Source organism: Mustela lutreola, chromosome 15, assembly GCF_030435805.1.
Source record: "Mustela lutreola isolate mMusLut2 chromosome 15, mMusLut2.pri, whole genome shotgun sequence".
In the NCBI taxonomy this organism is placed as follows: domain Eukaryota; kingdom Metazoa; phylum Chordata; class Mammalia; order Carnivora; family Mustelidae; genus Mustela; species Mustela lutreola.
Genome location: NC_081304.1, coordinates 62927318 through 62999238, shown reverse-complemented (window position 1 = coordinate 62999238; position 71921 = coordinate 62927318). Strand labels below are relative to the sequence as shown.

The window sequence follows — 71921 nt, the reverse complement described above, 5'->3', positions numbered from 1 at the left end:
TGGGCCCAAGGACACAGCAGCTCTTTGGCCACCTGTCCCTGGGGCAGACATGCGCTAGCCACCAGGCGCCTACGCTGAACTCGCAGAAACAGCTCCCTGAAATAACGGGGAGTCAGACTCCGTCTTCCAACAGGATGTGAAAGCTTGGAGGAGGCACGGGGTTTAAGGGGAAAGAGTGGGGACAGTCCCCCAAAGCTCCCTATTCCGTTCACGGGCCGTGTGCAGGGATCCTGTCACCTCTCCTTTCCTGTGGGGAAAGCACTGGCTTAGTCCGCAATTCCGCCTGAGCGCCAGTGTAAAAGGCCAAACGATGCCTACACCGGGAGATGGTAGTGTGTATAGGGTGCCATCCTAGGCACCGCACGCTACTGCAGGTTTGTGGCTGTGTCTGCTTAGTTCGGCCTGGCAGGGTGAACCAAGGACGCGAACATGGAGCGTGGGAAAAAAGGCCCAAGAGGCACCAGCTCTCCCGCAGCTCTTCTTCCCTGACGCGACTGAAGCCTTGCTGAGGAAGCAGCGGCGAAGTGCTGTTCACTCCAAGCCAAAGCCTCTGCGAAAGTACAGCATTCGCTGAGAAATGTTCTGCGTGCTGTTGCTGCTTGCCTGAGCCCAGTCTCGCGGTGGGAGAAACCCGCATACAGCGAAAGCCTCTTTGCCTTGTCATCTGCCCTTGGAAAGCACAGCATTCGTTGGGAAATCTGAGTTTGGTTTGGGGATGCTGCTGCTCCTTGCCTGGGCTAGTCTCCGCAGCACGGTGAATGATACCCACATGGGGCGAAATACTCTTTGCCCTACCATCCCCTCTGCCGGAGAGAGAATCGTGGTTGCACACGTCTGTCACCACGCTCCCCAGGAGCAATGTGGGGAAGGCGCAGCACGCCGCCCCCAGAGAAGAGAAGGAGCCGTTGGACTCTGGGTCGGGAAACGCTCAGGAAGCACGATAGCCTGCCGTGGCAAGAACAGCAGTCCGGTGGCAAGACAAGTGTCCCCCGCTCCCTGTCCAGAGAGATGGAAGCCTGGCTGCAAAGGAGACATGAGGGGACGACTAGGGCAGGGGCGTGTGCCTCACTCTGAGGAAGGAGTCTGGGCAGAAGGCAGGCCTGTCCTGTGCCTCTGGTCCCAAGGGGAAAGCATCTCCTTGGCCACCTGTCCCTAGGGCAGACTTGGGCTTGCCAACAGGTACCTTTCCCGCAACTCGCAGAAACAACCCCATGGAGAAACGAGCAGTCAGATGCCGTCTTCCACCAAGATATGGCAGAGGCACTCGCACACACACACACACACACACACAGAGACAGGGAGGAGACCTAGGGCTACACAATTGGAAAAGATGTGTGGGACTCTCTGACTCTGAGCCCCCTGGCGTCACCTTTTAATTTTATTAGCCAAAGGGCCTGCGGCGTTGGGGAAACCTAATATGACCTGCCAGGGAGGGGACGTGTCTGGCGGGCGAGCTCTCTTTTCCCTGCATCCTCTCGGCTTTAGTACAGCAGAGAACATGTCGCTTCCTTTAGGATGTGCCTAGAAATGAGCTGGGCACGGCGGTGTTCTCTGTAATGGGGTGCATGGATACGTGGGTTCCCATTCAGTTGGGCTCTGTCGTCAAGGAAGTGAGGTCACCACTGCGTGGGGGCTCCTTACCGAACTTCCTGCTCCACCGGAGCTCCCTGAGCCGCCGGTCCCCAAGCTGCTCAAGGCTCACACTCCACTCAATGCAGAGCCCATCCAGTGACCCCCATACAGCCTCCCCCCAGGCCCTGTTGTTCCCGCTGGAGGGAACAGAGCTGGGTTTAGACCAGGTTAGTGTTAGGGTTAGGGTTAAGAATGACTTATGGTCAGGGAGGCCTGGGTGGCTCAGTTGGTTAAGAATGACTTAGGGTCAGGGTTTGGGTAAGACGTATTTGGGGTCAGGGTTAGCGTAAGGTTTAGGGTGGGGTCAGGGTTAGGGATAGGTTCATGGTTAGGTTTAGGGTCAGGATCACTGTAGGTTCAGGGTTAGCATTACGGTCAGAGTCAGGCTCAGGGTCAGTGTTAGGCTGATGGTTAGGTTTAGGGTCAGGTTCAGGGTCATGGTCAGTTTTAGGGTCAGGTTCAAGTTTTGGTTTGGGGGCAAGGTCATGTCAGGGTCAGGGTTAGGTTTGGGACAGGTTTAGTGTCAGGGTTAGGGTCACGGTCAGTGTTAGGTTCATGGTCATGGTAAGGTCAGCTTTAGGTTTAGGTTCTGTTTCATGAGTAGGTTCAGGATCGGGGTTAGCTTTAGGTTTACTAATCTGTTCAGGACCACGGATTGGGTCAGAGTTAGGTTTACAGTCAGGGTTATGGTCAGTATTAAGGTCAAGGCCAGGGTCAGGTTTAAGGTTAAGTTCTGACATAGGCAAAGTTCAGAGTTAGGGTTATGATCAGGGTCAGGGAGAGGGTCAGGATTATTGTTAAAGTGGGGTTAGGTTTAGGGTTAGAGGTAGGTTGCGGGTTAGGGTTCGACCGGGGTAGGGTCAGTGTCAGGGATAATGTTAGGGGTTAGTTTTAGGGTTAGGTTCAGCATTAGGTTTCGGGTCAGGGCCCGTGTTAGTGTCAGGGTCAGGGTTACGTTTAGGGTTAGAGATAGGTTCAGGCTCCCATTCAGTGTCAGGGTTAGTGTTAGGTTCAGGGTCAGGGTCACTGTTAGGGTCAGGGTTAGGTTTCTGGTCTTTGCCTGGGTCTGGGTCAGGGTGAAGTCTAGGGCCAGTGTCAGGTTTACGGTCAGGATCAGGTATTGGTTTAAAGTCCACATTCGGGTCAGGGACAAGGTTATGTAGTGGTCATTGTTAGGGTCATGGTTAGGTTTAGGGTCAGGGCCAGGGTCAGGTTTAGGGTCCGGGTCTGGTATAGGCAAAGTTCAGGGTTAGGGTTATGATCATAGTCAGGTATAGGGTCAGGGTTATTGTTAATGTTGAGGGTTAGTTCTACGTTTAGCGTTAGGTTGACGGTTAGGGTGAGAACTTGTTAGGGTCAGGGTCCGTGGTAGGGTTAGGGCTTAGTGTTAGGGTTAGGTTCAGAGATAGGATTCGGGGGAGGGCCCATGTTAGTGTCAGGGTCAGGGTTACATTTAGGGTCAGAGTTAGGTTCAGTCTCACAGTCAGGGTCAGGTTTAGTGTTCAGTTGATTGTCGGGGTCACTGTAAGGGTCAGGGTTAGGTTATCGTCATGGTCTGGGTCAGGGTCAGGGTGAAGTTTAGCACCAGTGTCCTTTTTAGGGTCAGGTTCAGGTATTGGTTTAAAGTCCACATTCGGGTCAGGGACAGGGCTCTGTACTGGTCAGAGTTCGTGTCAAGGTTAGGATTAGGTTCAGAGTCAGGGTCAGGTAAAGGTCAGGGCCAGGGTCAGGTTCAGGGTCAGGCTTTGGTATAGGGTCAATGTTCGGTTCAGTGTCACAGTTATGTTTTGGCGGTAGGGTTTGGGATTGGGGTTTGGGTTAGAGTAAGAAGTAGGGTTATGGTGAGGGTTAGGGTTAGGGTTAGTCAGCGTAAGGTCAGGGTAAGGGTTTGGTTTAGGGTCGGGGTTAGTGTTAGGTTCAGGGTCAGCATGAGGTGTAGGTTCAGGGTCCTTATTAGGGTCATGGTTAGAGTTACCATTAGGTTTAGGGTTAGGGTCAAGCACACTGTCACGGTCAGGGGTGGGGTTAGGGTCCGGGTTAGGTTTGAGTCATGGTTACGGTAATGTCAGAGTTAGGTTTAGGTTCAGGGTCCACATCAGGGTCAGTGTCAGGCTTAGGTTTAGGTTTAGGGTTCAGGTCAGGATCACAGTCAGGGTCAGGTTCAGGGTCAGGGTCAGGGCTTGGGTCAGGTTTTGGGGCAGGCTCACAGTCAGTGTCAGGGTCAGGGTCAGGGTTAATGGTTTCTGTTAGGGTTAGCCCCGCTCCTGGGTCATAGACCCATCCGTTCAGGGTCTCAGGATAAACCCTGGGCAGAAGGGTGTAGACCCTACACCCGATCCCACTTAAGCAGCCTTAAACTGGGGTGTGAACATGACTTGCCCACCAGATATCTAAACCCTCATCAGCCTGATCCTGCTTGGGGCATCTCCACCCAAGATGGCATGGCAAGGTCCTCTTTACACACAGTCACACAGACACCCAGAGGCACTCGCACACACACACACAGAGACAGGGAGGAGACCTAGGGCTACACAATTGGAAAAGATGTGTGGGACTCTCTGACTCTGAGCCCCCTGGCGTCACCTTTTAATTTTATTAGCCAAAGGGCCTGCGGCGTTGGGGAAACCTGATAAGACCTGCCAGGGAGGGGACGTGTCTGGCGGGCGAGCTCTCTTTTCCCTGCATCCTCTCGGCTTTAGTACAGCAGAGAACATGTCGCTTCCTTTAGGATGTGCCTAGAAATGAGCTGGGCACGGCGGTTTTCTCTGTAATGGGGTGCATGGATACGTGGGTTCCCATTCAGTTGGGCTCTGTCGTCAAGGAAGTGAGGTCACCACTGCGTGGGGGCTCCTTACCGAACTTCCTGCTCCACCGGAGCTCCCTGAGCCGCCGGTCCCCAAGCTGCTCAAGGCTCACACTCCACTCAATGCAGAGCCCATCCAGTGACCCCCATACAGCCTCCCCCCAGGCCCTGTTGTTCCCGCTGGAGGGAACAGAGCTGGGTTTAGACCAGGTTAGTGTTAGGGTTAGGGTTAAGAATGACTTATGGTCAGGGAGGCCTGGGTGGCTCAGTTGGTTAAGAATGACTTAGGGTCAGGGTTTGGGTAAGACGTATTTGGGGTCAGGGTTAGCGTAAGGTTTAGGGTGGGGTCAGGGTTAGGGATAGGTTCATGGTTAGGTTTAGGGTCAGGATCACTGTAGGTTCAGGGTTAGCATTACGGTCAGAGTCAGGCTCAGGGTCAGTGTTAGGCTGATGCTTAGGTTTAGGGTCAGGTTCAGGGTCATGGTCAGTTTTAGGGTCAGGTTCAAGTTTTGGTTTGGGGGCAGGTCATGTCAGGGTCAGGGTTAGGTTTGGGACAGGTTTAGTGTCAGGGTTAGGGTCACGGTCAGTGTTAGGTTCATGGTCATGGTAAGGTCAGCTTTAGGTTTAGGTTCTGTTTCATGAGTAGGTTCAGGATCGGGGTTAGCTTTAGGTTTACTAATCTGTTCAGGACCACGGATTGGGTCAGAGTTAGGTTTACAGTCAGGGTTAGGGTCAGTATTAAGGTCAAGGCCAGGGTCAGGTTTAAGGTTAAGTTCTGACATAGGCAAAGTTCAGAGTTAGGGTTATGATCAGGGTCAGGGAGAGGGTCAGGATTATTGTTAAAGTGGGGTTCGGTTTAGGGTTAGAGGTAGGTTGCGGGTTAGGGTTCGACCGGGGTAGGGTCAGTGTCAGGGATAATGTTAGGGGTTAGTTTTAGGGTTAGGTTCAGCATTAGGTTTCGGGTCATGGCCCGTGTTAGTGTCAGGGTCAGGGTTACGTTTAGGGTTAGAGATAGGTTCAGGCTCCCATTCAGTGTCAGGGTTAATGTTAGGTTCAGGGTCAGGGTCATTGTTAGGGTCAGGGTTAGGTTTCTGGTCTTTGCCTGGGTCTGGGTCAGGGTGAAGTCTAGGGCCAGTGTCAGGTTTACGGTCAGGATCAGGTATTGGTTTAAAGTCCACATTCGGGTCAGGGACAAGGTTATGTAGTGGTCATTGTTAGGGTCATGGTTAGGTTTAGGGTCAGGGCCAGGGTCAGGTTTAGGGTCCGGGTCTGGTATAGGCAAAGTTCAGGGTTAGGGTTATGATCATAGTCAGGTATAGGGTCAGGGTTATTGTTAATGTTTAGGGTTAGTTCTACGTTTAGCGTTAGGTTGACGGTTAGGGTGAGAACTTGTTAGGGTCAGGGTCCGTGGTAGGGTTAGGGCTTAGCGTTAGGGTTAGGTTCAGAGATAGGATTCGGGGGAGGGCCCATGTTAGTGTCAGGGTCAGGGTTACATTTAGGGTCAGAGTTAGGTTCAGTCTCACAGTCAGGGTCAGGTTTAGTGTTCAGTTGATTGTCGGGGTCACTGTAAGGGTCAGGGTTAGGTTATCGTCATGGTCTGGGTCAGGGTCAGGGTGAAGTTTAGCACCAGTGTCCTTTTTAGGGTCAGGTTCAGGTATTGGTTTAAAGTCCACATTCGGGTCAGGGACAGGGCTCTGTACTGGTCAGAGTTCGTGTCAAGGTTAGGATTAGGTTCAGAGTCAGGGTCAGGTAAAGGTCAGGGCCAGGGTCAGGTTCAGGGTCAGGCTTTGGTATAGGGTCAATGTTCGGTTCAGTGTCACAGTTATGTTTTGGCGGTAGGGTTTGGGATTGGGGTTTGGGTTAGAGTTAGAAGTAGGGTTATGGTGAGGGTTAGGGTTAGGGTTAGACAGCGTAAGGTCAGGGTTAGGGTTTGGTTTAGGGTCGGGGTTAGTGGTAGGTTCAGGGTCAGCATGAGGTGTAGGTTCAGGGTCCTTATTAGGGTCATGGTTAGAGTTACCATTAGGTTTAGGGTTAGGGACAAGCACACTGTCACGGTCAGGGGTGGGGTTAGGGTCCGGGTTAGGTTTGAGTCATGGTTACGGTAATGTCAGAGTTAGGTTTAGGTTCAGGGTCCACATCAGGGTCAGTGTCAGGCTTAGGTTTAGGTTTAGGGTTCAGGTCAGGATCACAGTCAGGGTCAGGTTCAGGGTCAGGGTCAGGGCTTGGGTCAGGTTTTGGGGCAGGCTCACAGTCAGTGTCAGGGTCAGGGTCAGGGTTAATGGTTTCTGTTAGGGTTAGCCCCGCTCCTGGGTCATAGACCCATCCGTTCAGGGTCTCAGGATAAACCCTGGGCAGAAGGGTGTAGACCCTACACCCGATCCCACTTAAGCAGCCTTAAACTGGGGTGTGAACATGACTTGCCCACCAGATATCTAAACCCTCATCAGCCTGATCCTGCTTGGGGCATCTCCACCCAAGATGGCATGGCAAGGTCCTCTTTACACACAGTCACACAGACACCCAGAGGCACTCGCACACACACACACACACACACACACACACACAGAGACAGGGAGGAGACCTAGGGCTACACAATTGGAAAAGATGTGTGGGACTCTCTGACTCTGAGCCCCCTGGCGTCACCTTTTAATTTTATTAGCCAAAGGGCCTGCGGCGTTGGGGAAACCTGATATGACCTGCCAGGGAGGGGACGTGTCTGGCGGGCGAGCTCTCTTTTCCCTGCATCCTCTCGGCTTTAGTACAGCAGAGAACATGTCGCTTCCTTTAGGATGTGCCTAGAAATGAGCTGGGCACGGCGGTTTTCTCTGTAATGGGGTGCATGGATACGTGGGTTCCCATTCAGTTGGGCTCTGTCGTCAAGGAAGTGAGGTCACCACTGCCTGGGGGCTCCTTACCGAACTTCCTGCTCCACCGGAGCTCCCTGAGCCGCCGGTCCCCAAGCTGCTCAAGGCTCACACTCCACTCAATGCAGAGCCCATCCAGTGACCCCCATACAGCCTCGCCCCAGGCCCTGGGAGGCCTGGGTGCAGCTGTTGTCCCCGCTGGAGGGAACAGAGCTGGGTTTAGACCAGGTTAGTGTTAGGGTTAGGGTTAAGAATGACTTAGGGTCAGGGTTAGGGTTAGACGTCTTTGGGGTCAGGGTTAGCGTAAGGTTTAGGGTGGGGTCAGGGTTAGGGATAGGTTCATGGTTAGGTTTAGGGTCAGGATCACTGTAGGTTCAGGGTTAGCATTACGGTCAGAGTCAGGCTCAGGGTCAGTGTTAGGCTGATGGTTAGGTTTAGGGTCAGGTTCAGGGTCATGGTCAGTTTTAGGGTCAGGTTCAAGTTTTGGTTTGGGGGCAAGGTCATGTCAGGGTCAGGGTTAGGTTTGGGACAGGTTTAGTGTCAGGGTTAGGGTCACGGTCAGTGTTAGGTTCATGGTCAGGGTAAGGTCAGCTTTAGGTTTAGGTTCTGTTTCATGAATAGGTTCAGGGTCGGGGTTAGCTTTAGGTTTACTAATCTGTTCAGGACCACGGATTGGGTCAGAGTTAGGTTTACAGTCAGGGTTATGGTCAGTATTAAGGTCAAGGCCAGGGTCAGGTTTAAGGTTAAGTTCTGACATAGGCAAAGTTCAGAGTTAGGGTTATGATCAGGGTCAGGGAGAGGGTCAGGATTATTGTTAAAGTGGGGTTAGGTTTAGGGTTAGAGGTAGGTTGCGGGTTAGGGTTCGACCGGGGTAGGGTCAGTGTCAGGGATAATGTTAGGGGTTAGTTTTAGGGTTAGGTTCAGCATTAGGTTTCGGGTCAGGGCCCGTGTTAGTGTCAGGGTCAGGGTTACGTTTAGGGTTAGAGATAGGTTCAGGCTCCCATTCAGTGTCAGGGTTAGTGTTAGGTTCAGGGTCAGGGTCACTGTTAGGGTCAGGGTTAGGTTTCTGGTCTTTGCCTGGGTCTGGGTCAGGGTGAAGTCTAGGGCCAGTGTCAGGTTTACGGTCAGGATCAGGTATTGGTTTAAAGTCCACATTCGGGTCAGGGACAAGGTTATGTAGTGGTCATTGTTAGGGTCATGGTTAGGTTTAGGGTCAGGGCCAGGGTCAGGTTTAGGGTCCGGGTCTGGTATAGGCAAAGTTCAGGGTTAGGGTTATGATCATAGTCAGGTATAGGGTCAGGGTTATTGTTAATGTTGAGGGTTAGTTCTACGTTTAGCGTTAGGTTGACGGTTAGGGTGAGAACTTGTTAGGGTCAGGGTCCGTGGTAGGGTTAGGGCTTAGCGTTAGGGTTAGGTTCAGAGATAGGATTCGGGGGAGGGCCCATGTTAGTGTCAGGGTCAGGGTTACATTTAGGGTCAGAGTTAGGTTCAGTCTCACAGTCAGGGTCAGGTTTAGTGTTCAGTTGATTGTCGGGGTCACTGTAAGGGTCAGGGTTAGGTTATCGTCATGGTCTGGGTCAGGGTCAGGGTGAAGTTTAGCACCAGTGTCCTTTTTAGGGTCAGGTTCAGGTATTGGTTTAAAGTCCACATTCGGGTCAGGGACAGGGCTCTGTACTGGTCAGAGTTCGTGTCAAGGTTAGGATTAGGTTCAGAGTCAGGGTCAGGTAAAGGTCAGGGCCAGGGTCAGGTTCAGGGTCAGGCTTTGGTATAGGGTCAATGTTCGGTTCAGTGTCACAGTTATGTTTTGGCGGTAGGGTTTGGGATTGGGGTTTGGGTTAGAGTTAGAAGTAGGGTTATGGTGAGGGTTAGGGTTAGGGTTAGACAGCGTAAGGTCACGGTTAGGGTTTGGTTTAGGGTCGGGGTTAGTGGTAGGTTCAGGGTCAGCATGAGGTGTAGGTTCAGGGTCCTTATTAGGGTCATGGTTAGAGTTACCATTAGGTTTAGGGTTAGGGACAAGCACACTGTCACGGTCAGGGGTGGGGTTAGGGTCCGGGTTAGGTTTGAGTCATGGTTACGGTAATGTCAGAGTTAGGTTTAGGTTCAGGGTCCACATCAGGGTCAGTGTCAGGCTTAGGTTTAGGTTTAGGGTTCAGGTCAGGATCACAGTCAGGGTCAGGTTCAGGGTCAGGGTCAGGGCTTGGGTCAGGTTTTGGGGCAGGCTCACAGTCAGTGTCAGGGTCAGGGTCAGGGTTAATGGTTTCTGTTAGGGTTAGCCCCGCTCCTGGGTCATAGACCCATCCGTTCAGGGTCTCAGGATAAACCCTGGGCAGAAGGGTGTAGACCCTACACCCGATCCCACTTAAGCAGCCTTAAACTGGGGTGTGAACATGACTTGCCCACCAGATATCTAAACCCTCATCAGCCTGATCCTGCTTGGGGCATCTCCACCCAAGATGGCATGGCAAGGTCCTCTTTACACACAGTCACACAGACACCCAGAGGCACTCGCACACACACACACACACACACAGAGACAGGGAGGAGACCTAGGGCTACACAATTGGAAAAGATGTGTGGGACTCTCTGACTCTGAGCCCCCTGGCGTCACCTTTTAATTTTATTAGCCAAAGGGCCTGCGGCGTTGGGGAAACCTGATATGACCTGCCAGGGAGGGGACGTGTCTGGCGGGCGAGCTCTCTTTTCCCTGCATCCTCTCGGCTTTAGTACAGCAGAGAACATGTCGCTTCCTTTAGGATGTGCCTAGAAATGAGCTGGGCACGGCGGTTTTCTCTGTAATGGGGTGCATGGATACGTGGGTTCCCATTCAGTTGGGCTCTGTCGTCAAGGAAGTGAGGTCACCACTGCGTGGGGGCTCCTTACCAAAATTCCTGCACCACCGGAGCTCCCTGAGCCGCCGGTCCCCAAGCTGCTCAAGGCTCACACTCCACTCAATGCAGAGCCCATCCAGTGACCCCCATACAGCCTCCCCCCAGGCCCTGTTGTTCCCGCTGGAGGGAACAGAGCTGGGTTTAGACCAGGTTAGTGTTAGGGTTAGGGTTAAGAATGACTTATGGTCAGGGAGGCCTGGGTGGCTCAGTTGGTTAAGAATGACTTAGGGTCAGGGTTTGGGTAAGACGTATTTGGGGTCAGGGTTAGCGTAAGGTTTAGGGTGGGGTCAGGGTTAGGGATAGGTTCATGGTTAGGTTTAGGGTCAGGATCACTGTAGGTTCAGGGTTAGCATTACGGTCAGAGTCAGGCTCAGGGTCAGTGTTAGGCTGATGCTTAGGTTTAGGGTCAGGTTCAGGGTCATGGTCAGTTTTAGGGTCAGGTTCAAGTTTTGGTTTGGGGGCAAGGTCATGTCAGGGTCAGGGTTAGGTTTGGGACAGGTTTAGTGTCAGGGTTAGGGTCACGGTCAGTGTTAGGTTCATGGTCATGGTAAGGTCAGCTTTATGTTTAGGTTCTGTTTCATGAGTAGGTTCAGGATCGGGGTTAGCTTTAGGTTTACTAATCTGTTCAGGACCACGGATTGGGTCAGAGTTAGGTTTACAGTCAGGGTTAGGGTCAGTATTAAGGTCAAGGCCAGGGTCAGGTTTAAGGTTAAGTTCTGACATAGGCAAAGTTCAGAGTTAGGGTTATGATCAGGGTCAGGGAGAGGGTCAGGATTATTGTTAAAGTGGGGTTAGGTTTAGGGTTAGAGGTAGGTTGCGGGTTAGGGTTCGACCGGGGTAGGGTCAGTGTCAGGGATAATGTTAGGGGTTAGTTTTAGTGTTAGGTTCAGCATTAGGTTTCGGGTCATGGCCCGTGTTAGTGTCAGGGTCAGGGTTACGTTTAGGGTTAGAGATAGGTTCAGGCTCCCATTCAGTGTCAGGGTTAATGTTAGGTTCAGGGTCAGGGTCATTGTTAGGGTCAGGGTTAGGTTTCTGGTCTTTGCCTGGGTCTGGGTCAGGGTGAAGTCTAGGGCCAGTGTCAGGTTTACGGTCAGGATCAGGTATTGGTTTAAAGTCCATATTCGGGTCAGGGACAAGGTTATGTAGTGGTCATTGTTAGGGTCATGGTTAGGTTTAGGGTCAGGGCCAGGGTCAGGTTTAGGGTCCGGGTCTGGTATAGGCAAAGTTCAGGGTTAGGGTTATGATCATAGTCAGGTATAGGGTCAGGGTTATTGTTAATGTTTAGGGTTAGTTCTACGTTTAGCGTTAGGTTGACGGTTAGGGTGAGAACTTGTTAGGGTCAGGGTCCGTGGTAGGTTTAGGGCTTAGCGTTAGGGTTAGGTTCAGAGATAGGATTCGGGGGAGGGCCCATGTTAGTGTCAGGGTCAGGGTTACATTTAGGGTCAGAGTTAGGTTCAGTCTCACAGTCAGGGTCAGGTTTAGTGTTCAGTTGATTGTCGGGGTTACTGTAAGGGTCAGGGTTAGGTTATCGTCATGGTCTGGGTCAGGGTCAGGGTGAAGTTTAGCACCAGTGTCCTTTTTAGGGTCAGGTTCAGGTATTGGTTTAAAGTCCACATTCGGGTCAGGGACAGGGCTCTGTACTGGTCAGAGTTCGTGTCAAGGTTAGGATTAGGTTCAGAGTCAGGGTCAGTTAAAGGTCAGGGCCAGGGTCAGGTTCAGGGTCAGGCTTTGGTATAGGGTCAATGTTCGGTTCAGTGTCACAGTTATGTTTTGGCGGTAGGGTTTGGGATTGGGGTTTGGGTTAGAGTTAGAAGTAGGGTTATGGTGAGGGTTAGGGTTAGGGTTAGACAGCGTAAGGTCACGGTTAGGGTTTGGTTTAGGGTCGGGGTTAGTGTTAGGTTCAGGGTCAGCATGAGGTGTAGGTTCAGGGTCCTTATTAGGGTCATGGTTAGAGTTACCATTAGGTTTAGGGTTAGGGTCAAGCACACTGTCACGGTCAGGGGTGGGGTTAGGGTCCGGGTTAGGTTTGAGTCATGGTTACGGTAATGTCAGAGTTAGGTTTAGGTTCAGGGTCCACATCAGGGTCAGTGTCAGGCTTAGGTTTAGGTTTAGGGTTCAGGTCAGGATCACAGTCAGGGTCAGGTTCAGGGTCAGGGTCAGGGCTTGGGTCAGGTTTTGGGGCAGGCTCACAGTCAGTGTCAGGGTCAGGGTCAGGGTTAATGGTTTCTGTTAGGGTTAGCCCCGCTCCTGGGTCATAGACCCATCCGTTCAGGGTCTCAGGATAAACCCTGGGCAGAAGGGTGTAGACCCTACACCCGATCCCACTTAAGCAGCCTTAAACTGGGGTGTGAACATGACTTGCCCACCAGATATCTAAACCCTCATCAGCCTGATCCTGCTTGGGGCATCTCCACCCAAGATGGCATGGCAAGGTCCTCTTTACACACAGTCACACAGACACCCAGAGGCACTCGCACACACACACACACACACACAGAGACAGGGAGGAGACCTAGGGCTACACAATTGGAAAAGATGTGTGGGACTCTCTGACTCTGAGCCCCCTGGCGTCACCTTTTAATTTTATTAGCCAAAGGGCCTGCGGCGTTGGGGAAACCTGATATGACCTGCCAGGGAGGGGACGTGTCTGGTGGGCGAACTCTCTTTTCCCTGCATCCTCTCGGCTTTAGTACAGCAGAGAACATGTCGCTTCCATTAGGATGTGCCTAGAAATGAGCTGGGCACGGCGGTTTTCTCTGTAATGGGGTGCATGGATACGTGGGTTCCCATTCAGTTGGGCTCTGTCGTCAAGGAAGTGAGGTCACCACTGCGTGGGGGCTCCTTACCGAACTTCCTGCTCCACCGGAGCTCCCTGAGCCGCCGGTCCCCAAGCTGCTCAAGGCTCACACTCCACTCAATGCAGAGCCCATCCAGTGACCCCCCTACAGCCTCCCCCCAGGCCCTGTTGTTCCCGCTGGAGGGAACAGAGCTGGGTTTAGACCAGGTTAGTGTTAGGGTTAGGGTTAAGAATGACTTATGGTCAGGGATGCCTGGGTGGCTCAGTTGGTTAAGAATGACTTAGGGTCAGGGTTTGGGTAAGACGTCTTTGGGGTCAGGGTTAGCGTAAGGTTTAGGGTGGGGTCAGGGTTAGGGATAGGTTCATGGTTAGGTTTAGGGTCAGGATCACTATAGGTTCAGGGTTAGCATTACGGTCAGAGTCAGGCTCAGGGTCAGTGTTAGGCTGATGCTTAGGTTTAGGGTCAGGTTCAGGGTCATGGTCAGTTTTAGGGTCAGGTTCAAGTTTTGGTTTGGGGGAAAGGTCATGTCAGGGTCAGGGTTAGGTTTGGGACAGGTTTAGTGTCAGGGTTAGGGTCACGGTCAGTGTTAGGTTCATGGTCATGGTAAGGTCAGCTTTATGTTTAGGTTCTGTTTCATGAGTAGGTTCAGGATCGGGGTTAGCTTTAGGTTTACTAATCTGTTCAGGACCACGGATTGGGTCAGAGTTAGGTTTACAGTCAGGGTTAGGGTCAGTATTAAGGTCAAGGCCAGGGTCAGGTTTAAGGTTAAGTTCTGACATAGGCAAAGTTCAGAGTTAGGGTTATGATCAGGGTCAGGGAGAGGGTCAGGATTATTGTTAAAGTGGGGTTAGGTTTAGGGTTAGAGGTAGGTTGCGGGTTAGGGTTCGACCGGGGTAGGGTCAGTGTCAGGGATAATGTTAGGGGTTAGTTTTAGGGTTAGGTTCAGCATTAGGTTTCGGGTCATGGCCCGTGTTAGTGTCAGGGTCAGGGTTACGTTTAGGGTTAGAGATAGGTTCAGGCTCCCATTCAGTGTCAGGGTTAATGTTAGGTTCAGGGTCAGGGTCATTGTTAGGGTCAGGGTTAGGTTTCTGGTCTTTGCCTGGGTCTGGGTCAGGGTGAAGTCTAGGGCCAGTGTCAGGTTTACGGTCAGGATCAGGTATTGGTTTAAAGTCCACATTCGGGTCAGGGACAAGGTTATGTAGTGGTCATTGTTAGGGTCATGGTTAGGTTTAGGGTCAGGGCCAGGGTCAGGTTTAGGGTCCGGGTCTGGTATAGGCAAAGTTCAGGGTTAGGGTTATGATCATAGTCAGGTATAGGGTCAGGGTTATTGTTAATGTTTAGGGTTAGTTCTACGTTTAGCGTTAGGTTGACGGTTAGGGTGAGAACTTGTTAGGGTCAGGGTCCGTGGTAGGTTTAGGGCTTAGCGTTAGGGTTAGGTTCAGAGATAGGATTCGGGGGAGGGCCCATGTTAGTGTCAGGGTCAGGGTTACATTTAGGGTCAGAGTTAGGTTCAGTCTCACAGTCAGGGTCAGGTTTAGTGTTCAGTTGATTGTCGGGGTCACTGTAAGGGTCAGGGTTAGGTTATCGTCATGGTCTGGGTCAGGGTCAGGGTGAAGTTTAGCACCAGTGTCCTTTTTAGGGTCAGGTTCAGGTATTGGTTTAAAGTCCACATTCGGGTCAGGGACAGGGCTCTGTACTGGTCAGAGTTCGTGTCAAGGTTAGGATTAGGTTCAGAGTCAGGGTCAGGTAAAGGTCAGGGCCAGGGTCAGGTTCAGGGTCAGGCTTTGGTATAGGGTCAATGTTCGGTTCAGTGTCACAGTTATGTTTTGGCGGTAGGGTTTGGGATTGGGGTTTGGGTTAGAGTTAGAAGTAGGGTTATGGTGAGGGTTAGGGTTAGGGTTAGACAGCGTAAGGTCACGGTTAGGGTTTGGTTTAGGGTCGGGGTTAGTGTTAGGTTCAGGGTCAGCATGAGGTGTAGGTTCAGGGTCCTTATTAGGGTCATGGTTAGAGTTACCATTAGGTTTAGGGTTAGGGTCAAGCACACTGTCACGGTCAGGGGTGGGGTTAGGGTCCGGGTTAGGTTTGAGTCATGGTTACGGTAATGTCAGAGTTAGGTTTAGGTTCAGGGTCCACATCAGGGTCAGTGTCAGGCTTAGGTTTAGGTTTAGGGTTCAGGTCAGGATCACAGTCAGGGTCAGGTTCAGGGTCAGGGTCAGGGCTTGGGTCAGGTTTTGGGGCAGGCTCACAGTCAGTGTCAGGGTCAGGGTCAGGGTTAATGGTTTCTGTTAGGGTTAGCCCCGCTCCTGGGTCATAGACCCATCCGTTCAGGGTCTCAGGATAAACCCTGGGCAGAAGGGTGTAGACCCTACACCCGATCCCACTTAAGCAGCCTTAAACTGGGGTGTGAACATGACTTGCCCACCAGATATCTAAACCCTCATCAGCCTGATCCTGCTTGGGGCATCTCCACCCAAGATGGCATGGCAAGGTCCTCTTTACACACAGTCACACAGACACCCAGAGGCACTCGCACACACACACACACACACACAGAGACAGGGAGGAGACCTAGGGCTACACAATTGGAAAAGATGTGTGGGACTCTCTGACTCTGAGCCCCCTGGCGTCACCTTTTAATTTTATTAGCCAAAGGGCCTGCGGCGTTGGGGAAACCTGATATGACCTGCCAGGGAGGGGACGTGTCTGGCGGGCGAGCTCTCTTTTCCCTGCATCCTCTCGGCTTTAGTACAGCAGAGAACATGTCGCTTCCTTTAGGATGTGCCTAGAAATGAGCTGGGCACGGCGGTTTTCTCTGTAATGGGGTGCATGGATACGTGGGTTCCCATTCAGTTGGGCTCTGTCGTCAAGGAAGTGAGGTCACCACTGCCTGGGGGCTCCTTACCGAACTTCCTGCTCCACCAGAGCTCCCTGAGCCGCCGGTCCCCAAGCTGCTCAAGGCTCACACTCCACTCAATGCAGTGCCCATCCTGTGACCCCCATACAGCCTCCCCCCTGCCCCTGGGAGGCCTGGGTGCAGCTGTGTCCCCGCTGGAGGGAACAGAGCTGGGTTTAGACCAGGTTAGTGTTAGGGTTAGGGTTAAGAAAGACGTAGGGTCAGGATTAGGGTTAGACGTCTTTGGGGTCAGGTTAGCGTAAGGTTTAGGGTGGGGTCAGGGTTAGGGTTATGTTCATGGTTAGGTTTAGGGTCAGGATCACAGTAGGTTCAGGATTAGCGTTACGGTCAGAGTCAGTCTCAGGGTCAGTGTTAGGCTGATGGTTAGGTTTAGGGTCAGGTTCAGGTTCATGGTCATATTTAGGGTCAGGTTCAAGTTTTGGTTTGGGGGCAAGGTCATGTCAGGGTCAGGGTTAGGTTTGGGACAGGTTTAGTGTCAGGGTTAGGGTCAGGGTCATGGTTAGGTCATGGTTATGTTTAGGTTCTGTTTTATGAGTAGGTTCATGATCAGGGTTAGCTTTGGGTTTACTACTCTGTTCAGGATCACGGATTGGGTCAGAGTAAGGTTTACAGTCAGGTTTAGGGTCAGTATTAAGGTCAAGGCCAGGGTCAGGTTTAAGGTTAAGTTCTGACAGGCACAGTTCAGAGTTAGGGTTATGATCAGGGTCAGGGAGTGGGTCAGGATTATTGTTAAAGTGGGGTTAGGTTTAGGGTTAGAGGTAGGTTGCGGGTTAGGGTTCGACCGGGGTAGGGTCAGTGTCAGGGATAATGTTAGGGGTTAGTTTTAGGGTTAGGTTCAGCGTTAGGTTTCGGATCAGGGCCCATGTTAGTGTCAGGGTCAGGGTTACGTTTAGGGTTAGAGTTAGGTTCAGGCTCACATTCAGTGTCAGGGTTAGTTTTAGTGTCAGGGTTAGACCAGCATCAGGGTTAGGATTAGGGCCAGGTTCTGGATCATTGTTAGGTATTAGTCATATTTATGGTAATGTCAGAGTTAGGATTAGGTTCAGGGTCCATATCAGGGTCCTTGACAGGCTTAGGTTTTGTTTTGGGTTCAGGTAAGGATCACAGTCAGGGTCAGGGTCAGAGTCAGGGTCAGGGCTTGGTTTAGGGTTTGGGGCGCCAATCCTAACAAAGGTGATAGGCTAGGTCAAATATCTACTAAAAGGTAAGTTGTAATTCAGTTGGTCCACTAGCGTCACTGTGCAGCTTTCTCTGTGTGTTTCAATTTCATTGGCCACCTGTGCATGACCACGCCCAACCACATGGCCTATGTCCTTAAAAGCTAGTCCGTAAAGGAGAGAGGGGTTGACTTCTCTGTAAGAAAAGCAGCCCTGGCTGGTCAGTTTGATTCTTGATGCTTGGTGCGAAATAAAGCTTTGTTTGACCTTCGCTTTGTATCAGTCTCGCTCTTTTAATCATCGTCCCATTATTGGGGCATAACAGGTGGGACAGTGGAGCACGTACATAGCGGAGGGGACAGCCCACTGTGGGTATCCACCATTCCTTGCCTCCTCATTTGCATGTACTGCTCGCCCTGCCCAGTGAGCACAGCATGGAAATGGACACCTCATGAGTGGTGGTCAACGAGACTCGCTGACCACGTGACCAAGTCAACCGGAGCTCGCCTTCCCTACAGACCAGAGCTTGCTCTGAGCACCGGCAGGAGGCGGTGGCCTCTTGTGAGCAGCCCAGAACCCTGTCTTGTCCTTTCTCACTCATGTCAACTCCCTGTGTTAGCCAAGCCTTGGAAGTGGTGACTTAGGAGGGAAGGGAAAGAATGGCAGCCCCCGGCTCCTGATCCTGTCAAGTTCCTTACTCATCAGGAAGCCGAGGGAGGCAGGGTCGGTGGAACATGTGTGAGTCCCCAGGTGAGGTAAAGATGGCAGAGCTGGTCTTGTTCAGGATTTCCACGGTTCTGATGAGAAGAGGGCACGTGGGTGTGCCCCAGCTGTGGAATCCCTGCGTGTATTATTTAACACTGACATTGCACCCTGCGAAGATGAATGGCAAGAATCATGCCCATAATCACATTTTAAAATTTTTATTTGCTTGGAATGACATTAAATGCAAATAGAAAACAGCAGCCATGCCCCTTCAGAAGACAGACCATGGAGGAAATGAGCTTTCTATTTTAGTACCTTTAACAAACACTTCCTCCCTGTTTTTGCCCAAAGGGCCCTATATCTTCATTTTGCATGGGGCTTGTAAATTATGTAGCCAACCCTGGGGACAGCTGTGCAGTGTCTCAATGACCCAGTGCAGGGAATGGCAGGAGCCTCCCTCCTTGATACAGTAGTATTACACAAGCCCCTGAAGCTGAAACAGAACTTCAGGATAAAGTCTGGGGGGGGGGAGGTCCTCAAATTTCTGAGTCATGGGCTGTCGTAAACAAAATATCAACAGTCAGGTGGCTTAGGCAACATGCAATTTATTTTCTCATGGTTCTGGGCGCTGGAAGTCCAAGATCAAGGTGGCAGTAGGGTTTGATTCCTCAAACGTCTCTCCTTGGCTTGCAGATAGCTGTGTTCTCCACTCTGTTTTCAAACGATTGTCCTTCAGTCTGTACTGTCTGTGTCCTAATCTCTTCTTCCTGTAAGCACAACAGTCCTGTTGGCTTGATGCCCACCCCCAGTGTGCTCGTTTTCCCTTTATCACCTCTTTAAAAATCCTGTCTCTGAATACTGCCACATTCTGAGATGCTGGGTGTTAGGACGTCAATGTAGGAATCTGGGGGCATCCAACTAAGCCCATAACAATAGTCAAAACTGGATCCGAAACTGAAATTTTGACACATTTTAAAATGCTAAAAGTGTATATATATATATATAATTTTTGTGGTAGGCCTGAGATGGTTGGTAGGCTGAGATGTATTTGTAACCTTTGAGGGAAACATCCTTTGGAATGATCAAAGAGAGCTTCTGTGTAATTCCATACACCCACAATTAAACCCCAGAGCTTTCTAATTTGGAATTTGGCTGTTTTGTGCTTGGTGGCAACCAAAACCAGCCTAGGGCTTTTCTTTTGTTCTGACAGAAAAGTAGGAGGCAGAGGACTTGAGCATTTAGACATCTTGCTGCTCTTTGGTTTAATCATACTCTACTGAGTTGCCTGAAACTAATTAAGCTCTTGGCTCTGTAGAGGAGAGATGATGTTCATTACATGTCATTGGCCACATTGTTCCTTTTTTTAATTGTTGTTAACATTTGTGTTATTTTTCAGTATAAGAGGCAAGCTTTATCTTAGTTTGGGCTGATGTAACAAGAGCACCATAAACTAGGTGCTTTAAAGACATAATTTCTCTCAGTTCTGGAAGCTGGGAAGTCTACGATCAAGACCCTGGAAGATTCCGTGTCTGTTCAAGTGCCCACTTCCTGGGTCACAGATGACCATCTTCTCCCTATAACCTCCAAGGTGGAGGAGGCGAGGGATCTCTGTGGGGTCTCTCTTATGGAGACACTAATCTCGCCCATGAGGACTCCACCCTCATGACCTAAACATCTCCCAAGGACCCCATCTCCTAGTTATGTCCCTTTGGACATTGAGTTTTCAACTTATGAATCCTGGAGGGATACACTGTCTACAGTGAGCTTCGTCAAACATCTTTTATGTTCAAGGCACTGTTTTTTGGCAAAATTAATCATTTCCTACACATCCTTTGAAGCAAGAGTATTCCTGCACTTTGCCTTCCTTTAGAACCTTTCTCTAGAGAGGATCCTAAAAAGTTCAGAAAAGACGCAGAAGAAACCTGCTGGTTAGCTAGTTTTTCACAGTAGAGCAGAATTCATTTTGAAGTAGGTTAATCTTAGAAATCCAGGCAAAGACACTTCGCTTGAAAATCATCTCAAATGATCAGTTTTGTTACTATGAGTAATAGTAACTATAAGATCAATAGAACAACTTTTTGTTCTACTATGGGCCTACTGTGTGCTGGGTACCTCGGAGCATCTGAGTCGAACCATCTCGTGATCCTTTCAACAGCCCACTGAGGGTCACACTGTCTTCTCCTCCATGTTATGGATGAGCCTTAAGTCTGGGCCAGAAATGACACAACTTTCCCAAAGCCATATTGCTACTGAGGGGCCAGCTGGGATCTACGCCCACTCTGTTGCCAGAGCCTGTGATTGCAAACGTGGGCTGCACTAGCTGTTCAGAACAAAGGACTGTTCGTGGAGGTGACACAGCTAACCCATGAGACGCACCACCCTTTTCCCTAGGGTCATCCCGGTACAGCCTGCAGTGATGGCCCGCGTTAAGCATTCAAACTTGGTGCTGCAGAGGGCGTGTTTTAGGGACAAGATTGGTGTTAAGGGGGTCCAATGAAGCCCAGAGGGAATGGGAGGAAACAGGACTTGGGGAAATATCTGGGTCCCTGGAGCAGTGATCTCCTTTTATTACTGTGCACCTCTCTTTCACAAAAATAAATACGTAAATACATACATACATACATACAAAAATATTTGTGTACATACCACCAATTTAAGCAAATTTTTGATAAATTATAGACTCTACTAAATTATTATGCACATTATAAATGACATGCAAAAGCTAAACAGTTAAATGGATGACATGAAATATGAATAAAACTTATAATATTTTCTTCCAGCCCCTTACTGGACTATTTCTCAAACTCCCTTTGGAGAAGACTTTTTAAAGATTTGTTTGTTTATTTATTTATTGAGAGAGAGAGAGAGAAGCACGTGTGTGCACATGTGAGTAGGGAGGTGGGGCAAAGGGAAAAGGAGAGAAGCAGACTCCCCATTGAGCACAGAGGCCTCACTAGGGCTCAATCCCATGACCCTGAGATCATGACTTGAGCCAAAATTTTGAGTCAGACATTTAATCAACTGAGACACCCAGGTGCGCTGAAGTAGACTTTTTAAGAAAGGGATAGGACACTTGGAATTATAGCAATAATTCCTAGAATTAATCTTTAAAAGTGGGAAGATAGAAATGGTTTTTTTTAATTTTTTAAAAGATTTTCTTTTTTTATTCATAAGAGATGGGAGGCAGAGGCAGAAGCAGGCTTCCCGCAGAGCAGGAAGTCCAGAGTGGGACTTGATCCCAGGACCTGGGATCATGACCCTAGCTGGAGATAGACGCTGGAGATACTGATAAACCAAACTTTAGGGAAAAATACTGAACTTTACTGGGAAGATGAAGCAGAACAACAGCATATGGCAGCAACATGAGTTTTAGATAGCTGTTGGTCACCCAGAAGGCTTAAGGTGGAGAGAAAAACAAAAGGCTGTAGTGACCCAAAATTGTCCGAGTTGTGTAATTTGACCCAGGAACTTCCGGGTGACATAAAGATTTGTTTATTTATTTCGCGGACAGCGCCATGTGGGGACAGAGCGAGGGGGAATGAGGATTCCATACAAACGTGTGAGTGGCTCTTCTCCCATCTCCAGGGGGGAAGGAAGAGATTGGGTTTACTCCAGTAAGCATGGTGATGAGTTGGTGAGGTAGGTTGACTAGATGTCTGGACACCTGAAAAAGCCAGCTAAGTCTGGCTTCCTGGCCATCTTGTCAGTGTCTTATTGAAAGCTTGTCATGTGCAAGACTTTCTTTTAATAGGTTGCCAGGTGAATCAGACTACCGGCTGCCATGTGTCATTGCTCAGGTGGTCCATGACACAATGTCCTGCAACTAAGGGGATGCACTTAGCATTACAGACATCGTTCTGTCTTTGATATTTTGAAATTTAGAAAATATCTTATTAATTTGTTCACTCCAAAGAGGCAATTTATTGCTTACTATGACAGTCTTTTGGTAGAAGACACAAAACTGCTTTCTTTGTTATGAAAATCAATGTGTTACACCAATTTTCTGAAAGATGGAAATGAAATGCCTCCTTCCAGCTGGGTCAGGACATAACTGTACCCTATGTATTGGTTTTTCAATAGAGTCCATTTACAGAATGTACATGTCTCTCAATACAGAAGACATTTGCTCACATTTATGTGTAGAACATTCCCGAACCTGGTCCAGGTTGCGGATGAAACCGTCACTCTGACTGGCAAGGCATAACGAAGTAGAGTTTTCCTGTAAACAATATGTGGTCATGGAAGGAATCAGCACTGCAATTCGTGGCTGATTCCAAAAGCTCTAAGAGGTGGTAGATGCACAGGCAAAGTGGTGACTTTTGCAGAAGAAGCAGGCTGGGGAGAGATAGCAAAACAGAAGTTTGAGAGGGCCCTAAAATCTCCTCCTGTAGGATTATTGGCCATTGAGCTTGAGAAAGGCTATGGGGAAAACTTGAAAGAGCATCAGATCAAACCCTTGGCCACTGGAGGTTGAAACTGACATGAGCAGCACTATCTCTATTCTTGACCCAAGGCCACAGGATGACAAGCTTTGCTTTTTCAATGTGGTCTCATGTCTCTATACTGCCCTATAAAGAAATTAATACAAATAAATGCTGAGAGTGTAAAGTGTAAGCAGAGCTCCCCTTGGCCATTTCCTAAGTTTTGTCCACTCCGAAGTGAGTATCACTTTGGTGAGTGCATTGCCGGAAATGGCCTTAATGATCAATGGCAGACCTCCACTCCAGAGTGACATAAAAAGCAATCTGCACCTCCTTCCTGATTTGTCTGTAATGAAACTTGCTTTCCTCAGGTCCCAGCATTCGAGGCAGATAAATATGTTCCCTTTTGTTGGCTCTTACTCATACTTCAGCAAGATTTCCCATGTGCTTTCCTTGGCTGGCTGGGAAACTGGACCACAATTTATGGCATCTTAGGGGACAGGCGCATAGAATTCCAGTGGGATCCCAGAACAGAACCTAATTGGAGATTAGAGACCATTGCGGTGCGAAGCTTTTCTTTGAGATTGAAAGAGGTGCATGTTATGCAAATATTAGCAAGTGTAAGTTCACACTGTCTATTGAAAATTTATAGACCCATTATGGTCAAGAAGGCTGGAAGATAAGTAGATTTTGGGAAAGATGCAGGTAAATTCAGGGAGGTGGCAAATTACCCCAGGGAAAGTAGAATGGCTAAAGAGTATGGCCCAAGCTTTTTAAAAAGATTTTATTCACTTATTTGACACACAGAGCCAGAAAGCACAAGTGGGGGGAATGGCAGAGGGAGGAGAAGCAGGCTCCCTGCTGAGCAGAGAGGCAAATGTGTGGGACTCCATCCCAGGACCCTGGGATCATGACCTGAGCTGAAGGCAGACACTTAACCGACTGAGCCACCTAGGCGCCCCCTGGCTCCAACTTCCAAAGATGGTGTATGAGATACCTTTGGTGGGAAGGAATGAAGATCAGCAACTGTCCTTGATTCTGCTTCTCAGGAAGGCATTGTGATGTGGTGCCCAGGACTTTGGAGACAGACACACGCTTGGTGCCCTCCGGCTCTGCCGCAAAAGCAACACCTTCCAGAGGGCAGCTGCAGGCACCGGGGGGCGTCACACAGGGTCAGACCCGGGAGGCACTCAGCCACGTACCCATTCCACCATCCTGCTGGGTTTGGAAGAGCGCAATCAAAGTCCCTGCTGCCGAAGGACCATCCAGAGTGACATGTCCCATGGGGCACGCCGGCATTCCTTTACCCCTTCAGGTTATTGGCAGCAAGGCTGGAAATTTTTTTAATTGCCTGGGAAAATGATAGCAAATGGCTCCAAAAAGGAGTTTCAAAACGCAGACTTCATACTATGTTTTGAGTACACTTCATTCATTTGGCAGGTACTGACAGGGTGCTTAAGTGCCAGGTGCTGCTGCATTAGAAACGGACTTGAGGAGTTAACAGGAGGGGGCTCCAGCCCTCAATCAGCACAAAGTCGATCAATGGATGCATGTGACAGACAGAGCACTGTGACGGGGAGTACTAGGTGCTCTCATAAGAAGGGTGTGCTAGAGGGGCGCCTGGGTGGCTCAGTGGGTTAAGCCGCTGCTTTCGGCTCAGGTCATGATCTCGGAGTCCTGGGATCGAGTCCCGCATCGGGCTCTCTGCTCAGCAGGGAGCCTGCTTCCTCCTCTCTGCCTGCCTCTCTGCCTGCTTGTGATCTCTCTCTGTCAAATAAATAAATAAAATCTTAAAAAAAAAAAAAAAAGAAGGGTGTGCTAGGAGTTAAGGGAACACTCAGGGAGAGCTGTGGGAAATATGATGGATGCAGATGGCTCCAGGGGAAACCAGAGAACTGCTCAGATCCCTGCTTCTTAACAGCTCCAAGTGCCCGCTGCTTCAGAGTGGGGGCTGGGCGAGCAGGGAGCTGGGGTGGGCGCAGCGATGCCTGATTTCCGACCTCCAGCCCCTGCGCTGTTTCACCTGTCCCTTTAGGAGTACAATGACATAGGATTTCACCAACGGAGGATCTACCCCTGCATCATGGTACTGGAAAAGCACGCGAGGGCTGTGGAACTGAAAGAGTTGGTAGTTCCAGTAATGTGTGCAGGGTTTTAAAAAACTATATACGGGAAAATATCCGGTCTTATTTGCATGTGTTTGTATCATGCACAATTTTTAACTGCAATCCTCCTTTTACCTTCTTCCCTGTTGTTAAGACTCTCCTCTCCTCACCGCTGCCTTTGTCCCTATAATACCTGTTGACAGCCTGGTGCTCATCCATGAGCTCATTCGCCTCTATCCACGCACGCATGGGGCTCTGTCACTGTTTGACAAATATGGGCTCATTTTATCTACCTCTTGATCTAGTGCTTCCCGGTTAATAATCCCTCCTGCATAACGTCCTTCTGTTTTTATCTTCATTTTTATAAAGAATGGCTGCTCACCTTTTATCAGGTGCCTTTATTTTTTTATCAAATGCATTTATTGCTATGGTCTTAAGAGTTTTTTCACAGTTAATTTAGTGATGAGGTAAATCTTATTGATTTTCTGGTCTTGAGCTCCCTTTATTTTCCTGGAATGAATCCAAGTTGGTCTCAGGATATAGTCCTTTGATAGATGCCTGACTTCTGTTATTTGCTAACATTAGTTCAGTTTCTGTTAACTAATCTGTCCTAAGCCAGATTTGTTAATAGCTTCCCCGTTCCTCCCTCTCAGGTTTGGGTATTAAAATTGTGCTCAGCGTCATCAAGTGAATTGACTTATTATTGTTTAATTGCCTGTTGCCATTTAACAGTAGAATGACAGTTATCCAGCTGCAAACCTGTCTGATCTTGGAACTCATCTTCTGAATTTTCCATTCTTGAATCATTTGGATGATTTTGTTTTCCTAGGAAATCATCGTTTCTTCTAGGTTATCAAATTGATTAGTATAAAGTGCCTCGCAGTTTAGTGATTCCTTTTTATTATGCATTTGCTTTTATATCTCTGTTCCCAACCCTTATCTGTTTTGCAACTCTCTCTCTCTCTCTGTCCCCTCCTCCCTGAAACCCCCCTTTCCCCATCCCCCTTCCCTCTCTCCCCACCTCCTCCCACACCCCATCTTCCCCCTCTCTTATCCTTAATAGGGCTTGTGAAGTTTTTTTTATTATTATTTCATTAGTCTTTCATAAAAACAACTTTGAGTTTATGTGCCCCTCATATTTTTTATTAGTTAAAATATTTATCTTTATTATAATTACTTCCTTTCTTTTGATTGAGCTGCCCTTTTCTGATGGGTTTAAATGAGTAGTTTCTTTTATTCAAAAAAATGTTTGAAATTGGAGACATTTGACACTAAAGTCTCCTTAGAGTATAACCTCTGGTGTCTTCTGTAAGTTTTGGTATGAAATAGTCTCCTTTCCATTGCTTTCAAGATTTTCTTCAGTCGTCTTATGATTTCTTCTTTGACTGAAGACTGTATTTCTTCACTTGTATGTAGTTTCAATTTTTTGTTACCAGGTTATCTAATTCTGATTCTACTGGATTGTGATCAAAGAACTGTTCTTTAAATCTTTAATTTGGAAGGCTTGTAAAGGTTTCCTTTGTTGCCTAGTATGCAATTCATCTTTACAAATATGGCTTTCCTTAGGTGTAAGAAAGAAATGTTTTCTGAGGGAAATAAGGATGTCTATTTTCTTTTTTTTTTTTTAAAGATTTTATTTATTTATTTGACAGACAGAGATCACAAGTAGGCAGAGAGGCAGGCAGAGAGTGAGAGAGAGGAGGAAGCAGGCTCCCCACGGAGCAGAGAGCCTGATGTGGGGCTTGATCCTAGGACCCTGGGATCATGACCTGAGCTGAAGGCAGAGGCTTTAACCCACTGAGCCACCCAGGCGCCCCAGGATGTCTATTTTCTGTGTGTCCTTGTTTTTCCCTCCTTCTAGTAGATACTTCCATTTGAAAAGCTAAAATTTTACCTTGTTATTGCATTTTTAGAGTCTTTAGGTATTATGTTGTTAGATGTATACCTGCTTATACCTATTACATCTTCTTTCCAAACTCTGCCTTTAAAAATGTCCCTCTTCATCTTAGTACCTATAACTTTAGACCCAACTTGTCTGCGATGAATTTTGCCATTCCGGCTTGCTCTTTTGCATGGTATCTCCTCACCTGATACATTCTCAATCCCTTTTGCATTTTAAGTATGTTTCTTGAACAGCGTGGATCTGTAACCCCCTGATAGGTGCTTTAATAGAAAAAGTCAGTCTGTACACATTTAAATTAATGATAAACAGTCATGACTTTATTCCTCCCATCTTATTTTGTTTGTTTTTATTTTCCCCATTTTTGATGTTTTTAATCAAGTTCATTCTTTTTCTACTTGATAAATATAGAAGTTCTTTGCATTTTTCGATGACAGCTTAATTGAGATATAATTCACAGGCCATACCACTCACCATCTAATGTGGACAATTTAATGGCTTTCACTATAGTTAACTATACTATACTGAACTACCTACACATTTTCATCATCCTCAAAAGAAAACTTTAGCCATCACCACCAGTCTTAGGCAACCGCTAATCTACTTTCGGTCTCTGTAGATTTAGCTATTCTGGAAATTCCATATAAATCAAATTATGCAGTATGTGGTCTTCTGTGACTGACTTCTCTCAATCAGCAGAATGTTTTCAAGGCTCCTGTGTGTCGTGGCACATATCAAAATTCTATTCCTTTTCAAGGCTGAATAATATTCCACTGGCTGGGTGGATCACTTTTTATTTATCTCTTCATCAGTTGATGAACATCTGGGTTGTTCTCACCTTTTCGCTATTACGAATAAACCCTAAACCTTCATGCACAAGTTTTTGTGTGGGCATAGTTTTTTTCTTGGCTCTATACACAGGAGTGATATTGGTGTGTCATATGGCAACTCTGTGTTCTGCATTTTGAGGAGCTACTAAACCATTTCTAATGTGGCTGCGCTATTTTCCAAGCCCACCAGCAATTTACAGGTTCCAGCTCTTCACATCGTTCCAACACCTGCTTTTGGGTTTCTTGATAGTAGCCATCCACGAGGGTGGGAGGTGGTATCTCACCATGGTTTTGATTTGCATTTCCCGAATGATTAGTGATGTTGAGCATATTTTCACGTGCTTATTGTCCCATATATTTTATATATACCTTATATGTATCTTTAAATATATATATTTCATATTTTATTTATATTTAAATACATATTTAAGAATGTAAATATATTTACATAAATATGTTTATATAAATATATGATAATGTAAAATATATTTATATATACATTTATATATTAATGTATACATTTGAATATTGGAGAAATGTATATTCAAGTTCTTTGCTCATTTTTTAAAAAGATTTTATTTATTTATTTGAGAGATTTATTGAGAGAGATCACAAGCAGGCAGAGAGGCAGGCAGAGAGAGAGGAAGAAGCAGGCTCCCTGCTGAGCAGAGAGCCTGATACGGGGATCGATCCCAGGACTCCGAGTTCATGACCTGAGCCGAAGGCAGCAGCTTAACCCTCTGAGCCACTCCTTATATATGACCTGCAAATATTTTCTCCCATTTAGTGGCTTGTCTTTTGACTTTGTCAATGGGGTCCTTGGAAGCACAAAACTGGGATATTTTGGTTGAGTCCCATTTATTTGTTTATTATTTTTTTTAAGTTGCTTGACTTTGGTGTTTGGCTGAGGAGCCGTTGTTAGTTTCAAGACCACTAACATTTACCTTTGTGTTTTCTTCTGAAAACTTTATCATTTTACTTTATTTTTTTTTAAAGATTTTATTTATTTGAGAAAGAGACAATGAGAGAGAGCATGAGCGAGGAGAAGGTCAGAGGGAAAGCAGACTCCCTGTGGAGCTTGGAGCCTGATGCAGGACTCAATCTGGGAACTCCAGGATCATGACCTGAGCAGAAGGCAGCCGTCCAACCAACTGAGCTACCCAGGCATCCCGAACTTTATCATTTTAATGCTTACATTTATGTCTTTGATGCATTTTGGGTTATTTTTTCTGTATGGTGTGAGGCCGGACTCCTGTTTCATTATTTGCATGTGGCTGCTTGGGAGTAAAATACTGTTCTTACCCCCATTGAATTGTTTGGCACCCTTGTCAAACATTAGTTGACTGTAATTTATTTTCCTTTTTTTTTCACATGCCATGTATATTATATTTCTAGGAAAAAGGAATCCCAGGATTTTCCCTCCTGCCTGGATTCTTCCTTCTTCATGGTGCATGATGCCAGAAGAATTTTTCCATGCAGTGAAACCAAACTGAGGGGATGGTAATATTCTGCCACTTTTCTAGATCTTTCAGTTATACAAGTCTAGGGCTGGTCATGCCACACTTGTTTAACTTGCCCGTGAGGTTCACAGCAGTTTTCCCAGCACTGTGGTCATCAATAATTTCAAATTTGCCAATGTACTCATGCTTCGTCATCACAGTGAGGAAACGGGACGATGACTTTGGTGCATGGCCTCCTAAGTACCTGGCCTTCACCCCCCCTTTCAGCAGTGTTAATGTTCTTGAGGGCATCTGTGGGACATTTGTTCACACTGTTACTGCGGCACGGAAAGATGGCAGAAAAAGCTTTTTTCCCTTTTATTAATATTTGGTCTTGTTCTCCTTCCCTTTCTCATAACCGAATGCGTATTTCCCCTCCGTCATTTGAAAACTGCATACTGTTCTCCAGCTGTTTTCCCCAGACGAGACCTTGTGTATCAAGAATCCTTATTTCACGGTTATTATACACAATCTTAAAGATTTATGACTGTCCTCTTATTTTACACATGCATACACACAAAGCACTAAATACGGACTTTATCTGAATGGCTAAATGTTGGCCAAGACAGAAGACAGTTGTAGTGGGGACTTCTAGGATAAAGACATAGTCTGAAGTTTTTGTTCTTTAAAAAAAGCCTTCATGGGGCGCCTGGGTGGCTCAGTGTGTTAAGCCGCTGCCTTTGGCTCAGGTCATGATCTCAGGGTCCTGGGATCGAGTCCCACGTCGGGCTCTCTGCTCAGCGGGGAGTCTGTTTCCTCCTCTCTCTCTCTCTGCCTGCCTCTCTGCCTACTTGTGATCTCTCTGTCAAATAAATAGGTAAAATCTTTAAAAAAAAAAAAAAAGCCTTCATGGGGCGCGTGTGTGGCTCAGTGGGCTAAAGCCTCTTGCCTTCAGCCCAGGTCATGATCCCAGGGTCCTGGGATCAAGCCCCGCATCGGATTCTCTGATCAGTGGGGAGCCTGCTTCCCCCTCTCTCTGCCTGCCTCTCTGCCTACTTGTGATCTCTGTCTTTCAAATAAATAAAATCTTAAAAAAAAAAAAAAACGCCTTCATATTTTATTAAAAATTTTAGGTGTCCGAATTCAAAAGGTTAACAATATAGTACAATAATAATAATATATCATTTAATAATAAAATAATAATAATTTCTCCTGCATAGTCACTGCTGCACACTAGTAAAATGAGATGTTTCTTTTCTTTTCTTTTTTAAAGATTTTATTTATTTTATTTATTTGACAGAGATCACAAGTAGGCAGAGAGGCAGGCAGAGAGAGAAGGAGGGAAGTGGGCTCCCTGCTGAGCAAAGAGCCCGACGTGGGGCTCGATCCCAGCCAAAGGCAGAAGCTTAACCCACCCAGGCGCCCCGAGATGTTTATTTTCATTTGGGATTATGGAGGGGCAAGGTGTTTTTGGCTCTCCTGCTGAAGGAGGGACTCAGTCAGTATTGTCTCCACCTTTTTCCCTAATAGTAGCTCTGGAAGATGAAGACGTCCCTCCATCTCCCAGACATGAGGGTTTGACCAGGACATGGGATGGTATAAGCTCATTGACATAGTCTCATGAACTAAGCCCTGGTTTATTGGTCACAGTCGTTCTCCAAGTATTTTCAGGAATAAACTTCAGGTGTTGCCCTTACTCTAATTTTTCTTTCTGAGATTTCTGACTGCAATCACTACTTCCTGCAGTCAATCGAGGAGAAACGAGGCATGTGGCAGCGCAACAGTGTGTTTTTCTTTCAAGATGACAGAATCACTCTTGATTTCTGTACGCATCTCGGATTTTCATATACGAACATGGATTTTGGTGTCTACCCTGAGGAGATAATACGTATGGTGTGAGCTACACTTGTATTCTCATGACACGTCACCTGGGTTACCCAGAACTTTCTGGGCCCGGCAGAAAGGCAGAAACCCAGGTGAATTCCTCATTGTTCCAGCAGGCTGTCAGCTCTCAAAGGCCTTCTGGATGTGTTTGTGCATCGCAGTGTCTGCTGTGTAAGATATAGAAAGAGCACAGTAGTTCAGGGGGAAAATATTTAGGAACACATTTTCCAGGAGGAACCAGGATTCAGTTTGGGTGACTCTTGACCATTTTTCATCTTCTGACGACTGAAAGTGGTAGTTAATCTACAGTCATGGTTTTAACATGCATTTCGAATGTAATGTTAGTTTCCATCAACATAAAACTATAAGAACTGTCTTCCTAAAGGGCATTCATGTAAGGCCCGTTATTTTCCAGCTTGATTAATGAAAACAAAATTTTTCTGTAATGCTTTCTTCCTACTCTGTATTAGTTTTCAGGACTGGATTGAAAGTGATTTATTGTGGATAGGGTTATACCTGCTCGTGGAATTTTTTTCTGTTCCTGGGTTTTTAAAGGTGGCAGAGTTGACTTTCTGATTTTAATTCATCTTCACTAGATGAAGAATTCACAAATAGGACTTTTTCTTGAAATAACCATAGCCTGGGGGTGCTTGGGTGGCTCAGGTCATGATCTCAGGGTCCTGGGATCGAGTCCCACATTGGGCTCCCTGCTCAGTGGGGAGCCTGCTTCACTCTTTGCCTCCCCCTCTGCTTATGCTTTCTCTAATAAGTAAATAAATAAATAACCTTAAAAAAAAGAAGTTGTATTTGACTGGAGCTTCATGTGGAGTGACAGATCAACAGAAAGACAAAGGGATATGAGACAGGAAGCAATGAAGGAAAACACAGAGGCGCACAGTATAGACAGATGTTCCTTGGCTTATGATGGCCTCGGCTTCTAATAAACCCATTGTTCAGCTGGAAATCTCTTTAGTTGAAAATGCATGGAAAACACCTAAGTGACTGAACATCAGAGCTTAGCCCCACCAAACTTAAATGTCTTGAGAACACTTACAGTATTGCACAGTTGGGCAAAATTCTCTAACACAAAGCCTATTTCACAATAAAGCATCTGGTATCTCATGTAACTTACTGAACACTACACTGAAAGCTAGAATAGGACAGTTAAAGTGTGTTGGTTGCTGACCCTCGTGATCACGTGGTTTGCCTGGGGGCTGTGCTTGCTGCCCCTGCCCAGCATTACAAAAGAGGACCCTACTGTAGATCGCCAGCCTAGGAAAAGATCCAAACTAAATGCATATCACTTCTGCACTATTATAAAAAGTCAAAAAACCATAAACTGAACCAAGGTGAAGTCAGGGATCTTCTGTACCAGGTGTGTTAGGGAAGGTCAAGCACTCCTGTCTGGCCAGGAACCATAGTGGTATGGGGGAAAGTTCCACAGTAAAAAGTTCTACAGAGGAGAACCACTAGGACTCAAGCACCAACGGTCACAGGTTGCGCCAGGAAGACTGGATGCTCTTCTGTGGGTGATTAGAAGCCATGAGAGACTCAGGAAGGCTGCAGAGCTCTGGGCAGGTGGGACAGCTGAGGGCTGCAATGAAGAGGGACAGGTGGAGCTGGGAGACCAGGTGGGGAGAGCCCGCTACCCTCGAACAAAAGGCGACAAAGGTCTGGACTGGGATGACGGAGATGGTGGAAGGTAATGGGATATTCATGAAACAGAACGGGAAAGCCATGGAAATGAGATAAGAGAGGGAGGGAAAACCGAACATGACTTTAATTGCCATCAGTATAAAACGTGTTGAATTAAAATGAATTGGTATTTCTAGACCGATGATGACATCACAATAATGGAAGGAAACCAATTCTGATTTTGAACCTGGTTAAGGAGAAAGTATAGACAAGAGAAAAGCAGAGGCTCTGGAGTCACACAAATGTCACCGTTGAGATTCGTCCCCACTCTTCATTCCCTTCCCTGTAAACCCAGGCAAGCGACACCTGCCTCACAGCACTGGTAACAAATAGGGAAGAGCACACGTTTCCACGTTCCCGGGTCAGACAGGACAGCCAGGGATCAGCGGCACATGAGGAGGTGACAGGTGGTCACTAAACTGAGCTCAGGTGCATACACAGCATTTATGTCACCTTGAGATGGCTCCTCCTGTGACCTCTCGAAGAAGGCGGCAGTGGTGAGGAACGAACTCCAGGAGCTTATTAGCATACATGATCTTCAGGCCGTCCGGATGAGACTCAACAATCTGCTCTACAATCACCTAGCAGAAGGAAGAGCATTTTATTTTTATTTATTTGTTTGTTTGTTTGTGTTTTTGTTTGTTTTTAAAGCACCTAAAAGATAAGTATGAACTATACACTACAGAGAAAAGAATCGAGTAAACCTTACAAATGCACTTCGTCCTTCCTCCTCCCCACTCAGTATGCTTTCTAAACAGGAGGTAAGTAACAACGGCATGAAAATCTAGGTCCCGGGATTTGGGAATACTGCTCCAATCCTGGGGGACACAGAGGCTGAGGGACAGAGACTGGCCTGAAGCTAAAACCTCATACACACTCATCTGCTTCCCTTCTGAGCTTAAAAGCGAAATACTGTATCTGCAGACAACAGCTCTGTACCATCTTCACCCTGGCCTTATCCTCTACCGTCTCCAGAACAGGGAAAGGGCTGAGATGGAAAGTGATGGAAGAAAACACATCTTATTTTGCTTTAGTATTTTATTTTTTTTTTGGTGAGGCTGAGTTGCTGGAGGTGAATGACAAGCATACAAACTTAAAATACAAACGTGGCCACAGTTCATTTAACGACACGGAAACGTAAAGTACTTCCTTAATTTAGCATATTAGATTCAGTTCAATGAAAAGGGCATAAATTAAATAACTAAAATGTTTTCATTTAGTGACAAAGAATAATGTGATCTTTTTCACCCCCACAGGGAGAGCTATGAACTATAATAGGATACATACAAAGAACTGACAGATCATTTACTTTTAGTAGTCTTAATGAAGCTGAGAAGATTACTGAAATTAATCCTTCAATTTCACTTCTATCACTGGGATACTGTCTCGTTTTAAAACTGGAAGCCTTTCATCCTGAAGTCATGGTGGGTAGCTTTATACTTACCGGACAGAAAGAACACTCGCACTGGCAGGTGACTGGAAGAAAGCCCTCAAACGCTGAGACTGGCTTCATGACTTCTGTCAGCCTGAACTAGATGAAACCGACGCTCTCTAAGTTGGAAGCTGCTGATTGCTGGCGGCCTCACATGGTGCAGCCCATACTCCGGCTGCTCAGAGGCAGGATACACTGACTCCCTGTATTTAACTGTATCCTTATAGGTCAAGAACACTGGGTAACCAAGTTCCGGACTTAAGGTACTACCCCGCTAACTCGCCCTTCAAAGCCCTTTATCTTTGAATATTCCCTCCCTCCCACATTCCTAGCCTGGCAAACTCCCCCATGGTCTTCAAGACTTAGGCCACATAAATTCTGCAAAGACGCCTCCCCTCACAGACTTTCCCTGCGCACAGAGCTGTCTTCCAGCTCCTCCAGTGGGCACGGGCGCCTTGGTGGGGTCACGCTTTTCGGCAACTTCATTAACGTATAACTTATGGAAATGGAAATTGACCTGAAAATGTTCTGATCCGTACCTTCTTCCTAGGCAAGTCCCTCACCCCTACTAAATTAAGATGATCCCTGAGTTATGGCATCACTGGAAGAGACTAGAGCGCATGCCTGATTCCTGCCATGCTGATGGGCACCAAGCGGGACCAACCTTTTCTTACAACCAGAAGAGCAGGAACTAGGAGCATCTTCAAGGAAGAGCCCTGAGCTCTCTCGCACCCAGTCAAGAAACGAAGCCAGATTAGATGCTCTGTGTTTGTGGAATGAGGTGCATGGGGGCACAAACCTCATCCATGTACGGTTTCACCAGTACTTGACCAACTAACGCCTCTGCATCCCGTGTCTTGTCAATTGTAGCGTAAGTCTGGAGGCAGTGCCGTATGATATCCACATTGGAAGTCTGAAGCCCTTCTAGCAGCAGGCCTCCCAGGGCCTGCTGCAGCATGGCCGTAATGTGGGCTATACGCTGCAAGAACAGAGAGACCAGGAAAGAAGGTCCAGGCACCACAGTTTCTAAAAGCTCAAATATATGTGTATAATTTATATACATATGTGTTATATATATAAAGCGAGCCTCTAATTCTACCAGAATATATGTAAGATTAAAATCCCAACATTTCCTAGAGAAAAACAATGAATCTCTTCTCCCCATGATTGCTTTCTTTCTTTCTTTTTTTTTTTTAAAGGTTTTTATTTATTTATTTGTCGAGAGAGAGCACAAGCACACAAGTAGGCACAGGCAGAAAGAGAAGCAGGCTTCCTGCCAAGCAAGGAGCCCAAGGTGGGACTCAATCCCAGGACCCTGGGATCATGACCTAAGCCAGAGGCAGTGGCTTAACTGACTGAGCCACTGAGGCGTCCCCTCCCTATGATTTCTTTGAAAGTAAGTCAGCTTCATCAAAGTGAAGTTCAGATAATTACTGAACGACAAAAAGTTATTTGCCTCTTAAGCTACGGAGTAAATCTGACAAACGTGCATTTAAACCCAGTCAAGGGCTTTGGATAAATGAACTCTGACTACATCATATGATGTGTCAAGTTACATGAAATTCAGAATTAATTTTACTTGCATAGTTTGGAGACTATGCTTGTGTCTTTACACAAAATCTATCTAGTGTGACATAATGGAAGCAGGGTCCCAAGCAGGAGACACTGAAAAAAAAAAAAATTCAAAGCTAGCTTCAAAATCCTGTAGAGTAGCAACTATCAGGGACAATGCTAGGTCAAACCAAAATCATCCAGGAAATTCGCAAACAGCAAATTGAAAATCGAAACCAACACTTGCTGGTCTTACTTTGTCCCGAAGAGGCATGCCTTTGCTCTGAACAGCATGAAACTGTAACTGGTTAAATTCTATGGCAATTCTCTCCAAAATCTGTCTAGTCCAGAGAGGGCTAGTAGAGACAATTAGAGAAATGTAATTCCCAAAGTTAAAACCTGCCACCCCCACCGCCCCCCATGCCTTACAGAGCTCAGGCACATGCACCTGCACGCCATCAATTTTCAGGACAAACTGTCTGTGCAGCAGGCCCCAGGTGCGAGGGGTGAGGAGCGGGGAGGTCATAGAAGCCACCGACGCAGCCTGGCCCGGGCCACAGGGCCCAGGCAAGGGGATGGAGCTATTTTAGGTCAGTGTGGGTACAACTGCATGTTTCCACCACGTTCCTCGGGCTCTCCCATTCGTGCCCTTCTTCTCCCTTCTTCTCCCATTCTCTAACCCCCTCCTCTCTCTTGCCCTGTCCTACCGTTCATACCCGAAGCCCCCTCTTCTTCTCCGCCTGCCTCATTCTCCCTCCCAAGTACCTCCCCAGTACCAACTACTGCTGTCTCCTCAATCAGCTAAAACTGACCGCCTAGCAGCAACCTGGGAAATCGCTCAGAGCAGCGGACTCCAAGTTTACATTTACCCAACGGTAGAAAGAGCAAGCTCGGTGCTCCGGGAGCTGGTGAGAAATCACTCACAGTGCATCTGCCATCAAGTGGACTGGATACACTTCCCTCTTGCCCCCCACATTAGAAAGCGTCAACCCCATTCAAAAGGAAGCCGAACAGTGAAAGAAAAAAAAAAAAAAGACACAACAAAGGCCCCAAAGCCCCTGCTGGGCTCTATGAGGCATCCCACATCTGAGGATGGGCAGTCAGGTAGTGAGGAAACACACTGTAAGGAAACCCAAAATCTCTGGAGACCTGCCACGGTGTGCCCCGTCCCAGAGAATCAGAACTGGTGTGGAGGGAAGGCAAGCGCTTGGCACTAACAGTGCCGAAGCCTAATCCCAACCTCTACTGACTGATCCTATGCGCATTTCCTATTTATCCTTTTCTTGGCATTTCTGGGCCTGGCAGAGCATGATGGATTTACCGTGCGCTGACGCTACTCTGGCTTTCCTGACTCTAGAGCTCAGAGCTGCTCTTCGGGAGAAAAAAGTCCTCCAAGGTAATTCTGAGCAAGAAAGCGCACAATGTCTGTTTATCAAGGACAGTGCTGCAAAGGGACAGGATTGTAGACACAGAGCTCACTGAAGTGTTTCTATCCGAGGAGAACAGCAGCTACAGCAAAGACGGGAAGAACACTGGAGGGCCAGCTCCCCAGGGGCCGAACGTGGACATGGCTGGAGGGGCTGCAGGCGCTGCCAAGGGCCGCAGCGAAGCAGAGCCGCTGGAGACACACGGGCTGCAGAAGGGCCGCATGCAGACTGTCTGCTAAGTGTGGACGAACGGGGCAGAAGCACGAGTGCAACGGGCTAGAGACACAAGCACAGTGGAGGCTGACCACTTAGTTGAATGCCTTGATGTGAAAGGGGGCAGAGACCTAGGACCAAAGAATCGCTTCCTTTGGGATGTGTCCATTCTTAATCTCCATCATGAGACATGTGGAGCATATGGTCTCTCAAGTTCCTTCCAAATTGAAAACCTTAATTCCTAAAATTTAGAAACCTAACTCCACCTGCAAGGGGAGGGACTGTTAGCATCACACAACAGAGCACTCAGGGCACCAGGCGACCTTGACGCAGGCATCCCAGCTGGTATGTGTAGGACCAGCCCCAGCTACTCCCACTGCACCACTGTGAGTCTCACGGTGCTGACAGGACCTAACTACTCATTTTCTGAGTCACTCATCTACCCTGGCTGATTGAAAATTCACACCAGGAAGGGAACAAGACAATCACAGTGTAACAAAGAGAGCCATCATCTTTTTCCTATTTCATAAGTTTTTTCTTTCCTGTTTGTAAATTTCAACTGGATATATCCTATACTGTTTCATAATAATATAATGCTGGTGCAAAATACATCAATGGTAATACTCTGGGCATGTCTAGGAAAAAAAATGAGATGGAGAAAAACCAAGATGAATGGTAGGTATACCTTAAAGATCAACAGGACTTTGCTAGTCCTCAGGGAAGGTGATTCCAAATATACTTTTCCACTGCAAGCATAATGACGTGTTGGAACTGTGGTCTATAACCAAAGGGTTTATAGGAACGTGATATAGATTTCACCATTTCATGCTCTCCACTCTCCTGGAGCTACATTCTAGCCACAAACCTGGATTTTCTTCTTGTTCAGAAATGAATTCTAACTATGCCGTCCACGCCTAATTAGACTGGATGTGAAGTATTAATTTATGTGCTACTTAGTTAAAAAAAAATGCTTACCTGCTTCCTTCTAGTGCAGAGGTTTCTTTAGAACTTTGTGAATTTAAGATTTTTTCAATCTTTTCAACTGATCAAATAACTTGTATAAGCCTCAACACACACATCTATAAAAATAAAAATTAAGCAAACAAAAAACATCACCATCTTTACTCTTAATCATCTTTATTTCCCATGCTAAATGCAGGAAAATATAAGACCAAAAGTTAACTTCAAATATATAGGGCATGCTATATTTTGAATATTTCTATGAAACACAGAATTCTCAAGAATGCCAATCTTAGTTCTAGAATAAGCATACTTCCATATTCTATTGCAAGTTTATAGAGGAAAAAAAAAAACCTAGACTTTGCTTTCTCATATTCTATACTCTTATTTCTTCTTTTCCCCATCCTGAATCTTTCTATGGGCATTTCTTTCCTATTTTTTTAAAAAGATTTGTTTATTTGAGAGAGAGAGAGAGACTGCATGTGCGCGTGCAGGGGAGGGGCAGAGGGAGAGAGAGAATCTCGAGCCGACATCCTGCTGAGCACAATGCGGGGCTCAATCTCATGATCCTGAGATCATGACTTGAGCCAAAATCAAGAGTCAGACGTTTAACCAACTGAGCCACCAGGCGCCCCTCCATTTGTTTTCTTATGGCCCTTTATTCATGTTTTAACTTTGGCTTCCGATCGTACTGGCCCTCTCAGTTTACATGTGCATATACCTATATGCCCAAGCACCAAATCATTAAAGGCCTTTTATACTACAAATATTATCAAAGAGGTTGAGGGACATTATGAAAACTCTCATCCTTAAAGAACAAAAAAATACAAAGTCATCCATTCAATAAATAATAATAATAATGAACACCCCTGGGAGCTCGACATTCATTCCGACAGGGGTGGGGGGCACGAGAAAATAAAGCAAGAAATACACCCTGCTCTCACAAAGCTTACTGTTTTGTCTGGAAGTGCACGACAAGCATTCTTTGGACAAAAGCTGTGAGGAGATCCAGAGGCGAATTAAACAGAAGGTCCCTCAAACAGGCTTCTCCCCACTGAGATTTTAAGAAATATGCTAATAATACACATAGAAAACATTGTACAGAGCAGCAGGCGAGAGTCAGAAGCCCAGACTCCCAATGCCCGCTGTGCCCCTACATCGTTATGACCATGAATGACATCGGGGACACTTGAAACTGGAGATAGCACTAAGGGGCACACTCCCGGGGTGAGCCCTCAGATGTACAGAGCCGTTGCCTGTCTCACACACCTGAAACTAAGCCAACACCGCATGCTAACTACTGGGAATCAAAAAAATTAAAGTGAACACCAGAACATAAAGAACACAGGATCAGAAAATAACAACAAACCTACGGCAGAATCCTGAGTTTGCTTTGGAAAGCCCACTTCTCCCCTAGTCTCTAATATAGGCCTATTTTCTTTACAGGGCCGCTGACAATTTATACAGTCGTTAACTGTCAAGCGCTGCACCGACAACAGTTATCACTGTTTCTTGTTCTGGAAAAAGTAGGTGATCTTGAGATCGTGTTGGTACCTCTGAAATTCTGTCTTCCTATTTCAGGTAGATAACGTGACATAATACATAAAATGCACACGCGTGAGAGCTTTGAAAAAAAGCTAAATTAGAAAAAAAGAAAAAAACCTGAATAGTGCTGACAAGTTCGCGGAGACAAGAGGAGAGGGCTTCAACTGGCATGCAGCATAAGAAATCTACTGGAGGGTACCTTTTTCTTCCTTATGTCCTCTTGTTTACACATTCGTTTATCTACTGCCCGAATTCCTTCACTGACTGGTGACCTGAGACTCTTTAAAAGAATAATAAAGAAAACGTATTACAGACATTGTTTTGTCACATTATCAAGTTCCTACATCTCATTCAATTCCACAGAACTTAATACCTGTGCACCAGTACTATGCAGATATTGACCAAAAAAAAATACCATGATATACCAGACACAGTTACTGTTGAGGGGACTCATGATCTGGGGGCATAATGACATGAAGGCAGGGTCGCATGGCCAGAAGAAGAATGACACATATACAGTGAAAGTTATGGGGATGAGGGGGCTTAGAATGGAGAACAGATAATATGAAGCAAAGTACAGGAGAGTCTGGAAATGCGACGGGGCTCGAATCGGACTCTGAAAGCCATGTGTACACAGCTGCCGAGGTGGGGAGGGGATGGGGAGCAGATGTAAGTGCACACACACTCAGGGGCAGGGTCAGACAGGCACACAGCCATGTGCACTGCAGGCTTCCTTCTGGAGAGAAGCAGAAATAGGAATGGAGGGCCAACTTCACTGAGATGAGGTCTTTAGATTCTGCATATTTTGGAGAAAGAAAGAATGTCAAAGCACTGATGCATGATGATGAAATGTGGGTATGGAAATACCAGGAATCAAGAATGAAGAACAGAAGACCAGAAAAAGGCAGAGCACAGAGGTAGAGAAACATGTCCAGAAGCTAATGAATAAAGAGATAATTAGGAATTAGGGCCAAAACAAAGGTTAACAGAAACAACTAGAATGAAGTAGGCATATCACAAAAATTCCACAGGAAGGTGAATTAATTCACTCCATCAACATTATGAAACACCTCCTGGACGTCAGTATTGTGGCAGCCCACAGGGATGCAATGAAGATAGATATAGTCGTATCCCTCAGTGGTCTTAGAATCTCACAGAACAGCTTCAGAGTTGGGACCAGAAAGGCAGGTCAGGCCTGTGGCTGAGCAGGACCAAAGTGGCCATAAAGACAGGCCATGGAAAAGGGAGGGGATACGGTGATGGCAGGGGGTGAGGCGGGACGGGAGCCTGTGTGAGTAGAGCAAATCTGCCTCCAGGGAGGGGGTTCGAGAGAAGAGTGGGAGGCCAAAGGAAGGCTAGGCTTGGGAAACAACACCACTATGAGGCCCCGGGAGGAAGAGGCACACCAAGGAGACAGTGGGAGAGCCCCACAGCGGCTGGTGTGGAATCCAACAGCGGACCATGAAAATCCCTTCCATTCCAAAGAAAAGTACCTTTAACAAGATTTTGTAAAATTCAAATGAGACATAAACCATGGAAAGTATTGGCTACCTCAAGGCACAACTCAAGATTTTTACCTGTTTCACGAACTCTTTCCTGCCTGCCCCTCCCCTAGGCTTCTCAGCACTGATATTTCCATTACTCCGCATTTTTCTTGGTTCTAACCATGTACTGTGTCTTCCCTTAAATTATGTTCTCCTTATATTCTCTCTAGGATGCAGGGACTGTCTTAGGGGAGGGATGCACGAGGCCACTCAAGCTAGAGGAGACACACAAGGAAGGATGGTGCCGTTTATGACAAGTTTACGACAGGGCATCAGAACGGACAGAGGCCAGAAGTCAGGGCACCAGACACAGACGGGGGGGGGCGGAGGGGGGGAGACAGGGCAGCACAGTTTTCTGTTAGAAGTGATGCCACAACTGCCCCTCCACTGTTCACCCAGGTGGAGTTCCTATTCCCAATGGCTTAGAGGTGGGGAGTCCCATTCCCACAACAGAGATTTTTCTGAGGGAACATGCAAATGTAACATTTATTAAGTATTATATTTTATTTATATTATCCTTCAGTTCCATTAGGGATTACACAGTTTTTGTAGATCAGCCCAGGAACCTAACCACATGTAGATTACGTGGGGTGGGGAGGATATTTACAAGATTACAAACTGTTAAAATACAAGTCATTCGTAAGTTAGAAACCACTTACATATGACCAAAGTGGCATTAATAAGTTGAATTTGGAAATATGCTTCCTCTCCCCTGACATTTTAAGGTTGACTACTCTGAGAATATGTCTTCTTCAAATCGAACATGTTTTTTTAGGTTTTTAGCATATGCAAAACCAAAATCATTTACAAATCTTCTGAAGGTGAATATTATAATCATGAACCGTTAAAATACAACCACCAGTACCACCAAACTAACAGATGAAAAGAGTTCTTAGAGAAAAGCTGACGAGGACAACAGGCGTCACAGCAGACTGTTTTCATTAATTGGGGACTTACCAGAACTTCTCGTAACTGTCCCAAAGGCACAGAAAGTTCATTGAGGGCTTTGTTCATGCCAACCTAAAGGCAAAACCTGGTTGGCACAAACACATCACAATAAGAAGTAATAGTGACGTATCTATTTAACGATCAAAGCAGTACCAGATTTAAGTTATTTTTTTGGCACAACCGTATTTTGCTACATAACTAGCTAAACAACAGAAGTGTTATTTGGCCATTAATGTTCATAGAATATGAAAAAAATCTGTTGAAATACATGGAACTATAAAAATAAGGGAAGTCATGAAAAACGAAAGTTTCCTTAAGAACAATTTGCCTTTAGATGACATTTTAAATGAATGTGAAAAATTTTCACAGAAGGTGAACAGTTCTCTGTCTGTAATTGATGATACTCAGCCAGCTGATGTGAAAGTCTGACGGGCGATGTCTCTCTTAAACATTATTATAAGCCTTGAGAAAAATAGAAATTAAACAGAAGTAAAATTTTCTAGGTTTTTAATCCTATTGGGATATTTATCTTAGTGGTATATTTCCCAAAAGCAAATGTGCATCATTAATTTTAATGCTTCTTGAAATTCCCACGGAGCTGCAACTTTCTGTGCTTCTCTGGACAAACAGATTTAAAACAAAATGAAGCATCAACAAGGAGACTTTTCTGCCAAGTAACAAAATTCAACATTTCTAAATGGCTTTTACAAACAATTGATAAGCTCACTGCAAATCATTCTTATATTTTTATAAAACCAAATTTTTAAATATCAATATTGGCCAATGTTCCCTCAACCTAGCTCTGGCTAACAGATATACCTGGGAGTAAATTAAACATTGTAAGAGTGGTGGACATTTGCTCCTACAAATTAGTCTAAATCAAGGAAGACTTCAGGGTAATCACTTAGCAACTAATAAAACAACCCCTTGGGTATTATTATCCTTTACTTTTCACTGTTGACTAATGAATTTGAAACATAATCAAACTAGAGCAACCTTAAATGAATAAAAACTAAAACAAAAAAATGTATTCCAAAAAGTTTAGTTCTTTTATTAATGAAATTGGTAATTTCTTCAAGTTTCTGGTGGGGTTGGTGGGGTAACCAACTGAAGACTCTGCCCAGACATCTAAAAACTCTGCCCTTTTAATAAATATGAAGGAGAGAGAAAGTGTGTGTGTGTGTGTGTGTGTATGTAGGACTTGTGAATTTCAGGTTTACCAAGTTTGTGGAAAGGTTGACAAAATCTGCATAATCCTTGTTGATGAGCTCGACCATGGCTATTTTAAGAAGTTTATAGTAGAGTTCCAGATATCCTCTTAGTTCCTCCAGCTGGACACGCTTCCTACAGTCAGACACAAAGTGATCGACGTCGAAATCTTCCTGAAAATCAAACCAGAAAGAAAAAAATGATTGCACTGATACCACATTTTACATAGAAAAATAAGATCAGAGAAAGAATAAGAGGCCGTATTACTGCAGGGGAACACACACAGGACATCAGGGGGTCTGCTCACTTCCTAAGATTATGGGAAAGGGGACCCCTCACCAAGACCATTCTCTCCTGTTGCCTAACTCTACAGGCATTTTATTTCTTTTAATTATACATTTCAAAGAGGCTCTTCTCAAAATAGAAATAGCTTTCTCTTCTTAATTTTAAAAGTAACAAATGTTCACTGTCAAACTTTCAACCAACCAAGAAATACTTATGTAAGAGAGAAAAAAAAATCACCCACTCTCGAATGCTCTGCAGTTAAGCATTGTTAATGTTTATTTTTTTTCGCTATTTAACACAGCGATTCACATCCTTCCAGACTTTGTTTTGGTCTTTCTCTTTACTTATTTTTTTTTAAGATTTTATTTATTTGAGAGAGAGAGAGACGGAGAGAACAAGTGGGAGGAGGGGCAGAGGGAGAAGCCGGCTCTCTGCTGAGCTGGGAGCCTGATGCCAGGGTTCATTCCAAGACCGTGAAATCAAGATCTCAACCAAAGGCAGACGCTTAACTGACTGAGCCACCCAGGTGCCATAGTCTTTCTCTTTAAAATATAAATTACTTTTGGGGTGCCTGGCTGGTTCAGTGGGTTAAGGCCTCTGTCATTAGCTCAGGTCATGATCCCAGGGTTATGGGTTGAAGCCCACATTGGGCTTTCTGCTCAGCAGGGAGCCTGCTTCCCTGTCTCTCTCTCTGCCTGCCTCTCTGCCTACTTGTGATCTCTGTCTAATAAATAAATAATTTTTAAAAAAATAAAATATCAATTACTTTTTAAAGAAACTGACATATAATGGACACATGCTAGTTTCAGGCGTACAACATAAAAATTCCATATTTTTATCTGTTGTGAAATGATCACCCTAAGACTAGTTAACATCCATCACCAAACATACACATTTTTTTCTTGTGCTAAGAACTCCTAAGCTTTAGCAACTTTAAATATATAATAATATACGGCACCTGGGTAGGTCAGTGAGTTAAGGCCTCTGCCTTCAGCTCAGGTCATGATTCCAGAGTCCTTGGATCGAGCCCCACATCAGGCTCTTGAAAGACCCGCGATTCCCCTTACCCAAGAATTCAACACTGCCACAGGATGCAAACAGCAAGAGGTTCTTTATTGTAACGCGGGCGCCTGCGGGTGGTCAGCAGCTCCTACTAGCTGAGCACACCAGGCTGGGGTGGTGCAGGATTTTTATAGACAGGTACATACAAGTCCCGGATGGGACAGGGCCAATTGGCTGAGAATTTGAACATTTGAAAAAGGGCATACTTGGTGGTAGTGGATTGGCTTTGGAAGACCCCCTGCGTGCGAAGAAAAAGGCGGGAAGGGGAAAAAAAGAGGGGAAGTTAGACCTTATTACTCAGCAGAAAGACATCCTGTCTATGTGACTATGCAGCCCCCTGCCTACGTAACTAACATGACTATGCAGCCCCCTGCCTACGTGACTAACGTGACTATGCGGCCCCCTGCCTATGTGGTCAGGTATTAGGCCATATTTTATGAGAAGGCTATTTGCAGGGAATGCCATATCTTGCTAAGAAACAGTTATTATGAAACTACCAGCTATCATTGTATTGGGGGAGCCAAGCGGTTACAGAAAGGCAAAAGAGCAGTTAATTAATTATATATCCTAAAAGCCAAGCAGTTACAGAAAAGCAAAAGAGCGGTTAATTCATTGACACTTTGGGGAAAGGGTCTTTCACTCTCTCCTCAGCAGGGAGCCTGTTTCCTCCTCTCTCTCTGCCTGCCTCTCTTCCTACTTGTGATCTCTGTCAAATAAATAAATAAAATCTTAATATATATATATATATATATATATATATATATATATATATATAATATGCAGCCATCAAAAGAAATGAAATCTTGCCATGTGCAATGACATGGATGGAACTAGAGGGTATGCTGAGTGAAATAATCAGAGAAAGACAATTATCATACAATCTCCCTGATATGAGGAATTTGAGAGGCAAAGTGGGGGGTGTGGGGGGAGGGAAGGAAAAATGAAACAAGATTGGATTCGGAGGGGGGCACCTGGGTGGCTCAGTGGGTTAAAGCCTCTGCCTTCGGCTCAGGTCATGATCACAGGGCCCTGGAATTGAGCCCCACATCGGGCTCTCTGCTCAACAGGGATCCTGCTTCCTCCTCTCTCTCTGCCTGCCTCTCTGCCTACTTGTGATTTCTGTCTGTCCAATAAATAAATAAAATCTTTAAAAAAAAAAAGATTGGATTGGGAGGGAGACAAACCATAAGAGACTCTTAATCTCACAAAACAAACTGAGGGTTGCTGGGGGGAGGGGGGGAGGGAGAGGTTGGTGGGGTTGTGGACATTGGGGAAGGTATGTACTACAGTGAGTGCTGGGAAGTGTGTAAGCCTGACAATTCACAGACCTGTAACCTTGGGGCTAATAATACATATTTCTAATAAAAAATAATAAAATTAATATACAATAATACACAGTATTATTTACTACAGTCACTATGATGTACATTACATCCCCAAGGCTTATCTTATTAACTGGAAGTCTATACCACTGGACCCCTTCATCTATTTCCTCCACAACCTCGCCTCTGGCAACCACCAATCTGTTCTCTATGACTTCATTTTGTTTTGTTTTTTAGATTCCACATGTGAGGGAGATCATACAGTATTTCTCTTTCTCTGTCTGACTTATTTCACTCAGCACAATATCCTCAAGGTCCATCCATGTTGTTGCAAATGGCAAGACTTCCTTCTTTTTATGGTTGAGCAATATTCCATCGTATACACACACATTTTCTTTATCCATTCATCCCGTTGATGGACACTTTAGTTATTTCCAAGTCTTGGTTGTTGTAAATACTGTGATACTCACTACCATGAGTGTGAGTCTTGCTGGCCGCTAGAGCCAGGTGATCTAGAGGTATACCCTGGGTAGCAACTGCAAACCTCAGGGCATCATACGAGCATTCAAGCTCCTTTCCAGGAGATACCAGAAAGCAGAAGCGAGGTAGAGGGACAGCGCAAAGATGGTACCCATCAGCTCCATCTTTGGAGAATACCTTACTAGGCTCCCAGATCCATGTTAAATTAGATGCCTGCCCCTCAGGGCTTTAAGATAAGCAAATGAGCCCCTTTCACAGAAATCTGAACCCATTTCAGTCTGCTGCTTCTGTGCTGAGTTCCAGGGTGGGTCAGTCTACTCGCGCGACTGCTTTAAGAACTGTTTCTCAGTTTGCTATAGCCTTGTGGGTCTCATGGGTGCAAGCTCTGATGGCTTTCAAAGATGGATGTTTTGGTGTCTTGTCTCTTAGATGTACGTCTTGGAAGTTGGGGTGCCAGAAGTGGGGCTCAAACCCTTTGCTCCTCAGGGAGAAGCCTGGGGTTTTGAGTACCCTCCCAATCCCAGGTCGCTGTACCAGGGGTGGGGTTTATGGCAAGACTGATTCTTACTTCAACATAGGTTTTTTTCCTTACTCACCTAATGTGTAGAAGTCACTCAGCTAGTTGTAGGGTTTTTTCCATCTTGAATGGAAACCCCAGACCTTCTCTATGTATGTGTGTACACACACACACAAATATTCATGCTCTTCTAAACTATTTCCCATCTAGGGGCACCTGGATGGCTCAGTGGGTTAAGCCTCTGCCTTCAGCTCAGGTCATATCTCAGGGTCCTGAGATCAAGCCTCACATCAGGCTCTCTGCTCAGCTGGGAGCCTACTTTCCCCCCTCTCTCTGCCTGTCTCTCTGCCTCCTTGTGACCTCTCTCTCTCTGTGTCAAATAAATAAATAAAATCTTAAAAAAAGAATAAAAAAATAAAAAATAAAAACCCATTCTATTAAAAAAAATTTCCCATCTAAAAATATAACTTGAATGTCTTTACATAAACACATACATTTCTATTAATATTTTATGTGCATGCTGAGTGTCCTATTGAACAGATGTTCCAAATCTTTCATAACCTATTTCCAAGTATTGGTCTCACAGGATTAGCTATCCTGTGTTTCCCCTTTACAATACTGTGATACCCCGGTAGGCTTATATGCTTAGAGGCAATAAATTACTATCTAATTCCCCTGTGACTCTGCTACTCCATGACCTGTTTAGTCAGCAAGAATCAAATGTGATGATTCCCAAACTAGTTAAGGACACCTACACTTACTTTTCATTAAACACTATGTAAACCAACAAAATATGACTGCAAAAAAAAAAAATCACTGTTCTTTTGAAAACTAACACAGCTACTTTGGAAAGATTTGATACAAAGAAATCAATAAGAAAATTTTTGCTAAGTTAGGTATGGGTGAGATGACCAAGTACCAGGCAGGGAGGGAGTGATCACAGGATTCTCACTCAATTCAGTTAAAGAAACTGAAACTGAATGCAAAAAAAGACAACATAGAAAGCTTTTTTTAAAGATTCTTTCTATTTATTTGAGACACAGACAGACAGTATGAGCAGGGAAAGGGGAAATGGGAGGAGATTCCCTGCTGAACAGGAAGTCCAATGCGGGACTCCATCCCAGGTCCCCGAGGTCATCACCTGAACCGAAGGTAGATGCCTAACCTATTGAGCGACCCAAGTGCTGTGATAACTCAGAAATCTAATCTGCAGGCCAGTTTCCAGAGAAAAGACCTGGCACTGTTTCAATGGAGAATAAATGTACATATATTTTTTCCAATTAAATGCTAATAACTGTATGTACCATTCCCTAAGAGTACTTGTTTAAACTGACTTTTTTAGTTAATCAACCAAAGACTGACCCTGCTAGTGTCAGAGAGAAGGACTTCATACCAAACCGTAATTTCACAGTCATCTACAAAGAGCCACCTTCTGGTGACCAAATTAGCCTGGACCTTTCTCTCCTGAGACCATTTCAGACCTTACATCATAGTTATGTAGTACATCACGGGAGGGGGTCTTGGTTCATAATCCTGGCCATCCTACTCACCAACTGTATACCTTTAGGTCGATCACTTTCCCTGCCTCAGTTACACATTGTTGAAGTTCTTGAACTTTATGATGGCATTCTAAATTGTATAACTGGGGTGCCTATGTGGTTAAGCATCTGCCTTTGGCTCAGGTCATGATCCCAGTCTCTTGGGTTTGAGTTCCACATCAGGCGCTCTGCTGAGCAAGGAGCCTGCTTCTCCCTCTGTCCCTTCCTCCTGCCGCACTCTCTCACTCTCAAATAAAATCGTAAATAAATAAATAAATAAATGAATCATATAACTTAGTCTCAGTGAACAAATGCTATTAGGTAATATTAGTACTCAACTTACCATTTATGCATTTGTTCTCAGATAAACAAAAGTTGCATAACACATGACTAAATAACTCAGAACATCTGTGAATACTGGGTTAGGCAGCGTTTGCTGTGAAAAGCAAACCCAAACTCACAGTGCCATAATAGAGACCCATTTCACTTAACCCAGAATGGTTTTACTACTTTAGGAATGGTTTTACTTTATAGTGTAAATTTCCCAAGTATTCAAAAGAAAGTATTTACAACCCATACATTTATGGTCAACTGATTTTTCACAAGGATGCCAAGACCATTTAATGGGGGGAAAAACAGTCTTTTCGAGTGCCTACTACTGGGACAAGTGAATATCTACATGCAAAAGAATGAACTTGGAACAGCAACATTACACATACACAAAAATATAACTCAAAATGGATCAAAGATTTAAATGTAAGAGTAAAAACTGTAACACTCAGAGAAAACAGGTGAAAATCTGTATGACTTTGGATCGGGAAAAGCTTTCTTAGACATGATACACAAAGCAATAAGAAATATTAGATAAGCTGAACTTGATCAAAATAAAAACTTTCGTGTGTCAAAGGACACTACGGAGAATGTGAAAAGAAAACCCACAGAATGGGAGAGAGTATCTGCAAATCATTTGTCTGACAAGGACCTAATAACCAGAATATGCAAATATACTCTTAGAACTCAACAACAAAAAGACAAATAACCTAATTTAAAAACAAGCCAAAGACTTTTGAATAGACATTTCTCCAAAGATGATACACAGACGGTCAAGAGCACATATCGGGATGTTCGACATCCTTAGTCATTGGGGAAATGCGAATCAAAAGCACATGCAGATGCCACGTCACACCCACTAGAACAACTATGGTAAAATAAGAAAAAGAAAAAGAGGAAAAAAAAGAAGAAGAAAAGTGCTGGCAAGAAGGCGGAGAAGCTGGAACCCTCCTGTATTGTCGGTGAGAATGTAAAACAGTGTGGCTAAGGCAGCAAACAGCTCGGTAGCTCCTCAAGAAGTTACACATGTACAATTACACAGCAGTTCTACGTCTAGGGGTATGACACCGACAGAACTGACAACAGATGTTTCTGCCACAACCTGTACATGAATGTGCACAACAGCGCTGCTCGTAACAGCCAAAAGAGTATATACCCAACGTCCATCAACTGATGAATGGATACATAAAATGTGGAAGAGCCTCTTACACAACCATAAAAAGGAATAAACTGTTACATGCCACAACACGAGTGAAGTCTGAAAACATTCTACTCTCAGGTTAAAGGAAGCCAGACACAAAAGGTCATGTGTTATACAATTCCACTGATATGAGATGTTCCAGAAAAGTCAAATCCATAAAAACAGAAAGTAGATTCATGATTGCCAGGGAATAAGGGGAGGGGAGAATTGGAACTAAGAGGTTTATTTTTTGGGTGATGGAAGCATTCTGGAATTAGACAGAAGTGACGTATGTACCATATACACAGTGAATATACTAAAAACCAGAGAAGAGTACACTTTAAAATGGCAACTATTATGCTTTGTGAATTATATTTTGATGAAAAATGAAACAACTTAAATATCAACAAGTTAAATGCTAGGATACATTAAAAAAAAATCCAAAGTAACACTAATCACAGGAACAATGGCATAGCTACATGAATTTCAGACAAAGCAGATTTCAGAGAAGGAAAATTATCAGGCATAAAGAGCAGCATTACATAATGATAAAGAAATTGACTGACCAAGAAGACACAATTATCCTTAACGTATGTGTGCCTGATCAACACAGGTGAGACACAACCTAACAGAACTGCAGGGAGAAATAAACAATTCCATTATCACAGCTGGTGACTTCAACACTTCTCCATCATTAATGGACCGATCCAGCAGCAGGGCAACAAGGATCTGACAAATGCGGACATTCAGTCCAGACATGGCACACTTAACACCACCATCAATTACTGTACAACAGATGTACACAGACAATTTCGCCCAGTAATAGTGCAACACACATTCTTCTTAAGCTCACATGGAACACTCATCAAGACAGAATAATTCTGGGCCACAAAACACAACAAATTTTTAAAAATAAAAATTATACCAAGTATGTTCTCAGACTGCAATGGAATTAAAATCAGTAACAGAAGATAGCTGAAGAAGTCCAAAATACATGGAGATTAAATGACACACTTCTAAATGACAGGAGACCAGTCTCAACAAAATACAATGTAGCAAAATGTGTGGAATGCTGCTTAAAGGGAAAATACAGTACTGAATGCAAATATTAGAAAAAAAAAAGATTAAAGTTAATAATCTTAGCTTCCATTTTAGGCAACAACAACAAAATCAAATCTAAAGTAAGGAGGGGCTCCTGGGTGGTTCAGTTGGTTAATCATCTGCCTTTGGCTCAGTACATGGTCCTAGGGTCCTGGGACAGCGCCCTGCATCAGAGCTTCCTGCTCAGGGAGGCTGCTTCTCTGACTCCCATTCCTCCTGCCTGTATTCCCTCTCTCACTGACTCTCTCTGTGTCAAATAGAATCATTAAAAAAAAAAAAACCCTAAAGGAAGTAGAAAAAAATAAAAATTAGAGCAGAAATTAATGTAATTAAAACCAGGAATTTTTTTTTTAATCAATAAACCCCAAGTCTGTTTCTTTGAAAACATCAATAAAACAGATACACCCTTAGCCAGGCAAACAAAGAAAAAAAGGTAGAAGACATAAATTACTAATATCAGATGAAAGAAGGGAGGGCTACTGCTAACAATCCCAATCACTGTAAATTCAACCAAACATTTATGGAATACTACACAATTCTCTAAAATCTCTTCCAGAAAGTAAAACTAGAAGGAATACTTCCTAAATCATTCTAGGAGATCATTATTACCCTGACACCAAAACCAATACTACAAGAAAAGAAACTACAAACTAGTATCTCTCATGAACACAGACACAAAAATCTTCAACAAAAATTAGCAAATAAAAGCAAACACTATATTTAAAAATTATACACCAGGTTCATGTAGGATTTATTCTAGGTATGCAACATTAGAAGATGTTCAACATTAGAAAATCAATGTGATCCATCATATCAACAGAAAAAAAATCACATGATCATATCAATGAAGGGAGGAAAAAAACATTTAACAAAATCCACACCTCTTCATTATTAACCCTCAGGAAACTAGGAATAGGAGGACTTCTTCAACTTGATAAAGAATGTCTCCAAAAATCCACAGCTAAAATGATATTAATACTGAGAAAATAGAAGACAGGGAATCAATGCAAGGATGTCCCTCCTACTACTACTATTCAATACTATACTGGAAGGCCAAACTAATGAAATAAGGTAAGAAAAGGAAACAAAAGGTATACAACCTGGGAAAGAATAAAACTTTGTTCACAGATGACATGACTGTCTACAGAAAATACAAAGACTTCACACCCCACACCCTCCTGAAACTAGTCAAGTGATTATAGCAAGTCTGCACAATACACAGTTAAAATACAGAAGTCAATTGCTTTCCAATGATGTATCAGACAAGGGCCAGTATTCAAAATTTATAAAGAATTTATCAAACTCAACATCCAAAAAGCAAAAAAAAAAAAAAAAAATCCAGTCAAGAAATGGACAGAAGACTTGAACAGACCAAAGAAGACATCCAAATGGCCAACAGACACATGAAAAAGGGCTCCACATCACTCAGCATCAGGGAAATACAAATCAAAACCACAATGAGACATCACCTTACATCAGTCAAAATGGCTAAAATTAACAAGTCAGGAAACAACAGATGTTGGCGAGGATGTGGAGAAAGGGGAATCCTCCTACACTGTTGGTGGGAATGCAACTCTGGAAAACAGTATGGAGGCTCCTCAAAAAGTTAAAAATGTAACAACCCAACGACTTAGCAATTGCTCTATTAGATGTTTATCCAAAGTACACAAAGTGATTTGAAGGGGCAAAAGCACCCCGATGTTTATAGTCAAACTATTGAAAGAGCCCAGATGTCCATCAACAGATGAATGGATAAAGAAGATGTGGTATACATACACACACACACACACACACACACACACACACACTACTCAGCCATCAAAAAGAACAAAATCTTGCCATTTGCAAGGACATGGATGGAACTAGAGGAAGACAAATACCATATAGTTTCAGTCACATGTGGAACTTAAGAAACAACAGGAGAAGGGAAGGAAAAATAGAAACAGACAGGGAGGTAAATCACAAGAGACTTAACTACAGGAAACAAACTGAGGGTTACTGGAGAGGGGAAAGTTGGGGTAACTGGGTGAGGGGTATTAAGGAGGGCACTTGTTGGGATGAGCTCTGGGTGTTGTATGCAACCAATGAATCACGAAATTCTAACCATGAAACTAAAAGTACACTATATGTTAACGAGATTGAATTTTAATTAAAAAATTTAAACAGTCAATTGCTTTCGTATATACCAGCAATGTACAAGTGGAATTTGAAGTTAAAAACACAAGACCATTTACATTAGCATACCAAAAAAAATTAATACTTAGGTGCAAATCTAACAAAATATGCACAAGATCTATATGAGAAAAAGTATAAAATTCTGATGAAAGATAACAAGCAAGGTAAGATGTGAAGTGGAAAGAAAGTCCATAATCTTGGGTAAGAACACTCAATACTGTTAAGAGGTCAGTTCTTCCCAAACTGATCGACAGACTCAATGCAATCCCAATCAAAATGCCAGGAAGTTATTCTGTGGATACCAACATGTTGACTCTAAAATTTGGATGGAAAACTGGAAAACCAAGAGTCCCAGAGTAGTCAACAAAATATTAAAGAGCGGGGAAAAAAAGGAAATTGAGGATTGCCAACACCCAATCTCAAGACTTACTATTAAAGCTATAGTGATTAAGACGGAAGGTGCCTGGCAAAAGAGACAGGTGCTTGGAACAGAGTGGAGAGCCCAGAACAACATCCACACACACAGGCAAAGGCAACTCAATGGCAAGGACAGTCTTCAACAAATGGAACCGAACAATGGGACATTGATAAGACAAAACAAACAAATGAAAAGAATAAAAACAAACTTTTCACACCTTTCCCAAAACCTAAACGTAAAATGCAAAACTTCTTAAAGATGACATAAGAAAAAATGTAGGGATCCTTGGATTTGGCAATGACTTTTCAGATATAAAACCAAAAGCATGATCTACGAAAGAAAAAAATGGATGAGAGGGACTTTGTTAAAATTAAACTTCGCTGTAAAAGACACTGTTAAGAGAATGAAAAGACGGGACGCCTGGGTGGCTCAGTTGGTTAAGCAGCTGCCTTCGGCTCAGGTCATGATACCAGCGTCCTGGAATCGAGTCCCACTTCGGGATCCTTGCTCCGCAGGGAGCCAGCTTCACCCGCTGACTCTGCCTTCCACTGTCTGCCTGTGCTCACTCTCGCTCGCTCTCTCTCTGACAAGTAAATAAATAAAATCTTAAAAAAAAAAAAGAGAGAGAGAGAGAATGAAAGGACCAGTCACAGAGTAGAGAAAATATTTGCAAAACACACCCATGGTAAAGGACTTAAAATGTGAAAAGAGCGGTGGCTAGGAAACCCAGTCAGTTAAGCATCTGCCTTTAGCTCAGGTCCTGGGACTGAACCCCACACTGGGCCCCCGGCAGAGAGGAGCCTGCTTTTTTCCCTCTCCCGCTGCCTGCTGCTACCTCTCCGTGTGCTTGTGCTGTTAATAAATAAATAGAATCTTTAAAAAAGAAAAAAAAAAGGGATCTGAAAAGATGCTCAACTTTGTATGTCATTAAGAAATTGCAAATTTAAACAAGGTACTATTACATATCACGTAGAATATAAAAAATCCAAAGCACTAGTAATACCAAATGCTAGCAAGGATGTGGGACAACCGAACTCTCATTCACTGTTTGGTCAGAATGCAAAATGGGAGGCACTATGTGAGACAGCTTGGCAGTTTCTCACAGAACTAAACACATTCTCACTATAAGATCAGTAATTGTGCTCCTTTGTATTTACCCAAAAGAGCTTAAAACTAGTGTCCACACAAAAACCTGCACATGGATGTTTACAGCAGCTTTATTCTCTGAAGTGCCAAAACTTGGAAGCAATCCAATCTCCTTCAGTAGGTGAACAGGTACACTGTGCCACACCCACACACGATTATTCGACAATTAAAAGATGAATTATTAAGCCACAAGACTTCGAAGAACCTTAAATGCATATTGCTAAGTGAAAGACCAGTCTCAAAGGCTAAATACTATATGATTCCAACTCTATGGCATTCTGGAAAAGGTAAAAATTAACCAACATTTTTATTTTTATTTATTTTTTAGGTCATCTCTATGCCCAATGTGGTGGCTAGAACTCACAACCCCGAGATCAAGAGTCAGATGCCCTAGCAACTAAGCCAGCCAGGTGCCTCTGAAAAGGTAAAACTCTAGACAGTCAAAAGATCCCGGGCTGAGGGGTGAGCGAGGAGGGTGCAGAGAGAGGAGAAGAAACAAATAGATGAGGTACAGGGGTTTTCAAGGCAATTAAACTAGGCTGTAAGATACCAACAGTAGGTAAATAACATTATACATTTGTCAAAACCCACAGAACTATAGAAAGAGGAGTGAACCCTAATGTAAACCATGGATTTTAATTAATACTGTATCAATGCTGGTTCATCAGTTGTAACACATGTACCACAACAATGTAATACATTAATAATAGGAGATAGTGAAGTTAGAAGAAAAATATCTTCTCTTTGTACTCAGGGGTATTTCCTATCTGAACCCAGTTCAAGTACAAATCCCCCAAAAGGCCAGAAGTTGGGAGATCACAAGAGGTGTTGGAACACAGGAAAATAAATGAGCAAACCAGACAAGCTGCAGGTAGTTAAGAACCATTAACCATGAGAGAAGCAGTGACATCACTCAAAATTAAAACCAAGTAGAGTTTAAAAGTTTAGCTACTTTACTAACTAGCTGCAATCAGGGATGGCAAACAAAGACTAATTCAAAGTAACCTGGGAATTAATCATTTAAAACTTACCAATAATCTGAAATTAGTAGCTTTAATGCTATGAAAATTACATGGAATTTGGAAAGATTGAAGTTCTCTAAACTTCCAAGAAGTAAAGCACTCCTTCCCAGATACATGGACTTATAAAATCACTATATACTATCTCCATGAGAAGCAGAATCCCCAGAACCATCACTCTGTAAAGATGAGAAGTACTAAGAGGGCATATGAAATTTATGAGCTCTGACCTGAAACATGTCCCATTTTATCGAGACAAAAAACCAAAATAGTTAAGCACTAATCTGCACACTACAGAGGGGTTGAAAGACATAGAAAGATTGTGTGAGCTCACGTATGTGTGTGTTTCCAACCATTCTTGAAAACAATGGACAACAGAGATGAATAAATGTCCCTGTATATCCCATAAATATTCCTCAAATATTTATCATGCAACTCCAGCTCTGCTCTAAAACCTGGGGACATAGTCATGAAAAGAAAAGACAAGGTCTCTGCTTTTAAGGAGCAGATATTCTAATGCAGAAATGAGAAAATAAATATGTAAACAAACATTATATTAATGAACAGTGATCAAATAGTGATTAATGAATAGTGATCACAGCTAAAAAGAAAACAGGACACAGTAAAGATCTGAGTGACAAATGGGATGTATTTTAACTTGGATGAACCAGGAAATATAGAACAATGAGTTGAGATCCAAATGACACAAAGGAGCTAGCCACAGGAAGTGTGGGAAGAGTGTTCCCGCCCAAGGTATCAGCATGTATACAAAAATGTCCTTGGAGCTCTTCCCTCCAGCCCCTGCTCTCAAATCTCTGACCCAGCTAGGTGGGGACATAATCTAGGACTTGTGTCTCCCAAAACTCATTCTAAATCTTTGTTCGGTGACTAAATTATTCAAGCTTGAGAAATTAAAAACATATGCTAACAAGATCTTCCCACCATATACAGAGAGATCATCTTAAAAGCATCATGAAACAGTAACACTGAAATTCTAAAAAACTTCTGTTCTAACATTTTCATCAATTTTATATCAAACTCCTTTCTTGAATTTATATACCCATTTGACATATTTATGAAGAGACAAAAAAAAAAAAAACCCTACATTCCGTAAATGTATTTATCCATCTAACAAATATTTGAGTACCTAATTACACTCTGTTCCAGCTGATTTCTTCTCTTTATCTCTTTTTTCCCCTCAATTTAACACCAATCATAATCTATGTAGGCTTTTAGTTTGCTTTTCAAAATTAATTTCTTGAGCTATTTAAAGGAATTATCCAGTGCTAGAGTTCTCAACACTGGTCACACATTAGAATCACTTAAGGAACTTTTTTTTTTTAAGATTTTATTTATTTACTTGACACAGAGAGAGAGATCACAAGTAGGCAGAGAGCGAGGGAATCATGCTCCATGCTGAGCAGAGTGTCCCATGCAGGGCTCGATCCCAGGACCCTGAGACCATGACCTGAGCTGAAGGCATAAGCTTAACCCTCTGAGCCACTAAGGCAGCCCCTCACCTGAGGAACTGAAAAACAAAAAGCCCAAAGGGCACCTGGCTCGTTCAGTCACTGGAGCATGCAGGTCTTGATCTCAGGGTTGTGAGTTCAAGTCCCATGTTGGGTATAGAGATTACTTAAAAAAAAAAAAAAAGAAATAAAGAGCCCAAGTCCCAGTTTGTGATTAATTTGTTTAAATGTTTCAAGAAAATTGATGCTAAATGTTGTAAGACTAGTTAAATAACAAAAAGATATATTTACATAATACTTCTTGCTCTCAAATTTTGAACAAAGAGCTTACTAATAATAACTTAGTAGGCCAACATTTTATTTAAATAAGTTTTATGGTTCTACAAAGAGTGAATTAGAAAATCAAAAGCAAGGAGAAATGGGCATGATGTTAACATGGGGAAGCAAGAGAAAGCAAGAAAGTATGTGACTGGGAAGCAAATGCTTAGCTCTGAGATCCTTCTCTGAGAGAAGAACAGATTAAAACCTAAAAAGAAAGAAAAGAAGGATCCCATGCACTCAAGGAAAGAGAAGTCCCCCAACATCCCTCCTGCTTTTTCCAATATAAACACACAGCTGGGCCGACTTACCACATCCTGGTTGGTACCGACTTTATCAACTTTTCTATTTAGGCCAAACTTGACCGGTCAATGATGGACGGGCTGTGTGCCAAGTGTACCAATTGTACAACTGACTGTGTAATGGATGAAACTGAGAAACCGGGGTGAAAGTATCAAGAGGCTCTAAGGATAGCGAAAGAGCCAAGACTCAAACGATTACCACGTACACACAAGACAAACTATGCAGATGACTTCTCAGTACAGAAGTAATTCAGAGTGTTACACTGTGGCATCAGCTGACCCAGACCCAGAAGATTGCTGGAGTTCCCATCATGGACATCTCTAACCATATAGACGACACTGAGCGAATGCCAGATGATGATGGAGCCCCTCACTCCTATGTCTTAATAGAGTTCCTCAGCTCTCCTTTACCAACTTTTCCTGTTGCCAGTTCATACAAGCAATTCTCCTTACCCAGTTCCTCTGTTCTGAGCTATGGCTAAAGACACTCACTTTTTTATGTTTTGAAACTGATTATCTTGTACCATTTTACTTTTTGTTGCATCTTTTTATAAATCAGATGACCGCTCACAAGACAAAAAAAAAAAAAAAAAAAGGAATGGAAAAGATCAAAAGGGAGGACAACAACAACAAAAAAACAGTTCTTTTTTGCCGGGAACCCTTCTTACAAGTGCCAATCAGATAAACTATATCTGATGTTACATCGTCACAACTCCTCTATCATCAGGGAAAGTAGTTCACATAAGAAAATATCTCTATAAAATGAGTTCCAGGCTTACATTCCATATTTGGATAATTAGAATTTCATTACGATGTCTGTCTCAAACTGATGCGGAAGAGAATGGAATCTTGTCATCAAGACGTGACATCGAACTAAGAACCCACAGGGTAAGCACTCAGCTCCTGTGATACGAAGACAGCTCCGGGGGATGGGTGACCCTGGGCAACAGTGGCTGACCTGCGGGCCTGCGGCTATCTGCCATCTGTCACTCTTCCCTCTTCCTCCTCTGTCAGCTGCTATCTCCAGCCGCCATCAACAAAGTCCACCTCAAACAGCCATCACTTCCCTCTGGTCCCATTTACCGTAGATAAGCTCCAGGCCAGGCATCAAGATCACCAGCCCTGTGGGAACTTCTTCTAAGGTAAGAGGTGGCCCTATTGGTGAAATGCAGGTGCCAAGGCATGCAGACATTGTGCCATCTTCTGGGCTATTCTTAATGTTCTGATTGTCCCACTTCCCTCAGTTCCCACCTGTGGCCTCTGGAAAGGAACATATTACAGTAGGATTTCCAAGGACTGATGCGTGGGGGTCAGGAGATCTGGCCTGTGATTGGCCCCAACTAGCTGTGTGGCTTTAAAGGAAGTCATCACACCTCAGGCCTCAGTTTCCTTATCTGCAAGCCAGGATGGACTGGAGTCTTTTCAGAGGAGCTGGCAAAGATCACATAGATAAGCACCACCTCATTATACTAACAAGCAAACAGAAGGCCGGAGGCGAGTGATTTGCCCCAAGTCAGACATAAGCAGGCAGAGAGCAGAGCCGAGGATGGGACCCACATCTGCAGGTCACAGCTAATCAGCCAGCACAGTACAAACAGATCTGAGCAGCTGCTCATTCTTCCCCTTTTCCGTTTTGTCCATCAGAATGCATGCTCCCTGCAAACAAGGACACACAGGACCTGCTGCCTGTCTCAAAATTCCCAGTTCACCCAATTAGAACAGGGAGGAGCCTCAAGGACTTACCCCCCCACCCCCACACACGGTTCTTTTACCTATGGAACATGAGGGTACATATATTCACCGTCCAGAGGGCTCCTGCCTTCACTTCTCATGGAAAAGGTCATCATGTGCCTACCCGGGGTGCCAACAAAGCCACAAGTTCCAGAGAGGAACTGACACAGAGAAGTTCGAAGGAGGCAGACTGGCTCAGCACAGAAACAAACTGTCTACCAAGGAAAACTACCCCATGGGGGACTGATTCTTTTGAAATACGTTCGAGTGCATGGGAAAATGGTTTTTCAAGAGCTGGTGGACTGACCAGTCACCTGGTACATACAAGATCACATCCGCATTCTGACAAGAGTGGCTTGCCTGCAGTGTAGACCAGGGGCCAGAAAGACAAGAAAGACGCATGGAGACTGGGTGAGAAGCTTCTACGGTGTGATGGCAAGGGCGCACTGCAAAGGTACGAGAAGTGATGGAAAGATGTATATGGACTCAAGAGGTTTAGGAAGCGAAATCCACAGGACTTGGTGTGACAGACTAGATTTTGGAAAGGTGACAGAGTAGGAGTTGACTTCTGGTTTCCCGACTCCAGGCTAAACGGATGAAGTGTTTACTGAGAGAGGCAATAGAATAAGAAAGGTGGTTTTCAGTGGAGGAGGTGCTCATGAATTCCGTCTTGAACCTGATGAGTCTGAGGGGCCACAGACACATCTGAGAAGAAAGGTCAGCAAGTCCGATACACAGAACTGGTGCTCAGGAGGCGTGTGGGCCAGAGACAGGAATCTGCCTGACCTGCTGATAGGTGGTCATGAAGCTGCACAAAAGGTCACCTAGGGAAAGAAAGGAACACGGGGCTGAGCCCATAATTAGCATTCAGTGGCTACCAGGAGCATGACTTTGCACAGGAGACACATCAGAGAGGTAGAAGAAAGACAGGAAGCAATGCAGAGCATTTGGTCTACTGCGATGTCAAGTAAGGAGACAGAGAAAGGTCAGGTGCGCTGACTTAGAAACAGTTTTGGTAAGAACTCTTTAGTGGAACGACAGGGCCTGAAGGGTGGAAGGTGGGAAAGTCAAGTCAACCCCTGAGCACTGGCTGTGATGCGCGACAGTGACAGGGCAATACCTAGAGGTGGGGCAGTCAAGTGGGAGAGAATCAAACAGGAGCGCATGATGGGAAGGAGTGCAGGGGAGAGGATCCTCGCAGGCTCCTGGAAGGGCGGGAGGGCATGGACTCCGAGCCAGAGTGGAGACTGAACCCGAGGAGGAAGGAGAGCCCCTCCCCGTACCAGGCGAGGAGGAGAAGGGGACAAATACAAGAATGGGCTCATGATCAGCAGGATGGAGGAGGTCCCGTGGGATGGCTGCTAATTTTTCTGTAAAACTGGAGATGAAGTCATATGTTGAGATGGAAGAGGAAGGCTACATGTGATGTCAATAGCACACACCCATGTAAATGGTCTAATTTATCTGTTATGCCACTTTCTCCCCTACTACCAATACCTTATGTCCTGCTCATCTATTATTTGGCTGTCAACCCAAAGGATTTTCATATTTCTAAGCCGAAAAAGTATGATGTTGCCAGTGCCTCTGCCCCAGGTGACCCTTCCCATCTGCCATTCCTGCACTTTGATCACCTACCTCTTTTGCATACCTTTCCCCGTCTATTTCTCATTAGATCTCATAAACATGACTTTTTAAGTAGTCTCCTGCCACCAGTCAGCTCGAACTCAACAGATATGACCATGCAACTTCCTGCTGTAAACCTGACTGCAGCTCTACCGTGAAGACTGCATCAACGTGGACCCCTCAATGTATGCAGTGTCCAAGGTGCAACCGCAGCCCCACCCCATCTGCCTTTCTACCATCTCAGTCTCATTCCAAAATGTGCCAAACAAGACACCTATGTAGAAATACAACCCCGACAGCAAGCTCTCCACTCATTTCTGCCTCGGAACTGTAACTTAACAAAACATCTCTCTGACGGAAACACAAATTGCATATAACCTTTATCTCCAGCTCCCACATAGAAGATCAATACCACTTTACACAGAACAGCTGTTCCATGTATTTTCCTTCTATGTATGAAGGGGTCACGTTCATTAACACTACAAATTGTACATTATATTCAGAAATGTCAGAGCCTTGAAAGAATATGGAATTGCTGGCATTCTAGCCACTTTCCCAGTTTGCTCTCTTCCTACCTCTAAGTCCTACTTTAGAACTGCTATTTTGAGATTTCTATTTTCCGAAGCTGCTTTGACCAAAGGCATTCTGTCAGCTCAGAGTGAGAAAGATGGCGGGGCGAGGAAGTGCGAGAAAATGCTAGTGTTAGGCCCAAAGAAAGCCTGACGAAGTCCAAAGACAGACAAGCTAAAGAGACTTCCGTGCTTTGACGTTCTTTAAGTCTGTGTGTGTGCCTTTTCTTCTTCCAATGACCTCTCTCCTCATCAATCACGTGTCCTTCGTTAACAAAAGGTTTCTGGATCCGAGAATTCACGCTGTGCTCTCCTTCAGACACTCCATTCAATTTACACCTTTTATTACAGTGGCTTAACATCACCATACAAAAACAAGAGTACAATATACCTTCGTCTAGGCATCCCTACATATTAAAAATGATATGGCCACACCGCAGAGGATCCAGACATAAGCACTTTTAAAGCCAGAGTTTGGGAGATGTGATCTGAATGCAAGTGTCAAAAAGGAACTAGCTGGTTAACCCAAAAAAGAAAAAAACATATTATGACTTGAAGCCATAAAAAAGTAAGAAATTCAAACTCTTTTCAGAATTTTAGGTACCTACAGAGCCAAAACTTTTTAACACTGAAACCAGCTACTAAATCCCAATCCTTAGAAATTAAACATATACGTTTTGATTGTTTAAGTACAGACCCAGAGGGATACAGAAAACAGATAAAGCTCCTCCTGGCTCTGATTCAAACCTTGGGACATTTTCAAGGCTATGTCTGATGAACCTTTCCTGTCAGTAAAGTCTTTTCAGTTTAAATTTCTATTCTGTAAGTTTATGTCCTACAGTTATCTGCTGCCAGCTTCAGGCTGACCTCACCAAGAGAAGTAGGGCAACTTTAGAAAAGGAGCTTGGTATGCTTTGTAGTACTGGACCAGAACCAGTAAGGACAGTGCAGTCTTTCAGATTTCTCATTCCGGGAGCTTAAGACAAAAGTCAGGCATAAACGTTAGGTTAAGTGCCTTTTTGACCCGATTCCTGGTAAGTACTTGTGTTCAGAGATGTGTTCAACGCACAGTCGCTCAGCTTCTAGGCACAAGGCACTGGGAGGCTTCTGGCAGGCCGGGGGAGCGGCGGTCTGACTGTGCCGCCCGGTACCAGAGGCGGGTCCTACGGGTCCGGGGCTTTTATGTTTAGCTCAAAACCACTTGCCCTGAACTTTCAGGCCTTTTCATTCAATGTGCACGATTTCACAGGAGTGCTTTCTCCAGGCTGCACCTAGCCCACCCGAGGCCAAGAGACTCACTGTGAAGTGCAGTGAGGTCCCCGCCGAGGACCCGTCCGGGGCGGGGACAGCCCAGGAAGCCCACAGGAGAAGCCCGAGGAGAGGCCCCGGAGGGCCAAGGAGGGCAGGCCACCCACGGCTCGGCTCCGGGGAGCGGAGCCCAGGCGTGCACCTTCATGAACTCGTCCTTGTCGAAGCAGAGCGTGTCCGGCCCCTTGGGCAGGTTCATCCTACTTCTCTCCATCCCGCCGACCGCCGCCTCTCAGCACCAACACTCGAGCGAGGAGGAAAGGTAGGAGGCTGCGCTCCCCGACGCTACCGGTGAAGCCACAGCATTTCCACCGCACAGAAGGCACCGCTTCCTCCAACATGGCAGCGCCCCTGCCCGGCCAATGAAAGAGGATGCCACAGGCCCGCCTCCGCCTGCCTCCGCCTGCCTCCGCCTGCCTCCGCCAAGAGAGGCGCGCGGGCCGCTACCATCGAGCCAGCAGGTGATGCTGCCCCCGTGCAGCGGAGGGCGACACTACAACCTCGCCTACGTTTCTGCAGGGCAGCCCCGAGGCTGTTGATGCCCCGGTGAGCGGGAGAAGGGAGGGCGGGGAGGGTCAGGGGCGCTCCCTCCCCACCTCGCCCTTTCCCTCGGAAAATCGGCCTGCGAACCTCTTCCAGGACCTTCTCCCGAGATTGTCCCGCGGGAAGCATAGCCGTGGCGGGATGCTGGCCCTTTACTTCTGCGGCCGGTTGTCCAGAGAGGGGGGCGCGTCCGGGTGTCATGCCTCCGGTCCCCAGGCGCCGCCGCTGCAGCCGCCTGGGCGCGGAGGCCTCTCTGGGAACCCGGCTTTCGCCCTTAGCCCCGGCACCCACCTGCGAGCTTGGCTTCTCCCCCGCTGAGCTTGGCTCCAGCGATCTGTAGGGAGGAAGGTGGTCAGCTGGCAGCCTCGGGTCGTCTGGGCCGCTCCCAGCTCCACTTCAGCTCAGCTGCGGGGCGGCCACAAGTTTGGGTTCTCAGAGCTCTTAAAGAATCACCTCGCTACCGGCCGGCCGACAAAACGCAGCCGACAACTAGATGTGCGAGCATGTTTATGTCCAGTCCGCTCTAGAATGGGCGGAATCGTGTGTTTGTGGCTAGCGTTGGTTTGATCGCCACACCTGCCCCCAATTTCCGAGACCCCCTCCTCCTCCTGCCGTCCACCCCACATTTATTTTGAGATTTTTCTTTCCTCTTCCTTTGCTCTTTCTCCCACTGTCCTCCCCTTTAGTGGGAATGTCATGGTCAAATGATGATTCATTTCTCTTTTTTTTCTCCGTGAGACTCTGACAGCTCAAACCACAGATCTCACACGCGCCCTTCAGGCTGCAGCTTTGCTGTAATAGCCCAGGACTGGGCTGCCCCTCCCAATGCTGTGATCTCCCAGAGATAGCATGAGCAGTCCTTAGAAAGGGATGGGACACAGCAAGACAATGGCTTACAGTGAGTCTTACATTCCAGTCACTCCAAACGGGAAACTGGTCACTTTTAAAAAAAAAAAAAACTTGAGTACAGGGACGCCTAGGTGGCTCACTTGGTTAAGCAGCTGCCTTCGGCTCAGGTCATGATACCAGCATCCTCAGATCGAGGCCCACATCGGGCTCCTTGCTCAGCAGGGAGCCTGTTTCTCCCTCTGCCTCTGCCTGCCATTCTGTCTGCCTATGCTCGCTCTCTCCCCCTCTCTCTCTGATAAATAAATAAAAAAAAATCTTTAAAACCTGAGTACATAATCTGAAACAATACATTCCCTAGCAGTGGGCCTGGCAAGGCTTTGTTGAGGAAAACGTGCCCAGTCAATATCCAGAGACTATGACAGGTAGGATGAGAGCTGGAATCTTATTTGGAGAATCAGAATAAATTGCCAGGGGAGCAACTATGCAAGTGCATTCTATGCCCTGTTGTGGTCATTTGGATATAGGGAATGAAATCCTCATTATTTGGTCTTTGTTTGTTTACTCTTATTATGAAAATTCTCAAGCATACACCAAAGTGTGTAGAGCAGAAGGATCCCGGCCCTTCCGAGTACTTATCACTCTGCTTCCCCAACTGTTTCATAGGCCCTCCTCCTTCTACTGCCCCCAAAGTGCCTGTATTTTTGTTTTTGGGAGAGAGGGGAGGTCTGAATATATTTTAAAGTAAATCCCAAACATCACATCATTCCCTGCTCCCCAAATACCTTGGTTTACACATCAAAGAAGGAGGAGGAAGAGGTGGAGGAGGGGAAGACTGAGAAGGAGGAGGGATGAAGAAGAGAGATTGCCGCACAGGCCTACTATGCCAGAGTCAATACGTCTAATAAGCTATTCTGATTGGCTCTGAGAGGCATGACTTTTAGCCTCTCAGACTTGTAGGGCCACAGTGCTAATAAGCGACAAGGGCAAATTCAGGCAGCGTAAACAGCAAGGCCCACACTCATCACCAAGGCACAGAGAGGGGGGGCAAGGGTGCCAGACTGACGGAACAAAGTTTTCTGGGAACCTCCCTGCCCTAGAAGTCCAGATGAGCGAGTAGTTGAACTGTTTTTTGCCTTCATTGTCATTCCTTTCTGAAATTATTGCCGGCCTTTGGTAAAGACATGAACCTGAGCTTGTGCAGCCTGGGGTACTGATCTTGGGGTTGCTGAAGAGAGTAGGTTCCAACAAAGAATGAAAATCCCTGCTGCCTGTTCTCCTTCCGAGAGTCAGGAGGGAACAGTCAAGAGCCCATACAGTTCACTGCCACTTGGAGCCCTGGCTGTGGCAGTGGCGTGGCCCACCAAAGCCAGGAGCAACAGGCAAGACCCCAGACCCCAAATGCTAATGGAACACCCTGGGGAGGATGAAGGAAAGGCAGAGAGTCAGCGGAAACCTTCCCAAAGGACATTTCCCTCAGTTTCATCTGGGAGCTGACACTCAGCTGGTACACACCCCTTCAGCCACACAAAGTTTGGTAACTAGCCTCTGGCCAGAACCTGCTGTGTGTCTCCCTACCCTGAACCCTTCCCAAGATCCCTACCATGGCCTCGCGATCCAGGCACTGGGCGTGTAACACTTGACTCTGCAGGGGTCCCCGGGCCAGCTTTTGGTTAGTTAGTTGTCCACGCTGTTAAAGATTTGACTACTGTTACATGTTTGACTCTCGTCTTTGGTGATGGTACCTATTTCATAGGAAATAGAAGCTGGAATCCAGGAAACAGGCTGGAAGATGAAATTAAAAAGTGGATACAAAGCTTCTAATCAGAGCCAGACACAATCAGCGATCAGCTATATCCCAGTCTCTCCCCTCTTCTCTGATCTGTACTTTCCTTAATGAGGAATGAGACTTTAAGTTGACTTTTTTTATCTTCAAGTCTCTCTCTCTCTCTCGATTCCCTAACTTCCCTCTCTTGCCTTCATTTCATCCTAGAACTTGTGCCCACGACTTCTTTTCTAAGTAAATATTAACCCCCTTTGACTCTGAATCTCTGGAAGATTCTCAGTTCCCTATTTTTGCTGGCACTGTGACAGGTCCTCATTTCTCCTTCCCACTCCTCTCTATTTATAGTTTTCACATTTTTTTTTGGCAGGTTGGCTACAGAACACTCAAAAATTGCAAAGAGAAATATTGTGTTCTGGACATTCGCCCGAGCATTTTTTTCCAATATCGTCCTTATGCTCTTCTGATCCTCTCTTGAACTGTTGGACTAAAGCAGCTGACGCTTCCACCAGCAACCAGAGTCATCCTGTCCACTACTGTGGGAACAGAGGGTTTCCATTTGGAACTGCAGACTGAGCCTAAAGTCTGGTGGCCCTTTGGTGACAGGATAGCAGGTATGGGACGGGTGGGACATGGAGGACAAGCATCATGGTAGAGGTCTCAATTCGACCAGGAAAGCTCACAATGAGCCAACAGGTCCATTTCAACATCTTCTGTATTTTCCTTATAACCTGTTTAATTCCAGAGTGGATTTGAGATCATTTAGTTTGATTCTTAAATGTTTCCCATTCAAACCGGAAACAGACTCATCCTACGGGCTCCCAAATTCTGCCTCATCTTCCTAATCAGTTAGTACCCCAAATTGGGTATGATAGTGCCAGAACATTCTTCCATGTGTATTTTATAACAGACTAGTATTTTATTAGTTTTTTTTTCAAACTAATAAGAATGATAAGGGTAACTTTTTTTTCTCTTTTAAAGCATAGGCAAAATCATGAAAGACATTGAAATGAACCTAAAAGATTATAGTGTCTTCCAAGGGAAAACAGGTGTTGTCTCATGTACCCTTCTGGGCTGACCAATTCTATGGGATATTCTGTGCCTTTCTTGTCTTTGAGCTATTTTGCAACTCTATAGATTGTACATAATTGATGTGGATGCAGATGATCTTGTCTAGCTATATGTAAATGAATTTTGTCCACTGGAAGTACAGTTGACCCCCTTTCCTTTGGTAGAAGGCAGTTTTGCATCCATTTGCATTCTATTTGCATATCTATTTGCATCTATCAAAGCAAATTCGTTTAAGTATTACTGATTGTATATGTGTCTGCCTTGAGATTCTTGCTTGAAGTGGTGGTAACATCTTAGTGGTTCCCGAGCTAATGAATGAATTAAACAAAATCCCTTCAGGCATTCATCTCATATTTGTAAAATGGTCCTTATTTAATCTTTTCGAGAAAATGATACACTATCAAACCATGACAAGATTCTGGTAAATGAAAAGTGCAATGAAATCAAATCGGAATGAATTTTAGAATTACCTTCAATGTGGCCCACGCTATGCCAGAGGCAGAGAATGAATGAATCTCAAAGACATGGCTTCTGGCCCCCAGGAGTTACAGTAATCTGTGTCAACATTGGCATGCCTGAGAAATGCATGTGACATTCCCATCAGGGTTTCCCCGGGGGTTCAGTTAACCTTTCTCTTCCAAGCTACCCTCTCTTGTAGTGATATCAACTGTGCCCTTGGTTTCAGCTCCCATTCCCTAGCCAACATCTCTCCCACTGATACATAACCATCTGTTTCTTTCCTACCCACCAGGCCCGTGTAACTGACTACCTACTCATGCTATTTCACTGATGCCCCACCTGTGCCTCAAAACCCAGCATGTTCAAAACTTGATTCATCATCGTTTGTGAAAGAATGGCTTATCCTCTTTTGCTTTGTTTCTTTAGAAATGATTCTACCAATGCCAGCGGCATGCACCAGAAACCAGGAAGGAATCATACAGCTGAGCCAACCTGCTGTACTTTAAAACACTTGACCACAATTATCCAGTGGATACTCAACCCTGGCTTCAAACTCCCTTGTCTCTCCGGTGAGTTTGCTTTCCCTCCTTCAAGACTTGCCTCAACAATCCCTACCCCCACCTCTTCTGAACTATGTCACCTCACTCCCAGCTCCTGTCCTAGGGATGAGGGAGCAGAAGGCAAGCTTAGGACAAAGCAGAAGCTGGCGCCCTACACCCTCTCCCCAAGCCATATGTGTAACATTCCTCATGCACTCCTGGCTGCCCTAAAGGAAAAACGATGCTTAACTGATAGAGATCCCAGTCCTGCAGGACAAGAGTATCCCTCCATCTACGAATGTCCTAGTGACTTACAAGGAAGGAAGAAGATTTCTCATCAATAGCCTGACTTCCAGAGACCCATACCTCAGTTTCCGGAAGCCCTAACATCACCCTCCCCTCCATAAAATTGAGGGAGGCTAAGGGGGAGGGAAGTGTAATAAAACTGAATTTCTGCTAAGCCCAAAGGTCACTGACAAGGATGTGTGATAGGAGGAAAGTAACATATCTCCAGGAAACTTCCGACTGTCTTCATGCTTTCCCACATTAGAGGCAAAAACAGCCTTGACTTGACAATAACCAGGTCTCCCTTATCCTGAAATTCTTCTTTATCATATGACAGTCCTTCTGGACACCCCCTTTGTCCTCACCTTCCTCAGCTCCCAGTCAACCATGCCTCTGTCTGAGCAGCTCTTTCTGCCCTTGGGTCCTGTCCCTGTGTTTTAATAAAACCACCATTTGCACCTAAGACGTCTCAAGAATCCTTTCTTGGTCATCGGCTCTGGACCTCACCCCACCAAACCTCACCTGTGTTCCAAAACTTCATCACTAGTGTGACACTTCAAGAAAATAAAAGCCCTTTGTGCAGGAATTCCCTTATCTTACCACCACCCAATCAAATCTATACCTACATTTGTATCCATTTTTAATTTGTTTTTAGACATTTACTCAACAAATATTTAGTCAGTACCTACTGTGTGCTACAGAGTGCCATGAGTGTTTGTAAATCTGTGGTGAACGACACAGAAAAGTCCCTGGCATAATGGAATTTACATGGTAATTGGAGAAATGTACAAGAAACACAGAAAGATTTGAAGACAGAGCAGGTTTATTGAGAAGAGCAGACATCTCCAGCTAGGGTTTGTTCTTCCTTGTGCCTGGGATTTGTTCCTTCCAGCCCTCTCCAGGACTCCACTCCCAGGGTCAATATCAAGTTCTTGTTCCAATGGATCCTTCCAGTCAGAAGACAAATGACCTTTTTCTTAAAAACAAAAGGAAAAAACCCAAAACAAAGACTTCCTTTAACCTTCTACCTTCCTATAACAACCTCCATATTTCTCTCCCCACCTCATTCCCAGCATAGCTTGTAAAATATTTGTCTACACCTGTGGGTGTAGGGTACCATGTCCCCAAGGGTAGTTGAAAAATCTCTATAACGAATCCTTATGTGCAGATCATTTTAAGGGAGTCCATTTCCAGATCCAAACTCCATGTGTACTCTGTAGGATAGGTGATATGCCCATTCTTGGGTCTGATATCAGGATACTCCTCTCCTTCCTGGAAGATCAAGACACTCCTCTCAGATCTTATTAGAGTGTAGGACTTGGGCTGATACCAAAGTTGAAATACCAGTTTTGTTTCAAATAATGCCCTTCTGTGGGCAGTCCTGGGGCTCCACCTTTAGAGCTTACTCTCCTTATTAAGGGTAAAGGTTAACATCGGAAAGGGGATTAGGGCAGATGTTGGAAGTGCTCAGAATATCAATCAGTTTTGGTTAGTGACACTCATTCCTTCATATTTAAATTAAACTACATATTTTTAGGGACATAATAGGGAAAAGCACAAGTAAGGATTTTAATGGTTTCATTCCATTCTAGTATGGTTTGGGAAATAAAATAACAGAAAATGAGACTGTTCTGCTTTAAAAAAAAATCAACTTGTAGCAGGCAAATGTTATTCCAATGAAGTCGATCCTTTTCTTTCTCATTTTCTTTTTAAATATTTATTTATTTATTTAGTAGACACACACACACACACACACACACACACACACACACACAGAACACAAGTAGGGAGAGCGGGGGAGGGAGAAGCAGGCTTCCTGCTGATCAGGAATGTGGGCCTTCATCCCAGGCCCCTGGGATTATGACCTGAGCCAAAGGCAGCTGCTTAGTGACTGAGCCACCCAGGTGCCCTCTATCTCATTTTTTAAATGTTTAATATTTTCAACACCTAGTTAATAAAATATACATATATTATGATGAGAAGTTTATGATTAAAAAGTTCCAGATGTCCACTTAAAAATGTGCAAGGTGTGTGAATTCTCATAGGCGGTCCATGCACCATACACGCCTATCACTAGCAAACGTGAATGTACTCGGTGTCTCTAGGTTCCCGCTTCCTTAGTGCCCTCTTAATCACATGGTTTCTCTTCCTACCATCCTGGACCTGTATTCTCAATTTGCTTCTCTATTTCATCTCTGCCCCTTTGAAGAGCTTGATTCTGGGTCTTCTGTAGCTATGCGTTCGCTCTCTCTCGCTCTCTCTCTCTCCCTCGATCAGGCTTTCACAACCTAGCACTATTGATACCTGGTGGGTGATTCTCTGCTGTGGGGCTGTCCTGTGCCCTGCAGGACAGTTAGCAGCATCTCTGGTCTCTAGCCAGTAGATGCCAGCAGCACCCCCCCCAAGTGGTGACCACCAAAAATGTCGCCAGATATTGTTCAATCGGCCCTGGGAGCAAAACTACTTGCCTCCCAGCCCCAGTTTTAAAACCACTGCTTTGGCCGATTCCATTCAGCATCATTGATTTAAGTTCTTTGTAGAAGCTGAAGGCTCTGAAGTTAACGTCTTTAATCCTAACCCTCCCTTGGAGCTGATAATCACATGGCCAGCTGCCTGCAGCATATTTCTCCATGAATATGTAACAGGAGTCTTATTTTCACCATGATTTATATCCTGCTCCCTCCTCACCTGCTCCTGTCCCAGTCTCCCCATCTTAGTAAACAGCATCCCCACCTCCTACTGACTAAAGCCTCAGCCCCTGGGATAAATTCCCCCTTTCCCTTTTCTCGTATCTAATCCATCAGCAAAACCAACTGATTTGACCTCCAAAACAGAAGTCAGACTTGCTCACTGCTCTTTATATCCATTGCTCCCATTTGAATCCAAACCCTGAAATTTTTTTTGCACTTCAGACACTGTTAACAGTCACTGGTCCCACGACTACACCTACACAGATATTTTACAAGATCGCTAATCACCACCAAGTTGCCAAATCCAATGATTAACTTTCAGATCCAAATGAATCAACCTGTCAGTCCTATAGACATAGAACTCCCTCCACTTCTCTGGAAATATTCTATCTTTTTCATCGTGATGTTGGCTCTCCCTTCCTCTTCCACACTGGACAGTGATGATGGCTCCTTTCCTGGCTGGGTTTTTTTGAGCTTCCTGACCTTTAAACATCAGTCCTGTTTGCTTTGTGTGGGATGCTCTTCTCCAAACAGCACAACTGCTTGTTCCTTAATTTCCTCCAGGTCTTTCCTCAAATGAGGGAGACTTCCCTGACACAGTCCCATAGAAAATACCAACCTGCTCCCCTAAACCCCACACCCCATGTCCACTCACTCAGCTTAGTTTCCTTCCTACCCCACATCAACCCCTGATATGTATGTGTATTTATTTGCTTCATTTCTCACTCAACAACTAAAATGAAAACTCCAAGAGGACATCAAATTTATTTTGTCTCTTGTTAACTATTCTGTCTTTAGGGTTTAGAACAGTACCTGACACATAGTAGATGTTCCGTAAATATTGGAGAATGATTTGTTACTATCTTTGCCTTTTCTCTATCCATTCTTTACACAGCAGCCAAAAATGACATTTTAAAAATGCAAAAGGAATCCCATGACCACCCTCCA

At 45.1% G+C, this 71921-nt stretch overlaps 1 protein-coding gene across 1 annotated transcript; it reads right to left on the bottom strand.

Moving 5' to 3' along the window:
• Positions 1–31891: 31891 nt before the first annotated feature.
• LOC131816166 (conserved oligomeric Golgi complex subunit 2-like) lies at positions 31892–63107 on the bottom strand. The gene is made up of 7 exons (XM_059148609.1): positions 62900–63107; positions 42876–43037; positions 41665–41727; positions 39363–39443; positions 34267–34446; positions 32489–32616; positions 31892–31934 (listed from the first exon to the last, which is right to left on the bottom strand). Exons 1-7 carry the CDS (start codon positions 62969–62971, stop codon positions 31892–31894), a joined length of 729 nt encoding a protein of 242 aa, XP_059004592.1. The 5' UTR covers positions 62972–63107.
• Positions 63108–71921: the final 8814 nt, after the last annotated feature.

Coding starts and splice junctions, on each gene's coding strand:
- LOC131816166 (XM_059148609.1), bottom strand. CDS start 62,971: ATGGAGAGAAGTAGGATGAACCTGCCCAAGGGGCCGGACACGCTCTGC. Junction 39,444..41,664: donor GACAGTTACGAGAAGTTCTG/GTAAGTCCCCAA, acceptor ATTCTTTTAAAG/AGTCTCAGGTCACCAGTCAG. Junction 32,617..34,266: donor TGAAACCGTACATGGATGAG/GTTTGTGCCCCC, acceptor TCCTTCTGCTAG/GTGATTGTAGAGCAGATTGT.